This window comes from Asterias amurensis, chromosome 6, assembly GCF_032118995.1.
Source record: "Asterias amurensis chromosome 6, ASM3211899v1".
NCBI classification, from domain to species: Eukaryota; Metazoa; Echinodermata; class Asteroidea; order Forcipulatida; family Asteriidae; genus Asterias; species Asterias amurensis.
Window position 1 is genome coordinate 14602142 of NC_092653.1, and position 72089 is coordinate 14674230.

Below are 72089 nucleotides of genomic sequence, written 5' to 3' on the forward strand. Positions count from 1 at the left end.
AAGTCATCAATAATTCCTGATCAATGTTGGGTAATCCACTAAGCCTACAGAGTGCTTAAAAAGAAAGCAAGATTGATAGAATTATTACTTTTTAATGTTATAAATTCAATTTGAAGAAAAAACAATTAAAAATGCATTTTTCTGTTTTGGGAAAAAAGTCTATTTTTTAGACAGTACTGTTACATCAGGATACACTTGCCCGAGTTTTTCTTAATCAAAACCGAAAGGAAAATATTCTGAGACCCCCCCCCCGAAAAAAAAAATTAATTTTGAGGGCAAAAAATATGATAAAAATGTTGATTTTGCAAGTTCTAAAAACACACTCTAATGCACAATCTAAAAATAGCACAAGGGTGAAATTTATAGCAATAATTCTTTGTCTCAGGTAAATCCAAGGATGATACTTTATAGTGATGTAAAAGGTTTTATGAAAGATTTGTGTTTTTTGGTGAGGTGGAGTTGTAAATATTAATTTAAAAAACAGTTTTTCAGACCCCCAAATCGGCCAAAAGTGGCCTTAACACAAATGAACTGTTACCATGGCAACGTATTATATAATGATTTGAAATGTAAATTTTGTTTATTTGGACCCCAAGTCCCTACCATCCACAAAGTATAAGAAAAATATTCTTTTTTCCCACCGTGGACGACGTAAACAGTATTATTTGAAAAGACCCTTAAAAAGCATATTTTCACGTTTTTGGGAAAAAAGTCTAGTTTTGAGGCAGTATTGTCACAACAGGATACAATTGCCCAAGTTTTTCTCACCAGATATGAAAAGACCAATGTTTGCCCTAATCACAGCCGAAAGGAAAATTTTCTGAGACCCCTGGCAAGTTGACATTTTGGGATCCAAAAATAGGGTAAAAATGGCGATTTTGCTAATTCTAAAAACATACTGTAATGCATGATGCAAAAAAAGGAAGGCCAAGGATGATACTTTGTAGTGATATACAAGGTTTTTTGAAATAATTTTGCATTTTGGTGGGGTGGAGTTGTAAATATGAGCTAAAAACCAGTTTTTCAGACCCCAAAATCGGCCTAAAATGGCCAAAAAACAAAATGAGCCGTAACCATGGCAACGGGCTATATATGGAACTGAAAATGCAATTTTGTTTACTTGCAGCCCAAGGCCCTTCCACCCACAAAGTATAAAAAAAATTAATTTTTTGACCGTGAGCAACTATGTCAACTATTTACCTGAACAGACTCTTAATAGTGATATAATATCTTTCTAAGACGATGCACATGAAATGTTTTGTACCGTACCTTCATAACGCTACCGAAGTGGTAAGAAACAAAAACCATGAAGATCACAGATTCACATATAGAACCAATGATAATGATAGTAGAAAACATCTCTTGAAATATTTCTGTCTGGAATTTCATATTTTATGAGAAATAATGAATCTAATTTTGCGTTTGGAGATGAGCGTTTTTTTTTGTGTGTGTTTTTTGGCAATGTTTATGGTAGTTGGGCGAAAAATACGAAAGCTATGGGAGAAAAAAATAATTTCGATCGAAAGTGGGTCACATTTACAATGACCTTTAAGGCGGTAACACAATTTATGAAAACGTCATCAAGCAAAACTTGCTAGTGCACCGGACATGGGGCAAAGTTTAATGAAAGGCTCTTCAGAGTTAAGTAAATTATCGATTACTTTTTTTGTTCAATGTTGAAACTGATTGGTGCAGCCAATGGTATCCAATTTGTTTATCTTTACCTAAGATACTCACTTTCACACTCGAAGTAGTTGTCAATTTCTATCTTTAGGTCTGTGAAGAGAGGGCGATCGGTGTAAAACGGATCAAACCCTCTCTCGGGTGTATACGTGTTCATGCCCCCAGGGTAGATGCTGGTACACTGGCATCGAAGGCGGTGCTTTAACGGCATGACCCACCGTATAATGCCGTTCTCCTTGGGGTTCGGTTCCCTCCCGAAGCTGCAACTAAATGCTGTAACTGATGCGAACCCATACCAGGATGCTTAAACAAAAAGAAGCAATGTTCATTAAATTTAATTTAAAAATAGTTGTAAACCAAAATAATGTATTGTTGACATCGACAACATTTAGTAATAGATTCACTTTCTCTCTTTCAAAAATTTGAGACTGATTCCTGTTAAAATCAAAGATTATTTTGTTAAAGGTGGCACATTTTTTATTTAAGTAATGAAAAGAGGGTAAATTTGAAGCACCTGAACATTTAAAGGGAAAATGTAGAGTTTGTTCTTTCATATATTATTTACCCTTTCAGAAATTGTTTTTTAAAATTAAGTGTGATCCACTTTTGATGTAGGGGTGTTTTTTGAAAGTCTGCCAGCGCTTCTTTGTTTCATTGTAAGGCAACTATAATATTTTAGGGAGTGACCGTGTGGCCCGGTTTTTACAACTATAGTTACGGGCACGTGGTGTATGGTGTCGTGCTGTTGGTAATCATTTATCATTGGGTGTTGCTTAGCAATGTGGTTTACTCAGGCATCACGATATTATAGTTTCCTGATAATTATTCAGCCTTTCGCACGATTTTATTGTAGCTTCCGTTCTCAAGATTATTTTCCTCGCAATTAAGGTTGGCACAGTGGCGAGAACAAGTTGAGCGAAATTAATTCTATTGAAATCGTAAAGGTTATAGCCAGTATACACAAAGGGACTATTTTTTTTCCAAGAGGAAATATACAACAGATAAGGGGGGAAATTATTATATATTTTTAATCTTTATAGAAAAAAGAAAATACATACATAATTTTAAACCTTTGCCTTCTGCTTCCCTAATTTTTCTTGTCAAGTAATAGTTTAAAAACACTATTGCAAAAGTAGGGCGTCTAAAATTTGTCATGGTGGAAAACTTCCCATAAAAAAATGTCTACATAAAAATTAACCAAAATGAGCAGGACAAACATTTTAGATTTCAGTCCACCCAACGCTGATTATAACAGACAGATCAGAACTGGTACATGTAGAGCAAGATGGAGTCATGCAATTAAATAACGTGTTTTAATGCATGTTTATGTAAAGTTATCCCCGATGCGATTTTAACATCTCTTATTATCGTTGCGGTACCCGCTGCCAAAACATCGAACTGCCTCGAGCTACCGGGCAATATCGGTAGTCTAGTTGGTAAGACACTGCTCTAGAATTGCAAGGGTCATAGGTTCGAATCTCACCCGAGTAACATGCCTGTGATGTTTTTTTCACAGGACTCGGGAAAGTACTGAGTGTACAGTGCTAACACACATCGGTGTATGGGTAAAAACCAATTAGTATTCTTTATCCCCGATGCAAATTTAACATCTCTTCTTAAAATTATCCTGTTAGTTTGACAAATAACACACAATGTGTGACACTTAAACATTTTCTGAGACTTGTAATTAATTTTCTGTTTGTTTATTGGGGGTGCATTCCTTGGGCTCAAAGCTGTGTGTGTGTGTGTGTCGTGTCCCCCCCCCCCCCCCTCCCCTAACAATACCCTGGTGTCGCCCTTGGTTTAAACTATAACGTACGTTCAGCATCACATGCCGCTGATTTGATCAATAGTTGAAAACCATTTTAAAATCAGTGAGATTGCTTGATTAAGTTGACAGGTTGACGCCAGTTTAACAATTGAGTCTATTCGGTCTCCCAACATACGTCGTGCTTGTTTAAATTAAAGCAAAACATCACAGAATCTGTATTTAACTAAAAAGTTGCCACCATAATAACTTTACTCTGCAATAAGTAAAGATAAACTAACAAAAAGTTTAACATCAACTTCTTTGCTCTAACATTTACATGAATCCAATCAAATTGTCCAAGGTTAATTAAAAGGCCATCAAACTTCACAATGTTCCCAATTATTCTATCATTCTTATAATTATAAATGATTTGAAATGAAATGAAATGTGGTGAGGTATCAATATATTGGGTTTGCGGTAACACCATGTGTGTATATCTACTTGCCTGGTAGAGTTTGTTCTTAGAGAACTGTCTTGCTTTGTTCTACTACCGCGGCGTGGATGTTCGAGGGTTCATCCGAACCCCCGAACACCTACTCCGCGGTAGTAGAATAAAACATTAGAATGCGAAAAACTGAATTGATATTTGTTGGAAACCGGGACATTTTACGCGATCCCGATAACTTCGCAATTGAGCTCCGGGATGAGGGGATAATTAACTATGTGGAGATTGAACAAAATTAATAATGGAATCACTTTCAAATCAGACATCATTAAATGCAACATTGCTTTATAAACCCATTTACATAATTAATATAAAGGTTGACTTACCGATACCCACAGCGGTAATGAAGCTAACCCACTGCGTGCTGTGCATCTTCCCGTTTCTATTGGCGTCCTAGACACCAGTAAGTTAGGCCAAATCCTGCAATGAATATTCATAGAATAAACACAGCGGATAGATATACAACAACGCGTAAAACTCAGTTTTATCGGTAACTACGACTCACGAAAGACGATTCCTTCCCAGTCAGTATTCTGGCATACTGGAGTCTCGTGGTCTTTTCAAGTACAATCTCTGCTTGGCGCTGTGGTGAACTCTGGGCGTTGCCTTCTGAAGATGCGCCGACCAATCAAAAGGCAGCATGAACGATGGATGAAGTTCACCGATATAGACCGGGGAATTCATTACAGGTGCCGGTTAAATGTTATGCCTAGGTGACTGCATACTATACAGATAACAGTAAAATAATGATTTCTTTTAATAAAATTGCACACCCGTATTATAAACTGGGCCCCTGTCTTTATCACGAGCCTCGAAGCGTGACGTCAGGTGCTCAGGCTAAACCCGTCTACACCAGTTGGAGCCTTTGCAACGCTAGGTGGCAGCATATTTACTGGGTGTTTACGTATACATTGTAGTCCTATAATCAGCCACGGGCACACTACCAGTGTAAAGTTAAGGTATAATCAACATTCAGAAATAAGGAATCGGGAAGTACTGAGTATACAGTGCTAACAAACATCGGTGTATGGGTAAAAAACACAAAATTAATATTCAGAAATAATTCGAAACTATTCTCCTTCCCCTTAAAACCAGCCGGTGAAAGCGTCATCAAGTACTAATTAAACATGTATGTGAAAACCCGCATAATTTTTTTTCCCAGGTTTTTTTGGGGGGTTGTTTTGTTTTTATTGACATGGATATCTTTTTGTTGTTGGTAATATTATGAGATCAAAAAACTTATTTTCCACCAAAATTTCTTCTGATATTAAGTTTATAGGCACTGGACACTATTGGTAGTTACTCAAAATTGTTGTTAGCATAAAAACTTACTTTGTAACATACAACATTGTGAGAAACGGCTCCCTCTGAAGTAACGTAGTTTTCGAAAAAAAGAAGCAAGTTTCCACTAAAATATTTGAATTATATTTCGAGAACTCAGAATTTGATTTTGAGGTTCCGAAATCAAGCATCCGTTCGCGGATTGTTATGTGCAGAATCTACACTGCCTGAGTGATGACCTCGGGCATTAATTGACTCTTTAACACAAAGAAGTGGGTTTTGTGCAATTTTATTTAAATTGTGAACACAAGCACAACATTCAAATACGTTATTACTTAACACTAAATTGTTGATTCAACATTTTGTAAATTATGTTTAGAACAATATATAAATTATATTTCATAACATCTGTTGCCATCTATTTGTATTTGAAAACAATGACCGTTTTGTAATCACACTTAAAATGAATAGCGGCAGTGCAAACTTACTCGTCACTTTGAAGTGATATGGTTTTGGATTATTGTATCAGTTTTTATCCACCAAAATTTGAATCTGAGAAGCGCTACTGTCAGTAACGTCTCTCAGGATGTGTTTGAGTTGAGGAGTGTTTTGCCGAAATGTATTGTCAACTTTTCAAGTCTCTGTGATATGGGAAGAATATTTAAGTCATTACAAATCTTCTCGTATAGGTGACTCATACAGTAATCATATGTAAGAATGATGCGAAAGGCCTTCTTTTGCAACCAATCCAAACACAGAGTTAGTCCAGAGAAACAGACAGGAGATGCATATTCAATGGCGGGTCTAATATATTTGACATTATACAATTCTCAGGTCACTGGCTGGTATATTACAACGTTTCAACTGTCTTAAAAAAAAATAAAGTTTACAGTTAAAAGAATTACACATACAGTCAATATGAGTGTCCCATTTCAGATTTTGAATGTGTCCCGGACTTTGCCAAGGTCATGAAGCGACTCATCAGCATGGACCGGCAACTCAATGTGTCCCGGACTTTGCCAAGGTCATGAAGCGACTCATCAGCATGGACCGGTAACTCAATGTGTCCCGGACTTTGCCATGCTTATTCCTTTCAATGTTATTGTTTTCCTCTAAGCAGTTAAACTATCACCAGATAATCACACAACATTGTTACCAACGTTTAGAAAGATTTGTTTTCATAAGTAATACAAATAACATTTCTACTAAGGACACTTCAACGACAACACTAGCTATTGTTACTTTACGTTCAATTTTCTTGATAGTGCATTCATCAAACAGCACTGGCAGTTGAAAGTGCAATGATTTTTTTTACAACCGTTTTACGAATGAATGACAAGTATCCAGTGAAAAGAGCAATAAAAGGACTGACACACATTGTTTTAAGCACCACCCCCCAAAAAAATGCACTCCATGTCAAAGCAGCCGATAATATAATTATAAGCCTTGTTTCTGTATGTTGTCTGTTCTAAGTACCCATTGTTTTCCAAAAATTACTGGTTTTTGAATGAGTTCATCCCGCGTGTATAGACTGACATTAATTATCAAGGGCGTTTTGATCATTCAAAATAAATATTGAATAAGGGACCGTTCATATCAGATTTAGTCGCTTACAGAGAAACAAAGGCGTCACTAACAGTGTATTCTGTCATTCATTACCACATGGGTTTCAAAAGTTTCAAAGTCGGAGCTGACTTGTTTAACCCAACACCCCCCCCCCCCCCCCCCCGGCATAATACACTGGTATTATTTAATTAATTAACTACTTCTCTTCATTTTAATGACCTAAAGTTTCACAAGAATTGAGTCATGGCAGCCATTTTGAAAATGTTCGCGTTGGCAATACGTGACATTTTGCAGAGGCTGAACTTAGAGACCTAACAAAATTAATAGTGATTCACAATGGTTAAAGGCACTTGATACTATTGGTAATTACTCATAATAATTATTAGCATAAAACCTTACTTGGTAACAAGTAATGGGGAGAGGTTGATGGTATGAAACGATGTGAGAAACGGCTCCCTCTGAAGTGACATAGTTTTCGAGAAAGAAGTAGTTTTCCACGAATTTGATTTCGAGACCTCAGATTTAGATTTTGAGGTCTCGAAATCACCCATCTAAACGCACACAACTTCGTGTGACAAGGGTGTTTTTTCTTTCATTATTATCTCGCAACTTCCACGACCAATTGAGCTCAAATTTTCACAGGTTTGTTATTTTATGCATATGTTGAGATACACCAACTGTGAAGACTAGTCTTTGACAATTACCAATAGTGTCCAGTGTCTTTAAAGAACATAATTCTTTCAAATGCGGCCGTTAATTTTTTTTCTTGGGGGTTGGAATACAATTTTTAAAGATAGACCTACGTGCAACCGAATTTGTCTTAATGTAGCATGCACTGCAGTTGGTTGCGTCCAAGATGCCCGTATTAAAGACGCCTCTTGTGACGGGGCCATAACGTTTAAAGACACCACTATATCCTTCAACAGTTCAGAGTGTTCTCAAATGTTTTTTCATTGTTTTTGGAAACTTGAAGCTTAAAAACTTATACTGTTTTTGATTATTTTACGTCCGCAATTTTTAAACAATAATGTAACAAACGAAATAGAAGTAAAATTCCGACGTTGGCCGCCATCTTTGGCCGCCATCTTTGACAAACAATCAAATCGTGCGCGCCTGTACACGAGCTGTGCAATCAAATAGCCATGATAACACTTATTGTATTGTAGATAACACTTCTTGTGTTCAAACAGTTTTATGCAGTTACGCCCTGTATGTTTTCAGATTTTGAAACAACAGAATAAAATGTTATTGTAGCCATGTAGTAATAACTTCAAATCTGTTTTGTCCAATCACACGCAGGCAACGGATTTAGTGATAGTTCCAGCAATATCGTTTAATATGGCAATGCCATACAAAGCGATTGGTTGTGGAGCTTATTCAACCTTTATATCATGCTGTCTCCATCTTGGCCATGTTCCTAGCCTTTAGTCAAGGCGCACGATGCACACCGGATGGCACGCACAACCCCAAAAATGTAACGCACGAAAAAAACTACACCGCGAGCGGCGAAGCCGCGAAGCGCCTTTACCAACTCAATTTAGAGGCCTTATGTTTTTCTTTACATTTGCCAACGATTTTGGTGGGAGAAAATGTAATGCATAATGCATTAGCGTGGTGAGTTTGCTGGCCAATAAGAAGCCACAATTACTTGTATGACGTCACAAGAACGTTCGATGCAAATTCGTTACATTTTCTCCCACCAAAATCGTTGGCAAATGTAAAGAAAAACATAAGGCCCAAAAACGATTTGGTATTAAAAGGCGCTTCGCGGCTTTGCCGCTCGCGGTGTCAGTCTTTTTTCGTGCGTTACATTTTTGTGCGTGCTATCCGGTGTGCCGCGTGCGCCTTGACTAAAGGCTACCATGTTCCTTGAATCGAATGACAATAATGAATGCTAATAATAATTGTGCAAAGGGGATCCGGGCTATTCAAGTACATGTAAATAACAGAGTAGTATTAACTAACACTAATGATAATAAATAATTATTCAACTAGGTATTTAAAGAGCCAGTGTTTCTACATTGTGATTGCCACGTTGTTTCTACGTCGGCATTTCAACGTTATAACGATAAGCAAATCTAACTATTATTCAACGTTGTTTTAACTTCTAAACTTGACGTTGAAACAACATGGTGAATTTAACGTTGTTTTTACGTCGGCATTTCAACGTGAAAATGATTTGCAAATCCAACTATTATTCAACGTTACTTCAACGTCGGGGTATGACGTTGTTTCAACGTTATTTCAACGTATTTTGCCCACTGGGCTGTGGTCCTCTATTTTTATTTGAAAGGAATGAACGTTTGGTAATCAAGTAATAACAATAATATACAGCACTTAGAGAGCGCGCACAGTATCTGACAAAGAAAACATTGATCACTCTTAAAATGAATAATGGCAGTACAAACTTATTCATCACTTTATAGTGATATAAATTAGTTGTGGACTATTTAATATCAGTTGTTTATCCACCAAAATTTGAATCTGAGAAGCGTTACTTACAGTAACCTCTCTCAGGATGTGCCTGCCCGCCCATTATTTTTGCAAGGACATAATCGCCCGGATTTTCGGCGATATCTAAAAAAACAAAAAAACACGACCAATGAACTTTTTACAGTATATCTACACAATTTGAACGATTTCAGAAACCCTTATATTTTCCCTTAAAAAAAGTCGTGAAGCGACTCATCAGCATGCACCAGTAACTCAATGGGTCCCACGTTTTGGTCATGCTAGTTTCTTTCAATGTTATTTTTCTTCATAAACAGTTCAATTATTACCAGATATAATCACACCGAAAGAATTTCTTTATTACATTGTTATCTTAAATTTAAAAGATTGTTTTTCATAAAATACACAACTAACATTTCTACTAAAAACACTTCAACGGCAACACTACTGTTACTTTACGTATTATTTTCTTGCATTTACGTGCATTCATCAAACAACAAGGTGCAGTTAAAAGTGCAATGAATTTTTACCTCCGTTTTACGAATAAAAGACAAGTGTCCATTAAAAGAGCAAAATAAGTGAGTAATACACATTGTTCTGAGCCCAAAAAGTTTTTTTTCACTGAGAGCAGCCAATACTATAAGCTTTGTTTATTTTGTATATTATTCTTGTACCCTTTGTACTCCAAACATCACTTGTATTTGAATGCGTTCATCCCGTGTGTATTGGATGACACTGAATTATGAATGGCGTTTGATACGTCATAATGAATATTCATCCCTATGGACCGTTCACATCAGATTGAGTCGCATACAAAGAAACAAAAGCCTCACTAGTTATGTATGCTGTCATTCATTTCCACTTGTTGATGGGTTTTAAAAGTTTCAAAATCAGAGATAAATTGTTTACCCCCCCCCCCCCCGGCATAGTTAACGGGTATAATTTGACTAGTTAACTACTCCCCTTCATTACACATGACGTTTTGCTGAGGATGAACTTAAAGACCTAAAATAAAAAAGCTTAATAGTGATTCACAATGGTTAAATATTTAAAAGGTTCGAAAAACCACAACATACACCACTTGAATTTTATGAAATTATTACTTTTTAAACTTTAAAACTACTGATTACAATAAGGATTTCCAACCATGAAGTTAATTAGTGATTTATAAAACAAATATTTGTAACCATAAACTGGGGGAAATGTACGGAGAATAGTAATAATGACATTAATATAAAAAAAATCTTCAAATTAAAAACAGAAATTTGATCAATTTTTTGTTTAATAGTAAGCTACTTGAGATTTTGACCCTCCCCCTCCCTGACTCCATAGAAGCTTTTGGCTCTTATAAAAAATTACAACAATAGATTACTTATAGGAGTTGAAACCAATGGTTCTTTTCAGAACCACCCCAACTCATTAGAGATAGTTATTACATGGTATTACCGCAAACCTTTGTATATCGTATTTCTACCATGCAAAGTTTCAAATCCTACGTAACATACTACTTGACAACAATTAGCTAATCATACAACACAACACTTCTTCCGATGATTTGTATTTTTTTTCCTACAAAACCAGACGCATCTGTTACCTACGATTCGTTTTCGATCATGCAAACAATTACAATACATTGATAGAAGTCTAAGAATACTTCACAGTGCTGTTTTGATTCCGATGCGACTGTTGGCTTTTGTTGCAACTGAGCATTCTATATTTTCGATGGGTTTGTTCTAAACAGAAAAGCGCATGGAATATCAAGTTTAAAATCAGTATTCTATGGCAATTTGGGGTTTGCTTTAGGTGTGAATGTTTCTCATAACATACGTTTGATTTTAAGCCTGGTTTGAAGCCTGGTTCTGTCAATCTGATTTGGGCAACAGGGTATGTTTAAAACGCCATCGGTTGTATACTCGGCATTAAGATTAATCTCTCCGTCATCACAACCATCAAACCACCAGCCTCCATGCGACTCCTCGGCACAGTTCCTCACACTCTCGTCATCGTTGTCTCTGTCGTAGGTTGAGAATGGCTTGCCATGTGCAGAGAAAAATACACCACCTGAGTAACAAAAATGCAACAACATTGGTTTGCAAATTTTACTAACAATAATACAGGTTTTGCTGATGAAAAAATGTAGAACTACGGAAAAATTAATATTGAAAGTTTGAAGGGTTGCTTTTGTAATCAAGAGGGTTATGGCGGGATCTCAATCAACAAGCGTCCGTGAAACAAGTGTACAAATTCGTCAAATTAAGAACAAGTCTACGGGCAAAGTGATTGAATGAAAAAGATCCTGCTAAGCCATTTGCAGACAAATTACACAACCTAAATGAATGGAACAACATTGGTTTGCACATGTCTTAGTTGAATTGATGGTTGGGAACAATTTTTTGAAAATTTTTGTTCATATTTAAAAGTAATGTTTAAACAAAAATTATTATGAAAATGGTGGTGGGTTCTGCCTATAATTCATGTTTGTAAGGAGCATTGTGTCGGGATCTCGATAGGGTCAGCGTCCACAGAATAAACATAAAATACGAGTCTGGTGATTGAATTAGGAAGATTATGCTTACCGTTTCCGCAGTCCACTGAACCGTCAGCATGAAGGGTGTAGTTTTCACCCGAGAGGCGAAAATTACCAATTATATCACTCCACTTATTCGTTGACGAAGCCCGAACCGTGACTCGAATCTCCCACTTGGTGTCTTGATCATCAGTTAACTGACGGACCCTCTCATTTCCCAGCCAAAAGCTTCCATTGTCTAAGTTACCAAAACCATCCCTGTACTCATCCCATCCGCGGGTGAACCTCAAGTCACCACTTACACGCTTCTGGATGACCTTCAAAATCAAGAATACAGAAGCACCATCAAACTCTACTAACAAATTTAACCAAGGTGTTATTGTGGTGATTAAACACCATTTCCAAAAACAAAAAAATCTTGTGTAACCGTATTATAGGTCCACAATGTGTTAATTTGTTAACGTTGTATTCACACGGATACTTTAAAAGGACAATATTGTATTGATCAACCTATCGATTGTTTTTTAATTTGTGGCAAATTAAACAATGGGAGGCTCTGTTAAGAGAGTATTCATGAATTGCTAATCGCTTTAAGTTGGGGCGGATTCGAAGTTGGCGGACTCAAATGTTATCAGGTATTGACTCCCGGCCACATGTTGACGTGTTGACGTTAAGATATTCACACATAAAATAATGAATTTAACACAGTTGTTTTTTTATACAATTTATTTGACGTTTTAATATGAGTTTAATTCAAATTCTTGTAAGAGACCACATTCTTTGAAATATTGAGCATGACAACTCTCAGCAACTGGAATATAAATGTGCTCCTAAGTCTCTTTTTGTAAAATTGTTGATGGAGGAGGAACTTACAATCGATCCTTTCCAGTGTTTCATGTCGCAGTATACATCAAGGCCTCGTGGATACTTCGATGTGTAAATAGTGTAAACATCATTCATACTGTTAGAGTTAGCCTTTAAATAGTCTTGGCAATCGTAGTGTCTGGTCTCTATAGAATGAAATAAAAACATTAAGGAGGAAAACATTAACATCCTGGGCAACATCCGTGGATTACCACAGTCCATAAAGGCTGTATCACACTGTAGCGATTACGAAAACGATAACGATAACGACGCTAAAGGCCCGGTCACATAGGCCCCGATAACGAGAACGAAAACGATAACGATAAAAATGCACGCCCTCGATTGGTTGAATGAGCGTGGCGTTTTCTGCGTGGAGCATTTCAACCAATCGCGAGCGTGCATTTTTATCGTGAGAACGAAAACGAGAACGGTAACGAGAACGGTAAAAATGCACGCCCTCGATTCATGGTGGAAATGCTCCACGCAGAAACGCCAACGCTCATTCAACTAATCAAGGGCGTGATTTTTTATCGTTCTCTTTTTAGTTCTCGTTATCGAGGGTCGAGGCCTGTGTGTATGGGGCGCCGTCTGTCAATTAATTGTTTGGCGTTTTTAAGGCATGTTTTTACCATGGTTTATAACAATTAGATGTAAACCATAGAAAGTGTTGCCAAATCCTCTTTATGGTTTACATACCAGTAGTATTTTGTGTGTGTAAGTTTATGGTTAACAAACCATGAACATGCAACAAACATTTATAAATCATGGTTCATAAACCATGGACATTTTACGCATCTTTAAAACATGGTTTATAAACCAGAAAGAAATGAAGCATCAAATTCATGGTTTACAAATCATGGTTTATAAACCATGAAAATTGGGTCATCTTAAAAACATGGTTTATAAACCATGAAAATTTAAGCATGAAAATCATGGTTTATAAACCATAAAAATAGAAGCACGAAAATCATGGTCTAAAAATTATGGTTTATAAACCATAAAAATTGAGTCATTTAAAAAACATGGTTTATAAACCATGAAAAATGAAACATGAAAATCATGGTTTACAAATCATGGTTTATAAACCATAAAAATTGAAGCATGAAAAACCTGGTTTACAAATCATGGTTTGTAAACCATGAAAGTTGAGGCATCTTGAAAACATGGTTTATAAACCATGAAAATTGAAACGTGAAAATCATGGTTTATAAACCATGAATTTGGAGGCATCTAAAAAACATGGTTTGTAAACCATGAAAAGTGAAGCATCAAATTCATGGTTTACAAATCATGGTTTATAAACCATAACAAATATTGCACAAATCATGGTTTACAAACCATAAAAAACGCTAAACAATTAATTGACAAACGGCACTTTACGAACGTGCCGTTTGTCAGTTAATTCAACCTCCTTCCCATTAAGCGATAGTCGCGCAATCGCCCGCCGTGTACATGTAGCCTACACTGTACTCGACTCGACGCACGACAACGTCTCGCCCGGTGTGTAATACGGTTGCCCACTGCTGGATTTTGCATTCCGAACATAGCTCGTGAATAACGCCAGAGACCGGGCTCCAAAATGGTGCAAAACCGGCGTGTAGTTTGACCTCTGACCTCTGTCATTTCCAGTATAGATTACGCAGTCAAATTCCATTGCGGACTTGAGAGCAGTGACTATTTGGGCATCTATGTCACTGCACGTGCATTGTATCCAATGGGAATCACTGGATCTAGCGGCAGCGACGGATAAAGACAGGGGCCCAGTAAGAATGATCAGCAAGAATGCTTTAGGAAGGAGGTTGAACACATGTTCAGTTTTTATGGTTTATAAACCATGATTTGTGCACATTTTTTATGGTTTATAAACCATGATTTGTGAGTGCATATTTTTTATGGTTTATAAACCATGATTTGTAAACCATATTTGATGCCTCAATTTTCATGGTTTATAAACCATGAATTTGATGCTTCACTTTTCATGGTTTACAAACCATGTTTTTTAGATGCCTCCGATTTCATGGTTTATAAACCATGATTTTCACGTTTCAATTTTCATGGTTTATAAACCATGTTTTCAAGATACCTCAACTTTCATGGTTTATAAACCATGATTTTCACGTTTCAATTTTCATGGTTTATAAACCATGTTTTCAAGATGCCTCAACTTTCATGGTTTATAAACCATGATTTGTAAACCATGTTTATCATGCTTCATTTTTTATGGTTTATAAACCATGATTTGTAAACCATGATTTTCATGTTTCAATTTTCATGGTTTATAAACCATGTTTTTTAAATGACTCAATTTTTATGGTTTATAAACCATAATTTTTAAACCATGATTTTCGTGCTTCTATTTTATGGTTTATAAACCATGATTTTCATGCTTAAATGTTCATGGTTTATAAACCATGTTTTTAAGATGACCCAATTTTCATGGTTTATAAACCATGATTTGTAAACCATGAATTTGATGCTTCATTTCTTTCTGGTTTATAAACCATGTTTTAAAGATGCGTAAAAATTCCATGGTTTATGAACCATGATTTATAAATGTTTGTTGCATGTTCATGGTTTGTAAACCATAAACTTACACACACAAAGTACTACTGGTATGTAAACCATAAAAAGGATTTTGCAACACTTTCTATGGTTTACATCTAATTGCTATAAACCATGGTAAAAACAAGCCTTAAAAATGCCAAACAATTAATTGACAGACGGCGCCCCATATGTGTGACCCCGCGTAAAGCGGGTTGGCTCTTAGATCGCTTTCAGCATCATAATGAAGTTTTTGTTTTAACTCCGCAGGCTCAGAACAAATAATGTGGTCGTTTTCGAAATAACATATTTGGCTGTCGGATATTTATAAAGCGTGTGCTGTCCTTATAGTGGCTTCACACATAAGGGGAAAAGAAGCCGAAGTCCGCAAACCTGAGCTGTCGAAAATGGCATATGTCAAATTCTATGTTTATCTCGGTGCAACCCCACCAGTTGGAGCGAGTGCTCAAAACCATGCTCTTATCACGTCGAACAACCTGTTCGGTAGAACTGTGGGTTGTAAGAACACCCTAAGGTGTACCTTTGATTCCTTTTTGTGTATCCATGAAACACCCAAACTGTAAAATTTTAACACCCCGGTTTTTGCAGTGGGGCAGAAGTACTCTCATAAAATTATTTTGAAGATTTATTTGTATTTTCTTCTTGCGCAATCAGGATGAAACAGATAATATTTTAATATGCACCAATTTGGAATAAGGAACTCAATCTATTAAACTGTAAAATAATAAGAGACATCCTACTCACCTGCACAGATAATTCCCATCCACTGTTTCGGGCATGTGCACATGCAGGTTGTTGCATCGAACGTCCCGCCGTTCTTACACTCAGTCAATGCACACTCTGGAAATAAATGTCTCATGTTAATATTTTGCATGGTGAAACATCAGTAAAGTTTCTATCGGCATTGCAATGGGATTCCCTCCACAATTTCGACAATATTGTAAGTAGGCCTTGCACTGCCAAAACTGGGGTGTTCAATTGATTCTCTTGATCTATATGTGACAACACTGACACGGTGTTAATTTTACCAACGATAAAGTAACGGGGATAAATAACACCATGTTGGTGTTGTCACATATAGATACCAGGAAAGTCAATTAAGCACCCCAGTTTTTGCAGTGTGGGTGAGTCACGTTGGGGAGTTAAGTGTGATAGGATTTAAGAAAGCAACCAAAACCTGTCACGTTTACAGAACAAGCAAGAACAAGCAAGAGGTGTGTTATAACAGAACAAGCAGAAGTGTGTTATAACACACCTCTTGCTTGTTTTGTATTCTGGTAGGCTGAAACCCTTTTTTTTCCAGATTTCTGTTCTTATCTCACATTTAAGACCGAGCTGTGATATAAAACACATATTGACTGGCATAATTCGGTGACTATAGTGTACGTCTATTCCCCCTAGGGCTTGTGAGTGACCAGAAGAGCGACCTATTTCCCGAGGCCGAAGGCCGAGGGAAATAGGTCGCTCTTCTGGTCACTCAAAGTCCCCTCGTGGGAATAGACGTATACTAGTAACCTCGTTTCCAGTCAATATGTGTATATTAGTTCATCCCACGCGACCGTGTTTCAGCCACCCAGAATACAGAACAAGCAAGAGGTGTGGGATAGTTAGGGCTAGTTAGGGCTAGTGTGAATGGGTCTTAGATGTGTCACTCTGTGGAGTTATGACAACAATTCAATATCGACTCATGCTGAGAAACTAAAGATACGAGTCACGCATTCATGGTTTATCAGATTCAATTGTTTTGGGTGAATAATTAGCCGAACCAAAGCAAGTAAAACTTCTCAAAATGGCCAGCAGCTAGTTGCTTCTCATCAACGGTTATTATAATCATTAATATTGGAGGTTTTACCAATTTATGTCCATACATGTAAACATTAAGATCATACTCACCAGCACAGGTGTTTCCCTTCCATTTCTCTGTGCAAGTACACTTGCAGGCAGATGTGTCACTGAGCGAGCCGCCATTCACACAATCTCCGGTAACCAATGCACATTCTGTATTAAAGTAACGTTACAGAATTGGTTTTTGCTAACAACACAGTTCCTGGCAGTGTAAGCACTTTATGTAATCCATCATGTACATAAACTGACAAACCTGTAGAAGTTTGAGATCGATCGGCCATCTGGGTCATGAGAGAATAGTGAAAACCCGATTACAAATTTTGCATTGCATCGATGCCAAAATAAAAATGAATAAGACGCTCACTGATCGATAAACTCCAAACGCGAAGTTAGATTATTTATTTCTCATCAAATATGACATTTCAAACAGAAACATTTCAAGGGATGTTTTCAACTATCATCATCATTAGACCGTGTAACGATTTTTGTTTCTTACCAATTATGTAACGTTCCTTTAATATACAAACAAAATTATCTCTCGAGCTTAAATTGTGAATAAAATTAAAAAATTGTGTTAACATAAATTGCCTGGAGCCTAGGCTGCAAGAAGTTAATATAAATAAATGACAATCCCCGATAATTATTCAAAGAGATGGTTAGATTTTACACATTTCATTGTGGATTATTTCAATTGTCGTTCGGTGGGGATTCAAGTTCTTTGTTATGGTGTTTAAATTATGGCGTAGGACTACATTTGTATTCCTTTTTGATATCTAAACGTTAATACATATGATGTCAGTTTTAACAGTTCAGATTCTGCAGTGAGGCAGAAAGTATCCTCTTAAAGCATAGATGGTGAAATTGATTGAACATTTAGATTGTCCTACTTTAGTTTGTTTCGTGGCTTTATAAACCATCAGAGACTGTGCAGCAGCCAAGGGGCTGCTGCATTAATTCCTTGTTATTTTGAGTTTTGTTTACAAAAGAGATGACAGTTTTGACACATTGCATGGTGGACTATCAGTAAAGTTTCTATCGGCTGTGAAAAGGGAGCATTGCAATAGGACTCCCTTCACAATTTCATCAATTGAAGTGGGTCGTTGGTGTGTCACTCTGAGGAGTTAAAGGGTTATGGTTGGAGAATCAACACAAACGTTTATTCAAACGTTTGTTGTGAACAAAATCCAAACCAAACCATTAAGTAAAAAATGTCTCTAAATGGTCAGCATCTCAATGTTTCTCACCAAAAGCGATGAAGATCATACTCACCAGTACAGGTGTTTCCTGTCCAATTCCCTGTGCAAGTGCACTTGCAGGCCGATGTGGTGTCACTGAGCGAGCCGCCATGCGCACAATCCTTATCCGTCCTCAATGCACACTCTGTATTAATTTACAAACAAAACTATCTCTCGAACGTAACTTGTTAATAAATTAACATTACGGTACACGTAGAATATAATGATCCACACAAAACATGCCTCGAAATTGCACGATTTTCCTTTTATGTCGTGAAAGCTACACCGTCGGCCATTTTGTGGAGTCAATAAGGTTTGGACTCCATGATGGCCGACCGTGTTAGTTCGCAAAGTGAAAGGAAAACCGTGCAATTTCGAGGCATGTTTGTGTGGATCATTATATTCTACTTTTGAATTATCAATCTCACCATATGCATTTCATAACAAACGGTTTCAAACGCTTTTCAAATACCAAATCGCCCGATCCAAGGCAACGTGTTCCTTCTAACCCGGTGTGGCGGTTTCAGTCTTCCGCCGTGTTCGGTTTTCCGGGTTACGTAGCCGGACATTTCACCACGTTGTTCGAACGGTTTAGAATAAGCTTTCCGGCGTGTTCAGTTTTCCGGGTGACGTAGCCAGACAAAAATACCACCGCGAGTACCCTGGCGAGTACTGTAGTTCTCTCAGTGACCCCAAATTGTTTATTATTACGATTCTTTTCTGTTTAGTCACATCCTCTTGCCCCATCTTTACACGTATTCATGCGTACAACTTTAAGCAGGTCACACTGCTTGTGCCACACCAAATTCTCTCATACGATCCACGCGTTCGCCGCTCGTTGTACTCGTGGACGCCGCCATGACAGCTACTGGAGATTAACGCGGATGACTCAATACAGCACTAAAAATTGACCAATTTTGCTTGCTGTGCGCAGGCATCGCATGACGCAATGTTACCGTATTTGGTCATTCGGAAAACTGAACACGGCGGAAAGTTGAAACCGCCACACCTGTTTACAGTCGGTCGCGCGATGGAAATCTTGCGCGCAATCCTAAGACTGAGGCCTAAAAACTGTGTCTTTTTATGATCGCGCGTCAAGATTTCCATCGCCGGACCATCGCGCGACCGACTATAACTCGGCCTTTAAGGACCATGAATCATGACTTTCTACTTAATACCAGCACAGTCATTTCTCATCCATTGTTTCGGGCATGTACACTTGCAGGTTGCTGCATCGAGCGTACCGCCATTCTCACAGCCAGTCAATGCACACTCTGGAAACAATTTTCTCTTCAGGGTAAATAATGGCTAATATAAATAAAAGCCGTCTGGAGACTGGACTACTGCAGAAATTGTGTGTTTATGAGTAACGAAAACCAGCAAACTTGTTGTTTCTGATGTAGTGTCTGGTGGAGTACTGCTTTTTCACGAAACTTATTATTTTTACGAAATTTATGATAATTTTAGACACATTTAAAGGCAGTGGACACTATTGGTAATTACTCAAAATAATTATTAGCATAAAACCTTTCTTGAGCACGAGTAATGGAGAGAGGTTGACGGTATAAAACATTGTTAGAAACGGCTCCCTCTGAAGTGCCATAGTTTTCGAGAAAGAAGTAATCTTCCACGAATTTGATTTCGAGACCTCAAGTTTAGCACTTGAGGTCTCGAAATCAACCATTTAAACGCACACAACTTCGTGTGACAAGGGTGTTTTTTTCTTTCATTATTATGTCGCAAGTTTGATGACCGATTGAGCTCAAATTTTCACAGGTTTGTTAAATGCATATGTTGAGATATACCAACTGTGAAGGCTAGTCTTTGACAATTACCGATAGTGTCCACTGCCTTTAATTCATGGATTAGCAGTCAAGTTTCTATTGACGTTGATAACATTGACTGACATGGGATTCATTTAACAATAAGGGCAACAGTGAGTGGGTCTTTAGTGTGTCACTCCGGGTAGTAATGACGCTACAGTTAACAAACGACTCATGCTGAAAAACTGAGATACGAGTCATGGTTTCTCAGAGTCAATTGTTTTAGCCAAACCAAACCAAGTAAAATTTCTCAAAAAGTACCTAAAAAGTACCCAAATCCTTTAAGGGAAAACCGTGCATTTTCGAGGTACATTTGTGTGGATCATTATATTCTACTTTTAAATTATCTATCTACATAACAAACTGTTTCAAACGCTTATCAAAGACCAACTCGACCGGTCCAAGGCAACGTGTTTCTTTAAGTGACGTTTGGCGGTGGTTCAAATGCATTGCCGTTCACACTTTGGGCAATGGACCGTTCCGGCTTTCCACTAAGCTCCGCCCACCGCGCACGTGAGCAAGACACGTGTATGAGCACTCCCAATGACATTCTGCACGATTCTGCCGCGTGTGCCAAATATACGCGCACGCATGACCGAGTTTGTCCGACCACAATCATTGCTGTGATTGGTCAAATGGGTGAACGCGCACAGTTGATTGACAGGTCGGATCGGTCCATTGTTTTCGCTCTGAGGTGTTAGGTGGGAAACAAATTAATGTGAAGTCCATCGGAACTAGTGCCCGTTCAGTCATTGTGTTTGCTTCTCTAAGCAGAATATCTCAAATCCAGGTTTGCATATACATGTATATGTACATTGCTTTGGCTAAGTTGCAATGACTTAGTTGCTTTGGCTTAGTTGCACTTACCAGTACATGTTTTGCCGGTCCATTTTGGGGCACAGGAGCAATGGCAGGGATCGTCTATGAATGTACCTCCGTTTTCACAGTTAGTCAGTGAGCAATCTGAGAATGAGAAGTCCGTGTAATCACAATGATTGATAATGACAATCACTTTATGAAGAAGTAAGATTAGGACAAGTTTTGTAGAGTAGACTTCCCAATAATGGCAGATATAAAGTGAAAATGATACATTTCGCCCTGTACCGTAAATCAAAATATGCGCAAATACAAAGTCAAATGGTGCAAAAACAAACAGTATTGACCAAACAAGACTATTTCTAAATAGTTATCCATCGGGATAAAAAAAAGAGTAAGTGGTTTAATATCTTCATTAAAGGCAGTGAACACTATTGGTAATCACTCAAAATACTGATTAGCATAAAACCTTACTTGGTTATGAGTAATTTCTCACGAATTTGATTTCGAGACCTCAGATTTAGAATTTGAGGTCTCGAAATCAAGCATCTGAAAGCACACAACTTCATGTGACAAGGTTGTTTTTTTCTTTCATTATTATCTCGCAACTTCGACGACCTATTGAGCTGAAATTTTCACAGGTTTGTTATTTTATGCATATGTTGAGATTCACTAAGTGAGAAGACTGATCTTTGACAATTACCAGTATCCACTGTCTTTAGGCTACTCACTTTCACAATCGAAGTAGTTGAATATTTCACAATCGAGGTCTGTGAATAGAGGGTGATCGGTGTAAAACGGATCAAACGCTCTCTCGGGTGTATACGTGTTCATGCCCCCAGGGTAGATGCTGGTACACTGGCATCGAAGGCGGTGATTTAACGGCATGACCCACCGTATAATGCCGTTCTTCTTAGGGTCCGGTTCCCTCCCGAAGCTGCAACTAAATGCTGTAACTGTTGCGAACCTCATCAAGGACACTTTAAATTAAAAGAAATAAAATGTTTCAAATAAGATTATCCAAAGTAAAAGAAAAGTTGCAGTGTTTTGATCAACGGTAGGGATAGATTGCGGCTGGCTACGCTTGGTTCAACAATCTATACATGGCATCGCGAGACTAATGAGGGAATAACATTTTGACCCGGGTTTCCCTTCTTGGGCGACGACCGGGTCAATGGCCACTGCACCGCGCCGAATTAAAGACCTGCTTGAACGAAAATATCAAGTCGTGAACTTTGCTGAATTTCACTTAAAATCTTTTCAATGAATATGGAAATCGAGTCATATGATTATAAATATATTTTAATTGTGTAAAAAAAAATCATTTCGTTGCCCTTATCCAGCGGTTTTTGTTGCAAACATTCCGTTTAGGTATAGGTGTTTAAAATACCTCAAAGGTAACAGTGAACAGTGTTTGATAGGATTCTTTTGCTGAGATTTTTGAAAATGCTCTTTTTAAGGCCCTTTCCGTGAGCTGTTAATTGTTGAGTGGCACCTCTCTCACACATAATACAAATGTTTGAAGAAAAACAAAACTTTGTGAAAACACTGGTTTTTGACAATATTCAGGTCCAGTGCCTTTAATGTCCACAATACACATTAAGTTATCACAAAAACAACTTGGTAAAAACGGACGACGTCTTGATGGTTTTTGGCCAGAGACCCCGCCCACAATTTTGACATCTAGACTGACGAATAATTTATCCTTGAATTAACAACATCTATTCATTGTTGACATCAATAGGCGTCATGTTTCTTTCTAACTTCAGGTTTATAATTGATAAGTCACTAGGGAACAATGTATGCCTCTCGTTCACGGCTATTGGGAAATTGTATGGTGATTATATAATATTTATAACGATTAACAAAAGAGCTTTTGTATGCGTTTACGCATTAAATGCTCATACTGATTAAATGCTATGAGTCTGTATTGTTTGACACTACAATGATGATGAATAAACAATTTCATCGGCAATAACGTTTTACAAGTCAACTGTGAAAGTGAAATTATTTATGATCTATATGGGATCGCCATCGTGGAACAAAGCGTACCAATGTTGACTATTGGTTTAGTTTTATTTTGATGTTACGTTAGATTTGTCTACAAACACAAGCTAAGTGAGTTTCCAAATTTATCGCATTTAGTGTGTCGCTTTTTTTTTTTTGCTGGGCTGTATCGGTAGCTAAAAGTAGCCACTGGATCGCCCAAAGTAGTAGGATTTGGAGCAGGATTTCTTAATTTAGTTTAAGTTTATCGATGTTATTTAAGTTTTACACATTAAATTGTAAGTTTTCAAAATGTAATCGTTCGATCAATTTGTTTTTGGATTAAAAAAAAACACATAACTGCACCCAGGTTAATCTCCGTTGCAGGATATGGGTCCTTTGTGTAGCACAGAACACAATGTTGAAAGCTAATCTTAAAATATTAATTGCTGGGGTGCTTTAGGTTTTCAGAAGTGAGTGAAACAAATTCACGAAAATACGTTTTGCATGCTAAAATAATTTCCGTGGCTTATTTTTACCAACTTAAAAAAAAAAAAAGCACCTCAGCAAGTAATATTTTAAAGGAAGCTTTCTGCTATCATTTTCATTTCCAGGCCGGCACTGGCCCAAGCACATGAAGTTTCATCATAGCATTATGGTCTGCCTTTTCAGACCGGCACTGGCCCATAACATCATACCATTTTGGTTTGCCTTTATCGGGCCGGCACTGGGCCAGTACATGATGTATCGTCATACCATAGTAGTTTGCCTTTATCAGGCCGGCACTGGGCCAGTACGTGATGTATCATCATACCATTATGGTCTGCCTTTATCAGGCCGGCACTGGGCCAGTACATGATGTATCATCATATCATTATGGTCTGCCTTCATCAGGCCGGCACTGGACCAGTACATGATGTGTCATCATACCATTATGGTCTGCCTTTATCAGGCCGGCACTGGACCAGTACATGATGTATCATCATACCATTATGGTCTGCCTTTATCAGGCCGGCACTGGGCCAGTACATGATGTATCATCATACCATTATGGTTTGCCTTTATCAGGCCGGCACTGGGCCAGTACATGATGTATCATCGTACCATTATGGTTTGCCTTTATCAGGCCGGCACTGGGCCACTACATGATGTATCATCATACGGTTATGGTCTGCCTTTATCAGGCCGGCACTGGGCCAGTACATGATGTATCATCAAACCATTATGGTTTGCCTTCATCAGGCCGGCACTGGACCAGTACATGATGTGTCATCATACCATTATGGTTTGCTTTTATCAGGCCGGCACTGGGCCAGTACATGATGTATCACCATACCATTATGGTTTGCCTTTATCAGGCTGGCACTGGACCAGTACTTGATGTATCATCATACCATTATGGTTTGCCTTTATCAGCCTGGCACTGGACCAGTACATGATGTATCATCATACCATTATGGTGTGCTTTTATTAGGCCGGCACTGGGCCACTACATGATGTATCATCATACCATAAGGTCTGCCTTTATCAGGCCGGCACTGGGCCACTACATGATGTATCATGATACGGTTATTGTTTGCTTTTATTAGGCCGGCACTGGGCCAGTACATGATGTATCATCATACCGTTATGGTTTGCTTTTATTAGGCCGGCACTGGGCCAGTATATGATGTATCATCAAACCATTTTGGTCTGCCTTTATCAGGCTGGCACTGGGCCAGTACATGATGTATCATCATACCATTATGGTGTGGATTTATTAGGCCGGCACTGGGCCACTACATGATGTATCATCATACCATTAAGGTCTGCCTTTATCAGGCCGGCACTGGGCCACTAAATGATGTATCATCATACGGTTATGGTTTGCTTTTATTAGGCCGGCACTGGGCCAGTACATGATGTATCATCATACCGTTATGGTTTGCCTTTATCAGGCTGGCACTGGACCAGTACTTGATGTATCATCATACCATTATGGTTTGCCTTTATCAGCCTGGCACTGGACCAGTACATGATGTATCATCATACCATTATGGTGTGCCTTTATCAGGCCGGCACTGGGCCAGTACATGATGTATCATCATACGGTTATGGTTTGCTTTTATTAGGCCGGCACTGGGCCAGTACATGATGTATCATCATACCATTATGGTTTGCCTTCATCAGGCTGGCACTGGGCCAGTACATGATGTATCATCATACCATTATGGTGTGCTTTTATTAGGCCGGCACTGGGCCACTACATGATGTATCATCATACCATTAAGGTCTGCCTTTATCAGGCCGGCACTGGGCCACTACATGATGTATCATCATACGGTTATGGTTTGCTTTTATTAGGCCGGCACTGGGCCAGTACATGATGTATCATCATACCGTTATGGTTTGCTTTTATTAGGCCGGCACTGGGCCAGTATATGATGTATCATCAAACCATTTTGGTCTGCCTTTATCAGGCTGGCACTGGGCCAGTACATGATGTATCATCATACCATTATGGTGTGGATTTATTAGGCCGGCACTGGGCCACTACATGATGTATCATCATACCATTAAGGTCTGCCTTTATCAGGCCGGCACTGGGCCACTACATGATGTATCATCATACGGTTATGGTTTGCTTTTATTAGGCCGGCACTGGGCCAGTACATGATGTATCATCATACCGTTATGGTTTGCTTTTATTAGGCCGGCACTGGGCCAGTACATGATGTATCATCAAACCATTTTGGTCTGCCTTTATCAGGCCGGCACTGGGCCAGTACATGATGTATCATCATACCATTATGGTGTGCTTTTCTTAGGCCGGCACTGGGCCAGTACATGATGTATCATCATACCATTATGGTTTGCCTTTATCAGGCCGGCACTGTGCCAGTACATGATGTATCATCATACCCTTATGGTTTGCCTTTTTAATGCAAGCACTGGCCCAGTACCAAATGTACTTGTACTTTAACGACGTTCATTTGTAATCGGTTATGGTTTGCTTTTATTAGGCCGGCACTGGGCCAGTACATGATGTATCATCATACCGTTATGGTTTGCTTTTATTAGGCCGGCACTGGGCCAGTATATGATGTATCATCAAACCATTTTGGTCTGCCTTTATCAGGCTGGCACTGGGCCAGTACATGATGTATCATCATACCATTATGGTGTGGATTTATTAGGCCGGCACTGGGCCACTACATGATGTATCATCATACCATTAAGGTCTGCTTTTATCAGGCCGGCACTGGGCCAGTACATGATGTATCACCATACCATTATGGTTTGCCTTTATCAGGCTGGCACTGGACCAGTACTTGATGTATCATCATACCATTATGGTTTGCCTTTATCAGCCTGGCACTGGACCAGTACATGATGTATCATCATACCATTATGGTGTGCTTTTATTAGGCCGGCACTGGGCCACTACATGATGTATCATCATACCATTAAGGTCTGCCTTTATCAGGCCGGCACTGGGCCACTACATGATGTATCATGATACGGTTATTGTTTGCTTTTATTAGGCCGGCACTGGGCCAGTACATGATGTATCATCATACCGTTTTGGTTTGCTTTTATTAGGCCGGCACTGGGCCAGTATATGATGTATCATCAAACCATTTTGGTCTGCCTTTATCAGGCTGGCACTGGGCCAGTACATGATGTATCATCATACCATTATGGTGTGGATTTATTAGGCCGGCACTGGGCCACTACATGATGTATCATCATACCATTAAGGTCTGCCTTTATCAGGCCGGCACTGGGCCACTAAATGATGTATCATCATACGGTTATGGTTTGCTTTTATTAGGCCGGCACTGGGCCAGTACATGATGTATCATCATACCGTTATGGTTTGCCTTTATCAGGCTGGCACTGGACCAGTACTTGATGTATCATCATACCATTATGGTTTGCCTTTATCAGCCTGGCACTGGACCAGTACATGATGTATCATCATACCATTATGATGTGCCTTTATCAGGCCGGCACTGGGCCAGTACATGATGTATCATCATACGGTTATGGTTTGCTTTTATTAGGCCTGCACTGGGCCAGTACATGACGTATCATCATACCATTAAGGTCTGCCTTTATCAGGCCGGCACTGGGCCAGTACATGATGTATCATCATACCATTATGGTTTGCGTTCATCAGGCTGGCACTGGGCCAGTACATGATGTATCATCATACCATTATGGTGTGCTTTTATTAGGCCGGCACTGGGCCACTACATGATGTATCATCATACCATTAAGGTCTGCCTTTATCAGGCCGGCACTGGGCCACTACATGATGTATCATGATACGGTTATTGTTTGCTTTTATTAGGCCGGCACTGGGCCAGTAAATGATGTATCATCATACCGTTATGGTTTGCTTTTATTAGGCCGGCACTGGGCCAGTATATGATGTATCATCAAACCATTTTGGTCTGCCTTTATCAGGCTGGCACTGGGCCAGTACATGATGTATCATCATACCATTATGGTGTGGATTTATTAGGCCGGCACTGGGCCACTACATGATGTATCATCATACCATTAAGGTCTGCCTTTATCAGGCCGGCACTGGGCCACTACATGATGTATCATCATACGGTTATGGTTTGCTTTTATTAGGCCGGCACTGGGCCAGTACATGATGTATCACCGTACCGTTATGGTTTGCTTTTATTAGGCCGGCACTGGGCCAGTACATGATGTATCATCAAACCATTTTGGTCTGCCTTTATCAGGCCGGCACTGGGCCAGTACATGATGTATCATCATACCATTATGGTGTGCTTTTCTTAGGCCGGCACTGGGCCAGTACATGATGTATCATCATACCATTATGGTTTGCCTTTATCAGGCCGGCACTGTGCCAGTACATGATGTATCATCATACCCTTATGGTTTGCCTTTTTAATGCAAGCACTGGCCCAGTACCAAATGTACTTGTACTTTAACGACGTTCATTTGTAATCGGGATGAACAAAATATCCATAAAGGCTAAGGCTTTGATATATCAAAATTCATTTCTCCTTCACAGAACGATAAAATATTATTTTAACTGTCTTCCCCGAATTGCTATTTCATTCCTTCGAAGAATTATTTGTTATTTAAAAGTATGACCAGTCAAATGTGTACATAGGAAACGGTTATGCTTAATGAAATAAAAGTCTCTTTTTTAACCAAGTGCTTCCGAGGAACATTTAGAAAACCTTGTCTAAGTTTAATAGGAAAAGAATTGTAAACGACTGGAAGAATAAAGCGATAATTGGATGAAACAGAGGTATGATAGTGAGTACCAACTTAGGAACTCCGGACTTCTGGGTCAGTTTAAATGCCGATCAGAGCGCACTAGAAAGAGCCCTCTCCCTCACATCACACGCCTTTTTAACAACTGAATTGCAATAGAATGCAGCTTTTTATGCGCCCTTTGACTGTGCCAGCAATATTTTTTATCCAGGTTGGATTTTTTGCAACTTTTAGAACAATTTGTTTTATACATTGTAAATATTTGTCTCTCCTTAATCAATTATTTCTTAAATAATGTGTATTAGTGTGATTTTTTCTTATTTTTAATCTCTGTATATTTTCCTGTAATTCGACCTCCGGTCGCCATGGGAGTTTGTTTTTTATAATAAACCAATAATGAAGGAATGAATGAATGAATGAAAGTAACATCAACTGTTCTACCACAAAAAAAGCATGAATAAGACTGGCTTGTCTAGTGGAGCAAGAATGAAAGTCTCGATTCAAAGGAAAAAGATTATTAATGTAACCAACCGCCTTCGCATTCCGCAAAGTCATTGACTGCTTTATAGAGACAAAGCCTATTGGAATGTCCAGTGACCTGCTCCGGTCATTCCTTTATTTGTATAATTCCATGCAAGCGTTACAGCGAGTTTCGCAAAGAAGTCGTTCCTACACTTGCCACCAGGGAAGGGTCTCACATAGAGCGTTGTTAACTCTTGGTTTTCCTTCGTTTATAAAGTTCAGCCACAATCGTTTTCCTAATACAATTGAATATAATAATAATAATAATAATAATAATAATAATAATAATAATAATAATAATAATAATAATAATAATAATAATAATAATAATAATAATAATAATAATAATAATAATAATAAACTACAGCATTTATAAGGCGCACTTTATACTGAAAAAGAGAAACATTTAAAGGCACCGGTCAAGTTTTGTCAAGATGTTGGAAAGCACGCAAGAACAAGTGTGTTTTGAGTTTCTGCTGGAAGAGAGTGATGTTATGGTTTTGTCTGAGGGATTCCGGAAGTGAGTCTTGGTGCTATGTTGGAGTAATACTGTAAACGATGATACATACATCAACCTGATGTGCAGAAGAATATCTGGGTGAGTTCCGTAGAACGTAACTTTTTGCTGTAACTTGTCATTCGCATGTATGTCATTTTGATATATTTAACCCGATTTTCGATATACCTATTACATGTAAAGTCGAGTTGGACCTACTGCACTATCATGTTACAGATATAGCTAAATGGACGTTTTAGGTACTATGATTTTGGATGTTTTCTTTCGATACACACAAGTAATTGTCAGCGTAAAGTTTTAAGTTTTACTCTAAGGTAGAGTTTCTAATTGAAGGTTCTCCGAGGTCGAACAGAAATCAGCTTTTTCGATCATGTCCATGTTTTACGTATCAAGTTGTGTATTTATTGGCATCTCTAATACTTTATTCCATTTGTCCAAACTTCGGCCGGTCATTATTGCAACTGTAGCTGTTTTCTACTGGACTTGTACTTAAATGTAGATTCGTAACGAAAATGTAGATTATAATCAACACCTTCAACAATAGAGTGACGTCACAGAAATAGTTAAAAATTTATAAATGTTGTTATAACCAGACGTTTCTGTCCGCTCGCTTACATTATACAGAAAATAAAAATAATGGGCTACAAGAGTCATGGTTCAATTTTGAAATTATATCATGGCTTGTTGTTTACGTACATTTAATATCTTCAGTTCCGTTAATATTGTCAACGAATAAAAGATTATTTAAGGTTCAATAAGGGAACAATAAGTGTTTCTCGATAACGGCTACCTGTACTTTTATTGATTATTTATTTTTAAGAAGGACGACAACAATTATTTGTAAAGCCTTTGTCAAACCATAACTAATTTCCCCCTTCGCATTTGACTTTTAACATGACAATGAAGGAGAAACCAATTAGTTTTAGTGTGATGTTCATTCATCTTCATTATAATGTCATAGGCTAATGAATTCAAAAAGTAGTATTCCGTAGGCTGTGCGTATTTGATGCGGCGTAACGACCTACAAAAAACAATTAGGTTGTCATTTTGGTTTATTTTAGAGGATGAATAAAAACCAAAAAATAGTTATTTTATTTTCGAGTTTTTCGGTTATTCCTGAGTTGCCTTTCTATCCGAGTTGCCGTTTATTTCAAAATTTCTGACGTTCGTTCTTGTGTTTTTGAGATTTCACTACTGTACTGTGTTGGCGCGCGCAGGCGGTTCCTCGCTCTCGCGGTGTTTTCGCATTAAAGGCATTGGCACTGTTGGTAACTACTCAAAAATAATTGTAAGCATACAAATTTCCTTTGAAACGAAAGTTGAAGAGCTGTTGACAGTATAAACATTGTGAGAAACGGCTCACTCTGTGAAATAAAGTAGTTTTGAGAAAAAATGTTATTTCTCACTTAATTATTAAAGACCTGCTTGAAAGAAAATGTCAAGTCGTGAACTTTGCTGAATTTCATTTTAAATGTTTTCAATGAATAAGGCAATCGAGTCGTATGATTATATACGGATTTTAATTGTGTAAAAAAAAATCATATCCAGCGCTTATCAGGAAAATTTCCGTTACGTTATCACTCTCAAAACGTCATAGTTGTGCGCTCCTATTAGTAAAGCCGCTTTGATACAGCGTGGAGGTATAACAAGGCAAACTCCAACAAATGACTTCAGCGGCATTGTCCTTTGACGCGCGCCGTGTTTTTAGTTTTTCAAAACTTTTAAGTTAGGGCCTGATTTTTTAATCGATACTTACGAAAAATTCGGGAGTGTACACAATCAAAATTACATTAAAATGGTAAACAAGTGCATTATAAACAAGTTACAACACCATTTCCGTTAAAAAAATTCCGCTCAGGTTTAAGGACTTCAGGCCAAAAGCCTTTTAGTATGCATCTGAATGCAAACAAATGCAAATGTGTGCAACCAGGGTTTTTTTTTCTTTCACTACTCTTTGGCAACTTCGACGACCAAATTGAGCGAAAATGTTCACAGATTTGTTATTTTATAAATATATTGGATACAGCAAGTGAAAAAACTGGTCTTTGACAATTACCAAAGGTGCCCAGTGCCTTTAAACAAATTTGAATTATACAGCAGCCGTTTCATGTGTTAGGCCTTTTGTGGTATGAAATGGTTTCTGCAAGAAATAGGCCTACTTCTAGTTTTTATTGAGAAATAAGTGTTTATTTTTTAGTTGATTCTGAAACACGTTTCAGTTAGTTTCTTTACTTGTTACATTGCGAGCTTTGTTGGGAATTATTATTATTTATTTGTGTGTGAGTGTTTTGAAGGTTAAAGACACTGGACACTATTGGTAATTAATAAAAATAATTGTTATCATAAAAACTTACTTGCTAACGAGTATAATGGATAGCTGTGGATAGTATAACACATTGTGAGAAAGGCTCCCTCTGAAGTAACATAGTCTTAGAGTAAAAAAGTGTTTTTTAACGAATTTGATTTCGAGACCTCAGAATTAGATTTTGAGGTCATGAAATCAAGCATCTGAAAGCACACTACTTCGTGTGACAAGGGTGGTTTTTTCTTTCATTACTATCTCGAGACAGGTTTGTTATTTTATGCATATGCTGAAATACACTAAGTGCGAAGACTGGTCTTTGGCAAAAACCAAAAGTGTCCAGTGTCTTTAAGTCTGTTTCCCTCAAATTCATCAAAATGTGTTGTTAATATTTACCTATAACTTATAGATTGAACGATAGGTCATATAGAATGCAAAATTTCCCGGGGCCTTTAGCGGGCCGCAAATCTCACGCCGTATTAAAGACGCGCTCCAGGCTCGAACACTCCAGTGGACAGATTTTGCTCCAGATATTTTTTGTCTGGATCCACCCTTGTCGTCCTCATAACGTCATAAAGGTATCAAATTACAAGCCACTTGGGTTTAAAAATGACCGTTTGCTAAGTGCTGAACTGCTGAATTTAAAGACATTGTTTGCAAAATTACTCAATCATGTGTTAATACCAAGGTGGTCCTGATCATGCACTGCAGTGGGTTGCGTCAAAGTTGCCTTTACGAACAAGACCGTTGATATTGCCCGGTGGCTAAAGGCAGTTCCACGCGCGAGAGAATGTCGAATTAGTTTGCAAAGCAGAACTTTTTTTAGTTAAATAATTGTTTAAACACACTGACATAAAAACAAATTTGACTTACCGATTACCACAGCGGAAATGAAGCTAACCCACTGCGTGCTGTGCATCTTCCCGTTTCTATCGGCGTCTTATAGACACCAGTAAGTTACGCCAAATCTTCCAATGAATGTCCAATGATAACTCAGCAAATTAAAAAGAAAAGGGTCAAGCTCACACAATTTTATCGGTAACTGCGACACACGAAAGACGATTCCTTCCCAGCCAGCGATCTGGCATACTGGAGTCTCGTGGTCTATTCAAGTACAATCTCTGCTTGGCGCGGGGGAGAACTTTAGGCGTTGTCTTCTGAAGATGCGCCGACCAATCAAAGGGCAGCACTAGTGGTGGATGACATTTACTAATAGTGCGAGAATTTCATCGCATATCATACAGGTAATGGTATCATGAATTGTAATAATATTGCATACCCGATACTAGCCTGAACATCTGACGTCACATTTCAAGGCTCATTAAACACGCCAGAGATCAGGGCCCAATTTCATAGCGCTGGTTAACGTTAACATTTTCGCGCTTGCTGTTGCAGGAAAAAAGGGGCTAAGGTGTAAGCGTATTTCACAGGTTGGCAAAACAATTACTGGCCAACTTGCACGTTCACCATGGATTTGCCTTGTGACGTAATTCATTTCCGTTCAGTCTAAGCACCGGAAGGTAAGCATGCATTTTCTTGTGCTTACGGTTAGCACCGCTATGAAATGGAAATCGCGCAGTAAGCACAAAATCGGTCGTTAAAAGAAGCTTTATAAAACTTGGCCCTGCCTTTGAGCACACGTGTATAATCACCTTTGACCTCGCATCCTTTCTTATGGCTTTCGTGAGATTTGCAATTAAATCCGACGTAATGTGCACATTTAAGCCAATACCTGTCTAAATCCTTGCAAGACATGGTGGCAGTCTAGGGACCAGTCTATTAAGGGAGGCCGTCTTTAACTAACCCTCATTTCCCGCCGTAAACCGCCGGATCCCGGCGGCTTTTAAAGTCACCTGGAAGTGGTAATTTTTCAAAATAAAGCTTTTGTCACTAATATATGTGTTTTGATGAGTGGAATGTGAATAAACAGTTAACTAAGGCTTTAAAAAATCAGTTCTTATGTTATTTACAAATTTAAGAGTAGACCCCGACCCGAGAGGGCGCTGTTCGTGACCTCAATCGAGGCAGACTTTGCCTGTAAGGCGTAGAGTAAACACAATTGCAAAGAACATGTACGGACCAAGTCGTGAGTTTTTTGTGTTTTTGCCGGCAATGCCGACCAGGTGTATTGCTGCTGAATGCAGAAAAACACTTATTGAAATGTACCAACGCACGACTTGGACGTACATGTACTTTGCACGTGTGTTTACTAATCGCATTGCAGGCAAAGTCTGCCTCGATTGACGTCACGAACAGCGCCCTCTCGGGTCGGGGTCTGCTCAACACTGCGCGCCTGAATTGGTGTATACACCAGTTGGAGACTTTGTAACGCTAGGTGGCAGCATATTAAATTACTGGGTGTTCACGTATAGTCCTAATCAGGCGCAGGCACACAACCACCACAACCCCATGTAAATTAAAGGTATATTCAACCTTCAGAAATAATCCGAAACTATTCCTTTCCCCTTGCGCGTTAAAACCAACCGATAAAAGCGTCATCAGGTACTAAAAAATGTAGGCCTATTATGTAACTTGAAAACCCGCATTATCTTCTCTCTCTTTTCAGTTTTATTTTTTTGTGGTTTTTTATATATATATAGAGAGAGAGAGAGAGAATAGAGAATCACACTGGATTCACCAACTCAAGACAGTCAAACCCTTTGGACTTAATAACATAAACACTGGTGTTAAATAACTTCTCATTACCCTTCACTTCACTTCTGCCTAAGAACTTATAGGTTGTATATATTCTGTACATAAAGTATAAATTAATTTTGTTTAAAGTTGATTTTATAAATTCATCACTGTAACTATCTGATGTAAGTAACCCCCCCCCCCTTTTTTTCCACAGGTCCCTCATACCTATTTTTAAATCATCATACCTTTGATCTTGCTATTCTTATTAATTGACCATTGTCAGTTGCATCATGATGCAACTTGCTCTCTAATCCTACCCTTTCATGTCTCCCTGCATTGTTGTCGAACAATACATTTACCCCTTTTATGGTCCAGTAACCCATCCTTTCATACCAAACATCCTTTGTCCTCGCCACTTGACTTTTGTTCGATATCAATTTTAAAGGCAGTCAACACTATTGGTAATTACTGAAAGTAATTGATACTAAGCATAAAAACTTACTTGGTAACAAGCAATGGAGAGAACTGTTGATAGGCCTAGTGTAAAACATTGTGGGAAACGGCTCCCTCTGAAGAAACGTAATTTTCGAAAGAAAAAAGTGTTTTTTCTTCTATTATTATCTCGCTACTTCGACGACCAGGTTTGTTATTTGTGCATTGGTTGAGATACACCACGTGAGAAGACTGTTCTTTGACAATTACCAAAGGTGTACGGTGTCTTTAAATCAAAGATCATGTGAGAGTATCAACGGGGACAAATTAGATACAGTTCACGGATTGTTATGTTCAGACTCTACATTGCCTGAGTGATGACCCCGGGCATTAATTTACTCTTTAACACAAACAAGTGGGTTTTGTGCAATTTTATTTAAATTGTGAACACAAGCACAACATTCATATACATTATTACTTATCACTAAATGTTTGATTTAATACTTTGTAAATTATGTTTAGGAACAATTTTGGCCATCTGTGGTCCTCTATTTTTATTTGAAAGGAATGAACATTTGGTAATCAAGTAATAACAATAATATACAGCACTTAGAGAGCGCGCACAGTATCTGACAAAGAAAACAGTGATCACTCTTAAAATGAATAATGGCAGTACAAACTTACTCATCACTTTATCGTGATATAAATTAGTTGTGGACTATTTAATATAAGTTGCTTATCCACCAAAATTTGAATCTGAGAAGCGTTACTTACAGTAACCTCTCTCAGGATGTGCCTGCCCGCCCATTATTTTTGCAAGTACATAATCGCCCGGATTTTCGGCGATATCTATAAAGAAAAACGCGACCAATGAACTTTTTACTGTATATCTACACAATTTGAACTATTTCAAAAACCCTTATATTTTCCCTAAAAAAAAGTCGTGAAGCGACTCATCAGCATGGACCAGTAACTCAATGGGTCCCACGTTTTGGTCATGCTAGTTTCTTTCAATGTTATTGTTTTCATAAGCAGTTGAATTATTACCAGATATAATCACACCGAAAGAATTTCTTTATTACATTGTTATCTTAAATTTAAAAGATTGTTTTTCATAAATAACACAACTAACATTTCTACTAAAAACACTTCAACGGCAACACTACTGTTACTTTACGTATTATTTTCTTGCATTTACGTGCATTCATCAAACAACAAGGTGCAGTTAAAAGTGCAATGAATTTTTACCTCCGTTTTACGAATAAAAGACAAGTGTCCATTTAAAAGAGCAAAATAAGTGAATAATACACATTGTTCTGAGCCCAAACAGGTTGTTTTTTTCACTGAGAGCAGCCAATACTATAAGCTTTGTTTAGTTTGTATATTATTCTTGTACCCTTTGTACTCCAAACATCACTTGTATTTGAATGCGTTCATCCCGCGAGTATTGGATGACGCTGAATTATGAATGGCGTTTGATACGTCATAATGAATATTCATCCCTATGGACCGTTCACATCAGATTGAGTCGCATACAAAGAAACAAAAGCCTCACTAATTATGTATGCTGTCATTCATTTCCACTTGTTGATGGGTTTTAAAAGTTTCAAAATCAGAGCTAAATTGTTTACCCCCCCCCCCCCCCGCCGGGTTAACGGGTATAATTTAACTAGTTAACTACTCCCCTTCATGACACATGACGTTTTGCTGAGGATGAACTTAAAGACCTAAAATAAAAAAGCTTAATAGTGATTCACAATGGTTAAATATCTAAAAGGTCCGAAAAACCACAACATACACCAATTGAATTTTATGAAATTATTACTTTTTAAACTTTTAAACTACTGATTACAATAAGGATTTCCAACCATGAAGTTAATTAGTGATTTATAAAACAAATATTTGTAACCATAAACTGGGGGAAATGTACGGAGAATAGTAATAATGACATTAATAAATAATCAAATCTTCAAATTAAAAACAGATATTTGATCAATTTTTTGTTTAATAGTAAGCTACTTGAGATTTTGACCCTCCCCCCTCCCTGACTCCATAGAAGCTTTTGGCTCTAATAAAAAATTACAACAATAGATTACTTATAGGAGTTGAAACCAATGGTTCTTTTCAGAACCACCCCAACTCATTAGAGATAGTTATTACATGGTATTGCCGCAAACCTTTGTATATCGTATTTCTACCATGCAAAGTTTCAAATCCTACGTAACATATTACTTGACAACAATTAGCTAATCATACAACACAACACTTCTTCCGATGATTTGTATTTTTTGTTATACAAATCCAGACGCGTCTGTCACCTACGGGATTCGTTTTCGATCATGCAAACAAACACAATACATTGATAGAAGTCTAAAAATACTTCACAGTGCTGTTTTGATTCCGATGCGACTGTTGGCTTTTGTTGGAACTGAGCATTCTATATTTCCGATGGGTTTGCTCTAACAGAAAAGCGCATGGAATATCAAGGTTAAAATCAGGATTCTATGGCAATTTGGGGTTTGCTTTTAGGTGTGAATGTTCAAGTTTCTCCCGACATGCGTTTGATTTTAAGCCTGGTTTTTGTAATGTAAAGTGGCTCATCACGGGGTCCGATTGAAATACGATCATGTGTATACTTGGCATTAAGATTAATCTCACTATCATCACAACCATCAAACCACCAGCCTCCATGCGACTCCTCAGCACAGTTCCTCCCACTCTCGCCATCGTTGTCTCTGTCGTGTGTTGAGAATGGCTTGCCATTCGCAGATAAAACTACACCACCTGAGTAAATGATGCAACAACATTGGTTTGCAAATTTTACAGACAATAAAACAGGTTTTGCTGATGAAAAAAAAGTGTAGAACTACGGAAAAACTAATATTGAAAGTTTGAAGGGTTGCTTTTGTAATCAAGAGAGTTATGGCGGGATCTCAATCAATAAGCGTCCGTGAAACAAGTGTACAAATTCGTCAAATTAAGAATAAGTCTACGGGCAAAGTGATTGAATGAGAAAGATCCTGCTAAGCCATTTGCAGAAAAAAATCACACAACGTAAGTAAATGGAACAACATTTTGATTTGCCCATGTCTTAGTTGAATTGATGGTTGGGAACAATTTTTTGAAAAGTTTTGTTCAAATTTAAAAGTAATGTTTAAACAAAAATGATTATGAAAATGGTGGTGGGTTCTGCCTATAATTCATGTTTGTAAGGAGCATTGTGTCGGGATCTCGATAGGGTCAGCGTCCACAGAATAAACATAAATACTAGTCTGGTGATTGAATTAGGAAGATTCTGCTTACCGTTTCCGCAGTCCACTGAACCGTCAACATGAAGGGTGTAGTTTTCACCCGAGAGGCGAAAATTACCAATTATATCACTCCACTTAGTCGTTGACGAATTCCAAACCGTGACTTGAATCTCCCACTTGGTGTCTTGATCCTCAGTCAACCGACGGACCTGCTCATTTCCAAGCCAGAAACTCCCTTTACTCAGGTCACCAAAGCCCTTCTTGTACTCATCCCATCCGCGGGAGAAATCCAAGTCACCTCTTGAACGCCTCTGGATAACCTTCAAAATCAAGAATACAGAAGCACCATCAAACTTAATTAACAAATTTTACCAAGGTATTATTGGGGTGATAAACACCATTTTTAAAAACAAAAAAACCTTGTGTAACCGTATTATAGGTCCACAATGTGTTAATTTGTTAACGTTGTATTCACACGGATACTTTAAAAGGACAATATTGTATTGATCAACCTATCGATTGTTTTTTAATTTGTGGCAAATTAAACAATGGGAGGCTCTGTTAAGAGAGTATTCATGAATTGCTAATCGCTTTAATTTGGGGCGGATTTGAAGTTGGCGGACTCAAATGTTATCAGGTATTGACTCCCGGCCACATGTTGACGTGTTGACGTAAAGATATTCACATATAAAATAATGAATTTAACACAGTTGTTTTTTTAAACAATTTATTTGACGTTTTAATATGAGTTTAATTCAAATTCTTGTAAGAGACCACATTCTTTGAAATATTGAGCATGACAACTCTCAGTAACTGGAATATAATTGTGCTCCTAAATCTCTTTTTGTAAAATTGTTGATGGAGGAGGAACTTACAATTGATCCTGGCCAGTATTTCATGTTGCAGCGTACCTTGAGGCCTTGTGGATACTTCGATGTGTAAATAGTGTAAACATCATTCGTACTGCTAGAGTTAGCCTTTAAATAGTCTTGGCAATCGTAGTGTCTGGTCTCTATAGAATGAAATAAAAACATTAAGGAGGAAAACATAAACATCCTGGGCAACATACGTGGATTACCACAGTTCATAAAGGCTGTATCACACTGTAGCGATTACGAAAACGATAACGATAACGACGCTAAAGGCCCGGTCACACAGGCCCCGATAACGAGAACGAAAACGTTAACGATAAAAATGCACGCCCTCGATTGGTTGAATGAGCGTGGGCGTATTCTGCGTGGAGCATTTCAACCAATCGCGAGCGTGCATTTTTATCGTGAGAACGAAAACGAGAACGGTAACGAGAATAGCCTTGCTCAAGGCAGTCGCATTATTCGCTCCGAAAAGACGCAGCTGTAAACCCACCCGTCGTATACCCTGTGCATGGTGTGTGCGATCACACCGAATGACCCACCCGTATACACACTGTCACATCGCACGAATACTGTTCACACAAGTCATCGCACTCGTACACCACTAACCGCATGCGGAGGCCGTCAGGCCGACAGCCTTGTCGGGTCTGTATCTTCCCGTTTTAATGTGTTGTATTAAAAAAATTCCAATAGTGGACGAAATTGGGGGGGCTCTAGGATATGCTAGTATGCAGCTCATGAATATGTATATCGTTCGTCAGACCTATCAGACAACACAGGATGTGAGGCAAATGAATTATTCATTTTGACGTCCAATCACGCACTTCCCTTATCACGACCTTTGGACCCTATCATGCGTCCGTGGTGGTGGTGTGTGAGGTAAACATGTCTCGTCTTTCGCGGGCATTATGGTAATGAGCTGACCGACGGAACTCTTCGCTTATTATAGTAATGAGGTCAGTGGCTTCAACACAGATCCTACAAGGCTGTCGGCCTGACGGCCTCCGCACGCGGATAGTGTGCGGGGGCATCGTGTCGTGCGATGTTACGCACAGTGAATACGGGTGGGTTTTACGCACAGTGAATACGGGTGGGTTTTTATACAGCGGCGGTCTTTATTCGGAGTGAATAATTCTACTGCCTTGAGCAAGGCTATAACGAGAACGGTAAAAATGCACGCCCTCGATTCATGGTGGAAATGCTCCACGCAGAAAACGCCAACGCTCATTCAACTAATCAAGGGCGTGATTTTTTATCGTTCTCTTTTTAGTTCTCGTTATCGAGGGTCGAGGCCTGTGTGACCCCGCGTAAAGCGGGTTGGCTCTTAGATCGCTTTCAGCATCATAATGAAGTTTTTGTTTTAACTCCGCAGGCTCAGAACAAATAATGTGGTCGTTTTCGAAACAACATATTTGGCTGTCGGATATTTATAAAGCGTGTGGGGAAAAGAAGCCGAAGTCCGCAAACCTGAGCTGTCGAAAATGGCATATGTCAAATTCTATGTTTATCTCGGTGCAACCCCACCAGTTGGAGCGAGTGCTCAAAACCATGCTCTTATCACGTCGAACAACCTGTTCGGTAGAACTGTGGGTTGTAAGAACGGGGTCCGCCCGATAGTCCGAAGGTCCGTTAGTCCGAAGGTGCAATAGTCCGAAGGTTCGATAGTCCGAACGCGCAAATTTTCCATAAGAGGGGGTTCATTAGTCCGAAAATGTAATAGGGTTCGTTAATCCGAACATATGATGCGATAGTCCGAAGGTTTATTAGTCCGAAGGTTCATCGATCCGAAGGTTTACTGGTCCGAAGGTTCGGTAGTCCGAATTTAAAAAAGGTTAGTTGGTCCGAAGGTTCGATAGTCCGAAACAAAAACGAGGTTCAACAGTCCGAAGGTTCATTATTCCGAATCGACGATAAGGTTCGATAGTCCGAATCGACGATAAGGTTCGATAGTCCGAATTGGCAATAAGGTTCGATAGTCCGAACTGACAATAAGGTTCGATAGTCCGAATCGATTAAAGGTTCGAAAGACGCACACCGTAGTGAAATTTAAATAAGAAGTTCGTTTTGTTCATAGATATAAATTAAAATAACTGAAATAACTAGATCGGCCGCGCGTACATACACGGGTTCTGGCATGGGTCCGTCATTGGCCTATCTCCCCTGTTCACTTTCTGTGCGTTGCCGTGGTCACGTGACTTGTTGCCGTCGGCACGTGACATTTAGCGCGTCCAAAGCCTATCTAACTATTGAACCTTCGGACTAACGAACCTTCGGACTAACGGACCTTCGAACTATTGAACCTTCGGACCATCGAACCTTCGGACTATCGAGCGGTAACCGTAAGAACACCCTAAGGTGTACCTTTGATTCCTTTTTGTGTATCCATGAAACACCCAAACTGTAAAACTTTAACACCCCGGTTTTCGCAGTGGGACAGAAGTACTCTCATCGGGTAGAAATGGTTAAAATTATTTTGAAGATTTATTTCTATTTTCTTCTTGAGCAATAAGGATGAAACAAGGATGATACTGTTTTAATATGCACCAATTTGGAAGAAGGAACTCTTTCTATGAAAACGTAAAATAATTAGAGACATTCTACTCACCACCACAGGTAATTCCCATCCACTGTTTCAGGCATGTACACGTGCAGTTTGCTGTATCGAGCGAACCGCCATTCTCACAGCCAGTCAATGCACAGTCTGAAACAAAATTCTCTTAATGTTAAAGGAACACGTTGCCTTCAGATTTCACAAAATTTCACGTTTGAGGGTGTTCCTAATACTTATTAAGAGTTGTTCTTGCAATAAAACACATTTAATGTGTTGTAATTAGTGAATGGTAATTAAAAAAAACAAACACTGACCTCTGACCCCGAAACATGGCCCGCGAAATATATACGTTTTTCAAGCCGTCAAAACGATCGTCCGTTTATGCGCGATGCACAGCAGTTAGGCTGGCGCCGTAGCCAATGGCCTGGTAAACCTACCAGAAGAACACGAGGTAACATGCCGTTCTCTACCATACGACGTTGTGTGAAATGTAAACACACCATTTTGCTGTCAAAATGGATCGCCGAAAAACACAGATTCAGCTCATTGCTCTACGCAAAGAGATGATTGAAGACACGTCCAAAAAGAAGGAACGGACACCTCGCCAATCAGGGTAAGAATAATGTAGTGGGACATGGACTAGCCGACGAGAGAGAGAGAACGGACCGTGATTGTTTATACCCAATGCAATGTTATTGTTAGTTATTATTGTGGACATGACACGTAAATTCACAGCCATGACAGCCGCAACACTGAGTTGTGAGAGTACATAAATGTACATGTACTATGACTAGTTTACATGTAATTTTGTAGATCTATTCACTCGGTGCATAGATGGGGGTGGGGATTTGAATCGAGTGTCCAGCGTCCTAATGACTTGGCATAATTTACCCTAATTTACTTTGATGCTACAATTAAAAGAGTCGTTTATCTGGCTGGGATGGGGAGGACTTTTGTAAAAATTGTAGAAATACATTTTAAAAATACTAAATAGTACTAAATTAAATGTTTTTTGTATATTTTTAACAGTTTACCCAAAATATTGTACCCAAGTCAACTCGTACCCTAATTCTTTCAAAGAAGTGTGACCTTTCAAACAATAAAAAATAAAATTGTCGAGAACTAATAAGTTATATCAATGGTTATGAATTTCTTGTTGAAGGTACTATATGAGCAGATGCCAGGACTTGGCGTAAACATCTTGGAGACCTCATCAAACCCAACCAAGCTGGTGTGTTTGTACCAACTGTAGGGAGATGCCAACACAACAGGAGAGGTCATGCTGCAAACAAAGGCCGGATGAATGCTTCTCAAACTCGGCAGTAAGAGACTGATTATTTCATACTGTCAATGGCATGTGCATGTATAACAATATACACATGTACTGTCAAAGCAGTCCAGTTTTGTTATATGATATTTTGATCTGTCCGCCCCCCCCCCCCCAAAAAAAAGGAAACAAAGTAAATGTGTAAACAAACATTTAATAAGGAAACACAAATTTAAGCTTTCATTCATTGTAGTTACTTGTAAACAGCCTCCTTCGCCAACATTGCGTTACCAAAAAACTTTACACTGAACAGCCACATCCCAAATTTTAATAACATCATGTCTTAGACCAGCAGCCAATTTTACAAAACTTTACGCAACTGCGTAAGTCCACTTGTGCAACGTTTATGGAGCAACTTGCGCCATTAAAATTGAGCAAGTGGACTCACGCAGTTGCGTAAAGTTTCGTGAAATCGGCTGCAGGTAGGTAATATTTGCAAAAGTGTCACTTTAATGAATCAACATCAAGTGCATGGGTTTTATATTCCATGTACATGTACAAATAACCAATTTTTATTTTGTTAATTGTTTCAAAAATGTTTGTGTTTATATTTGAAAAGATCTTGACCACCATTAGAGTTGGCACGACATCACAGGAATGACATGTACACCAGGGGAGCATGATGTACACAACAAATGACTTTGCCACCCAGCCAGCCTTCACAGACAACATGTGTTGTGTCAGAATGGAAATAGAGGAACACTACCTAGTTACTGTTTGTAAAATCAGGGATATATTTCCAGATAGTTTCAACTGTCATGTACACATGATTTATGCAAAACAGGTTTTACAAATGGCAATATTTCCTGTTTTCAACAAGTAGATTCTTATTCCTAAATTAACACATAATGTCAATATTTCAACTTATTATTATTTTCTTTTGCACATTACTTATGTCAACAAATCATTGAATGTGATGTGAGCAGAGTTTGTTTTCATCACGACATAATATGATTAAGTTTAATTTGAAGTACATGGCCAATTGTTTATACAATCATCATATTTATTGTATTTTTTATTTGAGATTTCGATATTTTGTAACAAAAAACACACTAGAACAACAAATACAAAAACATAAACAATCTGTATTCAAATAAATTTATCTGAAATATCTTTATTCTGTATTCATAAAGAGACATGGATCATAGATGCAACAAGTTTGATAAACACAGTGCCATTTCAATTTTTTAACCTTAACCCTTGCAAGTATATTTTGATTTCAAACCACATGCCTGTTATGAAATGCATGGTCAGAATGATGTTTTAGAATTAGTCATATTGTTGACTAGCAGACCATGTTAGTTCGAATAAGTAAAAGTTTTAAAAGAAAACCACCGAATTTCAAGTCATACTTGTGTTGATCATTCTATTCTACTTTTAAAACATCCTTTCTAACCATATGCATTTTACAACCAAATCACTTGATCTAAGGCATTGGTCTCTCTAAAGGGACTTTATACCTTAGATGTTGGTAATTACTAATTTGTGATCATTAAACTCACTTGATAAAGTCTACATGATGAGAGGCATGTCAAAGGACTTGTTTCTATACTGCAATGGTGTTTTTCTTTCACTGTTTCTTGCAGCTTATATTGCCAAATTTAGCCCAAATTGTCACAGGTTTATTATTGTATGCATAAATATTGAGGAGATACACCAACTATTACTAAGGATACTGCATGGGACTATAGTGTTCTTTGGCAAAGGACAAATTTAATTAATGTTTGCAAATACATCGTGTACTGCTGTGAATTGTAAAAACATTCAATAAATTGTCCATATTTTTTTTATAAAGTTCCTATTAATTTGTGACAAAGATTCTCTTTGATTATAATATACAAACTCTAGAACTTGCCAATAATGCTAATAATGCACTGACCTTATATCTTATGCACACCTGTACAGACAATTTTGTACCCAAATTGTGGAAAGTTACATGGAAATTAAATTTAAGAAGTGGAAAATCTGGATTTGTGTTTTGCTACAAGTTCTGTTGGTAGTAGTGGTGGTGGTATAGGGGGGGGGGGGCGGATGGCGGCTGCGGGTAGAGGCTATCCTTGCACCATTAGCAGTAAGCCTGGGCGACTAGTGTCGCACTCCAACTATTGAATCCTGAGTCGAGTCGCGACTATTGTTTTCAACTATTCGGTTAAACGTGCTACAAAAATAGTTTTAAAAAAATTGCGTCTACCTGTTTGGTGAACCAATTTAGTCGCTCATGACTATTCATGACAACATAATTTACTTACAGAACACAGTCAGACATCAGTGACACAAATCTTCTGTCTTTTCCGCTTGAATTAGACTATATTGTGCAGTGCATCGTGATAATTAAAATTTTGTTGCGACTAGTGTCGTAGTCGCAACTATTGGATGGAAGTGCGACTAGTCGATTAGTAATTTTCACTGGTCGCCCAGGCCTAATTAGCAGAGTTTTCCTGTCCTGCGAAGAAGCTGGTTGTCATCTAACCGTGCTTGGAAAACTTTCTTGTCCATACCGGCTTCAATAATCACATCACCACCCAACTTTCACTGTGACCTGGGAATCAAGTATCAATACAAAAATGTTACAAAATAATAAAATTGTTCCCCGTTTCTGATTTTGTTTGGTAATTTTTGAAAAGAGTTTTCTAGACTATGGCCCTTTTCGAAACCACGGCTTTGGCTTTGAATTCAGCTCGGGCTAGCTTGGCCCCACAGATGTTTTGACAATACTGAGCGTGCTTTGCGTAGGGATTCAGACAAGGGGACGGAGTCTGAAGCCGAATCCATAGCCGATGCCGTGGTTTTGAAAAGGACCTATGGAAGCTTCATTTTTGTGGACAAGAGTATTAATTTATTTTAGCTTTCCTTGCCAACTACCATTTGCAGTATGTGCTCTCTGTTCAGATGCATCGCACCATAAATTTTGCTGTCAAATCAGGGGTCGAAATTAAGTGTATTTCCATGGTAGTCAGCAGGGCTAGTGACCAATAATTTTTAGTAGCCCTGATTAGATTTTGGTAGCCCGAAAGACACATTATGTCTCGCGTCACGGCTCAAACTTTACAATACACCAATAACATAGTTCTTTATTGTTTGTGATGATGATTTTTGCATTATTTTTCCACTAGCCCGTCGGGCTATCAAACTGGAAAAATGAGTTGCCCGGCTGTAAATCTGGTAGTCCCGGGCTAGTGGCAATTTCGACCCCTGCAAATGATTCTGAGCAATGTAAAAAGGAGCTACCTCAAATAGTACTGTCCAAGACCAAGGTCAAGGAATTACATCCCCATAATAGACATAAACATTATTTTATAAAATAATGAATGTATGGCAAATAAGACAAGTGACATCATCTATCCTATGGCGATGGACTAGTATTAGTAATAGACACCACTTTCCTGTTGCCCTGTGACTCTACATGTACTTGCAAACAGCATAGAGAAAGGACAGAGAAGTAAAGTCCCTGTAATTTTGCATCTAAAAACGAACTGTGGGGTATAGGCCTATGTGACTCGCAATTGCATACTATACTTACACGGTAAACGCCTCTGACATGTCTGAGCAGATGTTTTATTATTGAGAGGATGAATTCTCTAGCTGTAGTTTTGGTGTGGGAGGTCATGACACGTACATTTTCAACTCCACTCGCTAGTTAGTATACGGGTACTAGACATTCTTTCGTGTACAAAGTGTTCGCATTACTAGACTGGCCCCGCTAAAATCCTACATCGTACGAGCAAGAACGGGGAGTTCACTGCGTCTGGGGAGGTCTGGCCGCGGGAGATGATGGCCCGCTGGACGGCAGCCGCTCGGCCCCGGGACGTGGGCTGAACTTGCTGCTTAGATAGATTAATAAAAAGTTAATTCAACGTAGGCCCTTTTATTTTTGTTCATGAACTGTTTTTTTGTTGTTGGAGTAACCATGGAGGAAGAGATAGATACAAATGGGTTCGTAAAATTGTTAATAATTGCTCAGTCGTATAGTTCAACGGCTGCGACTGGAAATAAGACTAGTGAATTTGGCGGCCATTTATGGGAGTCAAAATCTTGACCCCCATAAATGGCGGAGCGTTTTGTTTCGAGAAAGTTAGCAAAAGTGAAGCAATTCTAAGGCATGTTTGTGTAGATCATTATATTCTACTTTTTTAACATCTTTCCAACCGTAATCATTTTACATCAAACGCTTGTCATAGCCCAAAAACGCCCAACAAAGCGCAGCCCGAAGGCAACGTGTTCCTTTAATAGTTGATTCGTGGCTTATGCTATCTAGAGACTGGACTGCTGCAATTAGTCCGTGAAAAGACAATCAACAAACTTAGTTTTGCTGTAATGTCTTGTAATGCATTTTCTAACAAATTTACAAAAGAGATAATTATTTGACACATTGTGTGGTAGAATATCAGTAATGTTTCTATAGGCGGTAAAATGGCAAACATTGCCATAGGATTGCCAAAAGATTTTACAGATTTCGTGGTGAAATACCGATAAAGTTTATGTTGTCTGTGATATTTGACTATTAAATATGTATCCACCATTAACAATCGAAACTAAGTTTGATCATGTCATAGGTTTTAGAATTAAAAAAAAATTATGTCAACCCCTTCCCCTTCTCAAGCGAAAGACGACGGTGAACATAAACGCCGGTTTTCACGGCCGACAGTTTTGTACAACAGTTTCTGTTGCTGATCTTTCTTTGCCGCGATGGCAGTTGTCAGGGGGAAATACCAGTGTTACTGCATGATGGTCACTTAAGAATACACTGCAAAAACTGGGGTAGATATAATTGACATCATGGGTGTTGTATTAAAAAGATACCGACGACAGAATCAAAATTAATATCATAGGTTGCTTAAATAACACAAATAAAACTCTTTCTGCATAAATTTGTGTTATGGTGTTTAAATTATGGCGTAGGACTACATTTGTATTCCTTTTTGATTGGCTCTTAACTTGGCTTAAGAGGCTTGGCTGCTGCATAAATTCCTTGTTATTTTGAGTTTTGTTTACACAAGAGATGACAGCTTTGACACATTGCATGGTGGAATATCAGTTAAAGTCACCTGGAAATATATATATTTTTCAAACATAAGAGTATATGCTTATGAAAAAAAAAAAAAAAAATTGTTGTAATTGTTTGTCACGATTTATATGTTTAAAAGAATTGTTTGCCAACCAGAATACAGAACAAGCAAGAGGTGTGTTTACACACCTCTTGCTGGTTCCGTATTCTGGTTGGCTGAAACACTTTCTTTTCCAGATTTCTGTTCTTATCTCACATTTAAGACCGAGCTGTGTTATAAAACACATATTGACTGGCATAATTCGGTGACTATTAGTGTACGTCTATTTCCCCTAGGGCTTGAGTGACCAGAAGAGCGACCTATTTCCCTCGGCCGTCGGCCTCGGGAAATAGGTCGTGCTTCTGGTTACTCAAAGTCCCTTGGGGGAATAGACGTACACTAGTTACACATTGAATCATGGAATATCAGTAATAAAAGGTTTATGTTGACGTTGATAAAAATAATAGGCCTTCCATTAAGTCATTTCGAAGACACAGTACTACACTATTAGGTTTGGGTATATCTGATCATTTCCACCCAAACTAAACAGTGCAATCCCATAGGGCCACCGTTTTTCAACAAGATTCAATTCATAGTTAGGGCTAGTGTGAATGGGCCTTAGGTGTGTCACTCTGTGGAGTTATGACAACAGTTCAATATCGACTCATGCTGAGAAACTAAAGATACGAGTCACGCATTCATGGTTTATCAGATTCAATTGTTTTGGGTGAATAATTAGCCAAACCAAACCAAGTAAAACTTCTCAAAATGGCCAGCAGCTCGTTGCTTCTCATCAACGGTTATTATGATCATTAATATTGGAGTTTTTACCAATGTATGTCCATACATGTAAACATTAAGATCATACTTACTAGAACATGTGTTTCCATTCCAATTCCCTGTACAATCACACGTGCAAGTTGTGGCATTGAGCGAGCCATCATTCGCACAGCTGTCAGTCTTCAATGCACATTCTGTATTAAAGGAACGTTACCGAATTGGTTTTGCTAACAAAACAGTTGCTGGCAGTGTAAGCACTTTATGTAATCCACCATATACATAAACTGACAAACCGGTAAAAGTTTGAGGTCGACCGGCCATCTGGGTCATGAGACAATAGTGAGAACCCGATCACTAGACTATAATCTTATTAGTTCATTCCACGTGACTCTGTTTCAGCCAACCAGAATACAGAACAAGCAAGAGGTGTGTTATAACACACCTCTTGCTTGTTCTGTATTCTGGTAGGCTGAAACACTTTCTTTTCAAGATTTCTGTTCTTATCTCACATTTAAGGCCGAGCTGTGTTATAAAATACATATTGACTAGCATAATTAGGTGACTATAGTGTACGTCTATTTCCCCTAGGGCTTGAGTGACCAGAAGAGCGACCTATTTCCCTTGGCCGTCGGCCTCGGGAAATAGGTCGTTCTTCTGGTCACTCAAAGTCCCTTGGGGGAATAGACGTACACTAGTTACACATTTAATCAGGGAATGTCAGTATAAGGTTTATGTTGACGTTGATAAAATAGCACTACCATTAAGCCATTTCGAAGACACAGTACTACACTATTATATTTGGGTATATCTGATCATTTCCACCCAAACTAAACAGTGCAATCCCATAGGGCCACCGTTTTTCAACAAGATTCAATTCATAGTTAGGGCTAGTGTGAATGGGTCTTAGGTGTGTCACTCTGAGGAGTTATGACAACAGTTCAATATCGACTCATGCTGAGAAACTAAAGATACGAGTCACGCATTCATGGTTTATCAGATTCAATTGTTTTGGGTGAATAATTAGCCAAACCAAACCAAGTAAAACTTCTCAAAATGGCCAGCAGCTCGTTGCTTCTCATCAACGGTTATTATGATCATTAATTTTGGAGTTTTTACCAATTTATGTCCATACACGTAAACATTAAGATTATACTCACCAGCACAGGTGTTTCCCTTCCATTTCTCTGTGCAATCACACTTGCAGGCAGATGTGTCACTGAGCGAGCCGCCATTCACACAATCTCCGGTAACCAATGCACACTATAAATAATTAAAAAGTATAATACATCTCTCGAACGTTAACAATCACCGACGAACTATGTTGGTGAACATACGAGATCATAAGATTTGACAGATTTCGTGGTGAAATATCAATGAAGTTTGTGTTCTTTGTGAAATTTGATTATTAAATATTTATCCACCGTCAACAGTCCTAGTTTTTTTTTTTTTTTTTTTTTTCGTTTTATTGGTTTTAGAATAATATGTTATTAACTCTTCTCAAGCCAATGGCGGTGGTGAACATTACGGCCACCATTTTTGTTTACACCGGTTTTTTGTAAAAAACTGATCTTTCTTTGCAGCAATGGCAGTTTGCAGGGTAATACTAGTATTACTGACGGTGTTCACATAAGTATACACTGCAAAAACTGGATGACACCATTGGTGTTGCCTCATAAAGAAACCGACGAGAGAATCTAAATTAAAATTTTAAATTAAATTAAAAGGTTGCTCAAACAACAAAAATGTTACTCGATGGTGTACAGTTTGAATCCTTTTAAGTATCAAAATGGCAACTCAAATAGTGTCATTTTTAACAGTTCATTTTTTTTTTTTTGCAATGGGCATCAAAGAATCCTTACGAGGCAGTTAGATTTTTTTTCTTTTGAGCGATATAGGGTTGATACAAATAGTATTTTTGATATGCACCAGTTGGATGTAAGGAACGCGATCTTGGAATGGAAAGATTAAGGATGAATTACATTTTACTCACCAGTACATGTTTTTCCTATCCACTGGTCCTGGCATCCACACGTGCAGGTCGCTTCATCGAGAGTACCGTTATTCTCACAGCCAGTCAATGCACACTCTGAAACAAAAGTATATTTAACAACACTTCGTGACATTAAAGGCCTTCTCGACAGACTAGACGCTGTAGGTCCTCGTTAGTAAAGACAATCAGTAGTGTGGTGCTGTAGTGTCTTGTGTGGTACTGCTTTTTCTTGAAACTTATTATTTTAACGAAAGATAGGCCTATTACACACATATTGACTGGCAATGAGGTAACTAGTGTACGTCTATTGCCCCGAGGGACTTTGAGTGACTAGAAGAGGGACCTAGAAGAGGGCCGAAGGCCGAGGGAAATAGGTCCCTCTTTTGGTCACTCACAGGCCCGACGAGGAATAGACGTACACTAGTTACCGAATTATGCCAGTCAATATTTGTTTTATAACACAGCTCGGCCTTAAATGTGAAATTAGAACAGAAATATGGAAAAGAAAGGAAGTTTTGTAGTTGCTGTTCACGGCTCAAGTCAAGAGAGGGCGCTGTAACCGGGCACTATTTTCAAAGACTAGTGCGCGCGATCATTAGACTATAATATTATTAGTTCATCCCACGTGACCGTGTTTCAGCCAACCAGAATACAGAACAAGCAAGAGGTGTGTTATAACACACCTCTTGCTTGTTCTGTAGTATGGTAGGCTGAAACACTTTCTTTTCCAGATTTCTGTTCTTATCTCACATTTAAGACCGAGCTGTGTAATAAAACACATATTGACTGGCATAATTCGGTGACTAGTGTACGTCTATTCCCCCTCGGGCTTGTGAGTGACCAGAAGAGCAATGGTCACTCAAAGTCCCTTGGGGAAATAGACGTACACTAGTTACACATTGAATCATGGAATATCAGTAATAAAAGGTTTATGTTGACGTTGATAAAATAGCACTGCCATTAAGCCATTTCGAAGACACAGTACTACACTATTAGGTTTGGGTATATCTGATCATTTCCACCCAAACTAAACAGTGCAATCCCATAGGGCCACCGTTTTTCAACAAGATTCAATTCATAGTTAGGGCTAGTGTGAATGGGTCTAGGTGTGTCACTCTGAGGAGTTATGACAACAGTTCAATATCGACTCATGCTGATAAACTAAAGATACGAGTCACGCATTCATGGTTTATCAGATTCAATTGTTTTGGGAGAATGATTAGCCGAACCAAAGCAAGTAAAACTTCTCAAAATGGCCAGCAGCTCGTTGCTTCTCATCAACGGTTATTACGATCATTAATATTGGAGTTTTTACCAATGTATGTCCATACATGTAAACATTAAGATCATTCTTACTAGAACATGTGTTTCCATTCCAATTCCCTGTACAATCACACGTGCAAGTTGTGGCATTGAGCGAGCCATCATTCGCACAGCTGTCAGTCTTCAATGCACATTCTGTATTAAAGGAACGTTACAGAATTGGTTTTTGCTAACAAAACAGTTGCTGGCAGTGTATAAAGCACTTTATGTAATCCACCATATGCATAAACTGACAAACCTGTAAAAGTTTGAGATCGATCGGCCATCTGGGTCATGAGACAATAGTGAGAACCCGATTACAAATTTTGCATTGCATCGATGCCAAAATAAAAATGAATAAAACGCTCACTGATCGATAAACTCCAAACGTGAAGTTAGATTTTTTTATTTCTCATCAAATATGACATTTCAGAAAGAAATATTTCAAGGAATGTTTTCAACTATCATCATCATTAGACTGTGTAAGTTGTATGTAAATCTGTGATCTTAAACGATTTTTTGTTTCTTACCAATTATGTAACGTTTCTTTAATATACAAACAAAATTATCTCTCGAGCTTAAATTGTGAATAAAATAAAAAATTGTGTTAACATAAATTGCCTGGAGCCTAGGCTGCAAGAAGTTAATATCAATAAATGACAATCCCCGATAATTATTCAGAGAGATGGTTAGATTTTACACATTTCATTGTGGATTATTTCAATTGTCGTTCGGCGGGGATTCAAGTTCTTTGTTATGGTGTTTAAATTATGGCGTAGGACTACATTTGTATTCCTTTTTGATATCTAAACGTTAATACATATGGTGTCAATTTTAACAGTTCAGATTCTGCAGTGAGGCAGAAAGTATCTTCTTCAAGCAAAGATGGTGAAATTGATTGAACATTTAGATTTTCCTACTTTAGTTTGTTTCGTGGCTTTATAAACCATCAGAGACTGTGCAGCAGCCCATGGGCTGCTGCATTAATTCCTTGTTATTTTGAGTTTTGTTTACAAAAAAGATGGCAGCTTCTACACATTGCAAGGTGCATCAGTTAAGTTTCTATCGGTTGTGAAACGGGAGCATTGCAATAGGATTCCCGTGACAATTTCATCAATTGAAGTGGGTCTTTGGTGTGTCACTCTGAGGAGTTAAAGGGTTATGGTTGGAGAATCAACACAAGCCTGTCAAGGTTTTCTTTTTCTTCAGAAGAACTTCGGACCCATCCTGGTTTTTGCGAGGTGAAAGCGGGTACTAAGCATAGGGGTACTAACCGCATCTCTGGCCGCAGCATTCATTCGCAAACGGGCACTGCAATCCTCAGAAAGCATTCTTGTTTTGTTTTTTTTGTTTTTTTTGTTTTTTTTATTCAAACGTTTGTTGTGAACAAAATCCAAACCAAACCATTAAGTAAAAAATGTCTCTAAATGGTCAGCATCTCAATGTTTCTCACCAAAAGCGATGAAGATCATACTCACCAGTACAGGTGTTTCCCGTCCATTTCCCTGTGCAAGTGCACTTGCAGGCCGATGTGGTGTCACTGAGCGAGCCGCTATGCGCACAATCTTCATCCGTCTTCAATGCACACTCTGTATTAATTTACAAACAAAACTATCTCTCGAACGTAACTTGTTAATAAATTAACATTACGGTACACGTAGAATATAATGATCCACACAAAACATGCCTCGAAATTGCACGATTTTCCTTTTATGTCGTGAAAGCTACACCGTCGGCCATTTTGTGGAGTCAATAAGGTTTGGACTCCATGATGGCCGACCGTGTTAGTTCGCAAAGTGAAAGGAAAACCGTGCAATTTCGAGGCATGTTTGTGTGGATCATTATATTCTACTTTTGAATTATCAATCTCACCATATGCATTTCATAACAAACGGTTTCAAACGCTTTTCAAAGACCAAATCGCCCGATCCAAGGCAACGTGTTCCTTCTAACCCGGTGTGGCGGTTTCAGTCTTCCGCCGTGTTCGGTTTTCCGGGTGACGTAGCCGGACATTTCACCACGTTGTTCGAACGGTTTAAGCTTTCCGGCGTGTTCAGTTTTCCGGGTGACGTAGCCAGACAAAAATACCACCGCGAGTACTGTAGTTCTCTCAGTGACCCCAAATTGTTTATTATTACGATTCTTTTCTGTTTAGTCACATCCTCTTGCCCCATCTTTACACGTATTCATGCGTACAACTTTAAGCAGGTCACACTGCTTGTGCCACACCAAATTCTCTCATACGATCCACGCGTTCGCCGCTCGTTGTACTCGTGGACGCCGCCATGACAGCTACCGGAGATTAACGCGGATGACTCAATACAGCACTAAAAATTGACAAATTTTGCTTGCTGTGCGCAGGCATCGCATGACGTAATGTTACCGTATTTGGTCATTCGGAAAACTGAACACGGCGGAAAGTTGAAACCGCCACACCTGTTTACAGTCGGTCGCGCGATGGAAATCTTGCGCGCAATCCTAAGACTGAGGCCTAAAAACTGTGTCTTTTTATGATCGCGCGTCAAGATTTCCATCGCCGGACCATCGCGCGACCGACTATAACTCGGCCTTTAAGGACCATGAATCATGACTTTCTACTTAATACCAGCACAGTCATTTCCCATCCATTGTTTCGGGCATGTACACTTGCAGGTTGCTGCATCGAGCGTACCGCCATTCTCACAGCCAGTCAATGCACACTCTGGAAACAATTTTCTCTTCAGGGTAAATAATGGCTCATATAAATAAAAGCCGTCTGGAGACTGGACTACTGCAGAAATTGTGTGTTTATGAGTAACGAAAACCAGCAAACTTGTTGTTTCTGATGTAGTGTCTGGTGGAGTACTGCTTTTTCACGAAACTTATTATTTTTACGAAATTTATGATAATTTTAGACACATTTAAAGGCAGTGGACACTATTGGTAATTACTCAAAATAATTATTAGCATAAAACCTTTCTTGAGCACGAGTAATGGAGAGAGGTTGACGGTATAAAACATTGTTAGAAACGGCTCCCTCTGAAGTGCCATAGTTTTCGAGAAAGAAGTAATCTTCCACGAATTTGATTTCGAGACCTCAAGTTTAGCACTTGAGGTCTCGAAATCAACCATTTAAACGCACACAACTTCGTGTGACAAGGGTGTTTTTTTCTTTCATTATTATGTCGCAAGTTTGATGACCGATTGAGCTCAAATTTTCACAGGTTTGTTATGTTATGCATATGTTGAGATATACCAACTGTGAAGGCTAGTCTTTGACAATTACCGATAGTGTCCACTGCCTTTAATTCATGGATTAGTAGTCAAGTTTCTGTTGACGTTGATAACATTGACTGACATGGGATTCAATTATCAATAAGGGCAACAGTGAGTGGGTCTTTGGTGTGTCACTCCGGGTAGTAATGACGCTACAGTTAACAAACGACTCATGCTGAGAAACTGAGATACGAGTTATGGTTTCTCAGAGTCAATTGTTTTAGCCAAACCAAACCAAGTAAAATTTCTCAAAAAGTACCCAAAAAGTACCCAAATCCTTTAAGGGAAAACCGTGCATTTTCGAGGTACATTTGTGTGGATCATTATATTCTACTTTTAAATTATCTATCTACATAACAAACTGTTTCAAACGCTTATCAAAGACCAACTCGACCGGTCCAAGGCAACGTGTTTCTTTAAGTGACGTTTGGCGGTGGTTCAAATGCATTGCCGTTCACACTTTGGGCAATGGACCGTTCCGGCTTTCCACTAAGCTCCGCCCACCGCGCACGTGAGCAAGACACGTGTATGAGCACTCCCAATGACATTCTGCACGATTCTGCCGCGCGTGCCAAATATACGCGCACGCATGACCGAGTTTGTCCGACCACAATCATTGCTGTGATTAGTTGCAATGACTTAGTTGCTTTGGCTTAGTTGCACTTACCAGTACAGGTTTTGCCAGTCCAGTTTTGGGCACAGGAACAATGACAAGGATCGTCTATGAATGTACCTCCGTTTTCACAATTAGTCAGTGAGCAATCTGAGAATGAGAAATCCGTGTAATCACAAAGATTGATAATGACAATCACTTTATGAAGAAGTAAGATTAGGAAAAGTTTTGTAGAGTAGACTGATTTCCCCATAATGGCAGATATAATGAAAACGCAAATATATGCGCAAATACAAAGTCAAATGGTGCAATTAGTTGAAGGTTTATTATTATTCAGACCTTGGTTTTCTTTCAAGTTTGTCTAAATGGATGTTGTGAACTTAGAAGTCCAAGATCGTCTGAAATCTATCTGGACCGTAAATTCAGGCGGCCATCATGCCGCCTAATTTTTTACTTTATTTTTCTTCTTTTCAGCCCACACCTTTGTTGAATCACTTTGGTTCAAAAGAGTGTCGGTAAATTACTTTAAAAAAAAACAGTCTTGACCAAACAAGACTATTTCTAAATAGTTATCCATCGGGATAAAAATAAGAGTAAGTGGTTTAATATCTTCATTTTAATGCAGTGGACACTATTGGTAATCACTCAAAATAATGATTAGCATAAAACCTTACTTGGTTATGAGTAATTGGGAGAGGTTGATAGTATAAAACATTGTGAGAAACAGCTCTCTCTGAAATAACGTAGTTTTCGAAAAAGAAGTAATTTTTCACGAACTTGATTTCGAGACCTCAGATTTAGAATTTGAGGTCTCGAAATCAAGCATCTGAAAGCACACAACTTCATGTGACAAGGTTGTTTTTTTTTCATTATTATCTCGCAACTTCGACGACCTATTGAGCTGAAATTTTCACAGGTTTGTTATTTTATGCATATGTTGAGATTCACTAAGTGAGAAGACTGATCTTTGACAATTACCAGTGTCCACTGTCTTTAGGCTACTCACTTTCACAATCGAAGTAGTTGAATATTTCAAAATCGAGGTCTGTGAATAGAGGGTGATCGGTGTAAAACGGATCAAACCCTCTCTCGGGTGTATACGTGTTCATGCCTCCAGGGTAGATGCTGGTACACTGGCATCGTAGGCGGTGATTTAACGGCATGACCCACCGTATAATGCCGTTCTTCTTAGGGTCCGGTTCCCTCCCGAAGCTGCAACTAAATGCTGTAACTGTTGCGAACCTCATCAAGGACACTTTAAATTAAAAGAAATAAAATGTTTCAAATAAGATTATCCAAAGTAAAAGAAAAGTTGCAGTGTTTTGATCAACGGTAGGGATAGATTGCGGCTGGCTACGCTTGGTTCAACAATCTATACATGGCATCGCGAGACTAATGAGGGAATAACATTTTGACCCGGGTTTCCCTTCTTGGGCGACGACCGGGTCAATGGCCGCTGCACCGCGCCGAATTAAAGACCTGCTTGAACGAAAATATCAAGTCGTGAACTTTGCTGAATTTCACTTAAAATCTTTTCAATGAATATGGAAATCGAGTCATATGATTATAAATATATTTCAATTGTGTAAAAAAAAATCATTTCGTTGCCCTTATCCAGCGGTTTTCGTTGCAAACATTCCGTTTAGGTATAGGTGTTTAAAATACCTCAAAGGTAACAGTGAACAGTGTTTGATAGGATTCTTTTGCTGAGATTTTTGAAAATGCTCTTTTTAAGGCCCTTTCCGTGAGCTGTTAATTGTTGAGTGGCACCTCTCTCACACATAATTAAAATGTTTGAAGAGAAAAAAACTTTGTGAAAACACTGGTTTTTGACAATATTCTGGGCCAGTGCCTTTAATGTCCACAATACACATTAATGGTCAGGAGAAGAGTTATTATCACAAAAACAACTTGATCAAAACGGACGACGTCTTGACGGTGTTTTTTTTTCGTATTTGAACAGAGTGATATCACATATTTCTGGACTGCATTCGCTACCCATTACCACGCCTACTGTTTGTTTATAGAGTCTGTTATTAAACTCAAAGACATTTGCGCCATTGATTAGTTCCAAAAGACAACGTGCCTGTTGAACAGATTAGTTACTGCCTGGTAGACCGCAGCTGTAATTTCACTTGTTAAATCCTCGTCAACCAACTTATAGTGCGGCCCAGATAGTTGCCTAGTCCCCTCGTGTATATAGTCTGATTTATTGAGAACGCAAACACCCCTGGCTTTGTCAAATGGTTTTATGGCAATTTTTGTTTTGTTTGACTTGGACGTCTGCTTTAGTCAATTTGTCACACATTTTTAATTTTTGTTTTGGACAACTCCTCCAGTGTACCTTCAATGTACGATTCTAGGTATGTGTTAAAGGTGACTTGAAGATTCCTTATTGATGGCATTCGGAAGGGGTGTATATAGGCTCCGCCTTTGTTTCCCCGCCATTAAAACGCTTAGTCTCATTTTTCTGAAAAGCAGTTTCAAATGGCGTAGGATGGTAGACCGTTTGGGGATGAAGTTCAAACCACGCAAAAATACGATTAGCTCAATATCTGTAAAATGTGTGTCTGACAGACTTTTTTACAAATTGCTGATTTGTTTTGCTTTTTGCTTAAGAATACCCAAGAAGATCTAACCTCTCCATTCTCTTATTGGTTTTGGATATAAATGTTTCTGGAGAGGATAGATATAACATCTTCCTTCAACTGAAACCCATATCCAATACGCCTCCAGTAGAACGTTGGTACATGTAGTACTATGTAACTAATACATACATGATGTTGTATGTCATACCCATACAAATGTTTCTTTTCTAGGTCAAATTCCATGGCAGCTTTCTTCTCTAAACCATCTAACTCTTTCCATGTACTTACACATTCAATAACTTTATCCCAAGAAGACTCTTTAAATGCAATAACAGGTTCAAATTCGTCTTTTGTTGCACGACAAACACCCACTGCAACCCCTCCATTGCATGCACTGTCTGACATCTGTGTTGTTACACAAACAAACAAACAATCTCACACTCGTTCCCATGGGTAGTGAGTTTATGTGTACTAAAGTCCCATAGCACCATTTTCGTGATATTTGGGAACAAGGTTGTAACTCCAATAATTTGCCTAAAAAAGGGGCTAAGAAAATCTCCTTTTTTGAGGAGCCAAACCAAACTTTGAACTTGAACATTGTAAATTATTTATTATGAATACCTTCTCTATGATATTATGACCTCAAACCTTCTTCACCCCTGACCCTGCAGCATTTTGACAGAATAAATGGCTTGGGCCCATGGCCTATGAAGAGAAAGAAGCAATGTTTAATAAAATGTTTCGTTATTCCTGAGACAGACGTGGGGTGTTTGAATGCCTGATTATGAGCTGGTTAAGATCGACTGTTTTCGGATAGCATTTGTGCGGGTTAGCATGCAAACAAATGCTATCCGCAGCTGTCTCATAACAAATGCACTTCAGTAACAAAGATCAGGAAGGTTGGATAACAGATAAGTTTTTACAGAGCTTTCTACTTTACTACGCATTGTAACAAAAATGGGTCGAGTATATAACAGTCTGAATCTTTCTGAAACAGCCGTTTAAAACATTACAGGGTCATGTCCGTGCGATAAAGGCCCGGCCTCGCCTTCAGCTTGTTTATCGCACGGTCACCACGACCCTGCTGGTCTTAAACGGCCGTTTTATAACTCGTCGCCACTCAGTTATTCCCTTAATAAAATGATAAACCAAATAATAGAGGAATAAAAATATTGTGACATCGACGGATATATTATATTTCGTCTTCTCTCGTTTCAAAAACTTAATAAGGCTTCAAAAATATTAAGGGAAGTGGCAGTGTGGCCAGGTTAGTACTGCTACAGTTACGGGCACGCGGTGTATGGTGTTCTATTGTTGTTAATCACTCATCGTTAGGTGTTGCTTATCAATGCGGTCACTGAGGCAGCAAGAAATTATAGTTTCCTGATAAATTCAGCTTTTCGCACGTTTTGATTATACCTTCCCAACCCAAGAATATTTTCCCCGCAATTAGGTTAGCAAAATAGCCAGAACTTGTTAAGCGAAAGTAATCCTATTGAAATCTTGAAGAAAAAAACAACGAGGCCGATGGTCTGTTTCCCCCTCTTTGATGGGGTGCACACCTAGGACTAAAAGTGTGTGCCCCCCCCCCCTATTAACAAAACACAGGTGCCGCCCCTGGTATATCCCCAACAACACATGCCGTCGGCAGTATTCTTGTCAATTCTTCATGTCAATTTCACTTTGATGCACGCTCTCTTGCGTCATATTTATTTTTGCCATTTTTATTTTGTTCATTATCAATGTTGATCAATATTTGAAAACCATTTTTAATTTTGGATAGATCGCTTGGCTGAGTTTAAATGACACGTCAACGCCAGATATTTTGAAATCAATTTGGTCTCTACATACGTCGTGCTCGTTTCATTTAAAGAAAAAAACCACACCACAGATTCAATATTTAACTGAAAACTTTCCACCATTAAATAATAATATTTTCCTCTGCAACGTATACCGATTAAATAGCAGCAAATTTACCAACAATATGTTTGCTTTAAAATTAAAGTGAATCTGAAAAAAAACTATACAATGTTCCCAATCACAACAATTTCTTTAATTGTCATTCTTATAACTATCTTAATTCTCTTCCCTTTAAAGCACACGATCTCAAAAAATGCATCCCTGTGGGTCATTGTTTTTTGTTTTCCTTTGTCCCTGCATACGGAACAGTAACCCGTAGACCTTGAACACAAACGTCATTGTGGACAACCCCAGTCTTTAGAGTTCCCCTATGGAGTCATCATAATTATTATTTCCATGTTCATAATTGTTGTCTCTATAATGCACCAGGGTGAAAGGACGACTGTTGTTTAAAATATGTTAAAGTCACCAGGAAATATAAAAAAAAAAACACGTCAAACATTAGAGTATATGTTTATGAACAATGAAAATTTTTTTTTTGAGTAATTGTTTGTAATGATTTATTTGTTTGAAAAATATATAAAGTTGTTTGTGGGGAGGGGAATACCTCGATCGAACATCGAACACACGTCGTGCAAGTACATGCAAGTCCTATAGTCGTGAGTTTGTACGTTTCGAAAACAAGTTTTTTCTTGCATTTTTCCGGCAATGTCGACCAGGTGTATTGCTGCTGGATGCAGCAAAACAACTAAAGATGGGGTCAGTTTGCAAAGTGGTCCGGTCCGACGTTTTTTCAAGCGCTGTGCAGCAAACACTTCGAGAATCCGGAATACAATACACATTTTGACATGAAGAGAAAAGTTCTCTTTTAAAACATGACGCCATCCCAACAATTTTTCCAGCTAGTGGGAAGTCGAAAAAGGTACCTGAAAGACGTGATGAACCTAAAGGAGCATTTGTCTAACGTGAAAAAATCGGGTATTGTTTCAACTTTGAGGGCATATTTTTAGCTTGCGCCAAGCATCACTATATTGTGTTACTGCGTGCGATTCACCGTGCTGGGTAATCCGAGTGGACCGTCCGCACAGCAGCCATACAGTGCGTGCAGTCTGCTCCGTGACCGTAGTTATGTACAAAGGCATCATACCGATCAGGTATCCAGACGTAGTGTACGGGGCCAGACTACACATTTTCTCTTCAAATATCGCGCCTCGATTGACGTCACGAACAGCAAAATAGCCAGAACTTGTTAAGCGAAAGTAATCCTATTGAAATCTTGAAGGTTAGCAACACCAATGAACTTGTTGTTTTTTGTATTTTGTATTTTTTTTTTCAGGTGGAAATAACTTACGAATGAGGGTAAAATTATTTTTATAATTTGAAACCTTGACTTTACTGCGTCCTTATTTTTTTTGTCAAATAACAACAAAAGTATAGAGTGGGAAAAACCCAGATTTTTTTAATTAAAGGCAGTGCATAACATTAAGAGCGATAATGTTAACAGATTTTCATGCAACGACGAGGTTTCAAGTTGGTCATGGGGAAAACGTCTATTACAGTATTTTTATTATTCGCGCAGCGCCGTAACGACTATACCCGCCTGTGTGTAACATACCTTGGATCCGGCACTTAAAAATTACCGTCTTGAAATTTAATTTACTATCCGCCTTGAAATTGAACAACAAAAAATTAACAGGGCAGACATTTTTTATTTGAGTCTTTTTTGTTTTAATAATAGTAATAATAGTTTTTATATAGGCCCTTTTCATGCCATAAGGGCGTCCCAAAGCGCGTCACATTATTACCCCTGGCACGCCTGGTCACTGGGCCTTAATTCATTCCTTAAACCAGCTCATATCATTGGGAAAGATACAGCCTGTGCAACAAAAATGTGCTACTTGGCTAAATCAATCACAAGAACCATCTTTGCCCTCACAGGTACCCATTTACCCCTGGGTGGAGAGAAGCATGTTTAAATGTCTTGCTGAGGGACATAAGTATCTTGACCCCCGAATCCACACTCTGGTGAACAGAATCACTAGAGCTTGAGTTTGGTGTTCTTTTTGTCCTGCTCCCACATACCCAAACCCCAAATAAAAAAAAATAATAATAATAACTAGGCCACATTGGGCAATTTGTGTACACTTTATCCCATTTATTTGGCTCTGAAATATGTATATAATAGAATATAATAATAAAAAACAACGAGGCCGATGGTCTGTTTCCCCCTCTTTGATGGGGTGCACACCTAGGACTAAAAGTGTGTGCCCCCCTATTAACAAAACACAGGTGCCGCCCCTGGTATATCCCCAACAACAAATGCCGTCGGCAGTATTCTTGTCAATTCTTCATGTCAATTTCACTTTGATGCACGCTCTCTTGCGTCATATTTATTTTTGCCATTTTTATTTTGTTCATAATCAATGTTGATCAATATTTGAAAACCATTTTTAATTTTGGATAGATCGCTTGACTGAGTTTAAATGACACGTCAACGCCAGATATTTTGAAATCAATTTGGTCTCTACATACGTCGTGCTCGTTTCATTTAAAGAAAAAAACCACACCACAGATTCAATATTTAACTAAAAACTTTCCACCATTAAATAATAATATTTTCCTCTGCAACGTATACAGATTAAATAGCAGCAAACTTACCAACAATATGTTTGCTTTAAAATTAAAGTGAATCTGAAAAAAACTGTACAATGTTCCCAATCACAACAATTTCTTTAATTGTCATTCTTATAACTATCTTAATTCTCTTCCCTTTAAAGCACACAATCTCAAAAAATGCATCCCTGTGGGTCATTGTTTTTTGTTTTCCTTTGTCCCTGCATACGGAACAGTAACCCGTAGACCTTGAACACAAACGTCATTGTGGACAACCCCAGTCTTTAGAGTTCCCCTATGGAGTCATCATAATTATTATTTCCATGTTCATAATTGTTGTCTCTATAATGCACCAGGGTGAAAGGACGACTGTTGTTTAAAATATGTTAAAGTCACCAGGAAATATATAAAAAAAAAAAACACGTCAAACATTAGAGTATATGTTTATGAACAATGAAAATATTTTTTTTGAGTAATTGTTTGTAATGATTTATTTGTTTGAACAATATATAAAGTTGTTTGTGGGGGGGGGGGGGGGGGGAATACCTCGATCGAACATCGAACACACGTCGTGCAAGTACATGCAAGTCCTATAGTCGTGAGTTTGTACGTTTCGAAAACAAGTTTTTTCTTGCATTTTTCCGGCAATGTCGACCAGGTGTATTGCTGCTGGATGCAGCAAAACAACTAAAGATGGGGTCAGTTTGCAAAGTGGTCCGGTCCGACGTTTTTTCAAGCGCTGTGCAGCAAACACTTCGAGAATCCGGAATACAATACACATTTTGACATGAAGAGAAAAGTTCTCTTTTAAAACATGACGCCATCCCAACAATTTTTCCAGCTAGTGGGAAGTCGAAAAAGGTACCTGAAAGACGTGATGAACCTAAAGGAGCATTTGTCTAACGTGAAAAAATCGGGTATTGTTTCAACTTTGAGGGCATATTTTTAGCTTGCGCCAAGCGTCACTATATTGTGTTACTGCGTGCGATTCACCGTGCTGGGTAATCCGAGTGGACCGTCCGCACAGCAGCCATACAGTGCGTGCAGTCTGCTCCGTGACCGTAGTTATGTACAAAGGCATCATACCGAGCAGGTATCCAGACGTAGTGTACGGGGCCAGACTACACATTTTCTCTTCAAATATCGCGCCTCGATTGACGTCACGAACAGCGCCCTCTCGAGTCGGGCCTACTTTTAAATTCGTAAATAAAATGGAAAATAACTTTTTATTAAACTGTTTATTCATATTCCACTCATCAAAACATATATTTTAGTGACAAAAGCTTTATTTTGACAAAATACCACTTCCAGTTGACACGATCAGTTTTAAGTTCTTTAAAGTTTGAATAAAATTTTAAAATACTATATATATTGTATATATATAATTACAACCACTGTACTGAAAACTGTTGGTCCTTCGTAAACCCACGGCATTGGCTCCACATCCAAGTTCGAAATTTTTAATTTGTATGTTCACGAAACGGCTGGAGACTAAACTGTTTAGCAGTATATCATTAACGGTATGTTGTCCTATAGTCGGGCTTATTAATCTATTTCTTTAATTTGCTTATTTACTTACTTGTTTCTTACATATCTATCCAAAGGCACAATTATTGCGTCAATATGGATGAATGAGATTGAGTGATGTTTAGATTTAGGAGGAAACAACAATGGCGAAAACCCAGGTGTATAACCCGATGCCTCAAAAACCAGTCCATAATTGCAGGGGTTTGATAACTGATAACGGTTTGATTTTGTATTGTTACACTGCAAATTCCCGTCTTAAGATGGGACTCAATAACAATAACGCCGTACGTAATGTTCAAAAGGATTATTTAAAAAAATGGCAAAAAGCCCAAATTCCATATAATAATATTGTCAAAACGCCGCTTTACACACCACCATTGGAGTATTATTTTTAAAAGCGTGGCAACGTAGCCTTCTTATCTCAATGCAAGAATTGTCAGCTTAAAAACCCCTCGCTGCGGTGTAAACAAACGCTACCAGGGCCTATATGTACTGACTGTTGTGAAAGGCAGAACCACCGAGCTCTTCATAAAATGCCCCTTGTTTATTAATAATTTAATTCAATTTACCGACGCTCACTGCACCAGTGGTTGAACGGATGACCTAATAAAAAGAGTGAGAACCTGTTGATGTTATAGAGTAGTGGACAAAAAGCATGGCTTGGTGGAAGGACACACCTTAGCAAAAGTGGCAAATACAAAGTGTTTATAGTTAAAGACTAAACAGACAACAGCCAAAAATACGTATTTTTCTCCTTAACCATATCAACACAATTAATCCCATAATTTATGTTAGTGTTGGTAAAGATCAAAAAAGCGATTAGACCGGGGTGTGAATTTAAAATCTTCAGTCTAAAAGATGTTATTTTAAAAGTAGGCATTGGCACAGTTCAAAATTAATTTTATAATAAACATTTTGCTATATAAACAATTTGTGTAATGCGCATTTAATTTTATAACTAGTAAACAAAGAGCAACACATGCATGATTAGTTTCAATCTAAAAATATCACATATTTGTGAACAGTTCATCAACATGAACGGTTAACTATTTCCAACAATCTAAACTGGTTTTCCGGAAATTGCAATAAAGTACTCTGTTTTAATATTCGGCTAATTACAATTTCGTTTAAAATGAATGCTCCGTTGAATCAGCATTCAACAGTCAAAAGGATTTATTTCACCAGTTTAGCGTTCATTCTTGTCAAAAAAGATCGTTCGGTTTCGAAAGGCTGCAAGACTCATTCAGTTTCAAATAAAAAGGCAGCAGCAAGAGCTGGTCAATCATTTAATTTCATGTGGTATAAATTGAACTTTAGAAGTACACTCTTAAAGGCAGTGGTCACTATTTGTTGGTAATTACTCAAAATATTTAATCGCATATAAAACCTTACTTGGTAACGAGTAATGGGGAGAGGTTGATAGTATAATAAAACATTGTGAAAAAACGGCTCCATCTGAAGTGAAGTAGTTTTCGAGAAAGAAGTAATTTTCCACGAATTTGATTTTGAGCCCTGAGAATTAGATTTTGAGGTCTCGAAATCCAGCATCTGAAAGCACATAACTTCGTGTGACAAGGGTGTTTTTTCTTCCATTATTATCTCGCAAGTTCGACAACCAATTGAGTTCAATTTTCACAGGTTTGTTTATATGCAATATATTGAGATACACCAAGTGAGATGACTGGTCTTTGACAATTACCCATAGTGTTCAATGTCTTTAAAAGAACCGTTCCCTGTGAAGCAATAGTTATGTAACCTTTTTAATTAATTTTCCGCGAATTTGATTTCGAGACCTCAGATTTAGAATATTTTGAGGTCTCGAACTTAAGCATCTAAAAGCACACAGCTTCGTGTGACAAGGGTGTTTTTTTTTTCCTTTCATTATTATCTCGCAGTTTCGATGACCATTTGAGCTCAAATTTTCACAGGTTTGTTATTTTATGCATATGTTGAGATACACCAAGTGAGAAGACTGGTCTTTAACAAACCAATAGTGTCCAGTGTCTTTTAACGCCCATATATGAAATAAAATGGCTGGAACAAAAAGCGAAATCATTTTGCATGAAAACGAACATGTTATAATATATATAAAGTAACCAATACATTATAATTAAGAATCGTTAAAATTTACTATTAAATGTCTTGAATTAGAATGCGTAAAACTGAATTGATATTTTTGTTTTGCTTGAACTAGCATGCTCCGGAGTTTGGGTTAAAGGAACGTTACAAAATTGGTAAGAAACAAAAATCGTGAAGATCACAGATTTACATAAAACTTACACGGTCTATTGATGATGATGTAGAAAACATCCCTTGAAATATTTCTGTCTGAAATTTCATATTTGGTGAGAAATAAATCATCTAATTTCGCGTTTGGAGTTATCGCTCAGTGAGCGTTTTATTCATTTTTGTTTTGGCATCGATGCAACGCAAAATTTGTAATTGGTGTTTCACTATTCTCTCGTGACCCAGATGGCCGATGGATCTCAAACTCCTACAGGTTTTTCAGTTTACGTATATGGCGGAAAACATAAAGTGCTTACACTGCCAGCAACTGTTTTGTTAGCAAAAACAATTCTGTAATGTTCCTTTAACTGAACAAACAATGAAATCACTTTCAAATCAGTCAACATTAAAATGCAACATTGCTTTATAAACCCATTTACATAAACATTCAGTTTGACTTACCGATAACCACAGTGGTAATGAAGCTAACCCACTGCGTGCTGTGCATCTTCCCGTTTCTATTGGCGTCCTAGACACCAGTAAGTTACGCCAAATCCTCAAATGAATGTTCAATGAATATAAACGCAGCGCATAAAAAAACCCAACAACGTGTAAAACTCACACAGTTGTATCGGTAACTGCGACATACGAAAGACGATTCGTTTCCAGCCAGCAATCTGGCATACACTGAAGTCTAGTGGTCTTTTCAAGTACGTTGGCGACGTGGTGAACTTTGGGCGTTGCCTTTTAAAGATGCGCTGACCAATCAAATGGCAGCATGAGCGATGGATGAAATTCACCGATATACCGAGGAATTCATTCCAGGTGCCGGTTAAATGTGTAGCCTAGGTGACTGCATACTATACAGATAACAGTAAATAATGATTTATTTTAATACAATTGCACACCCGTATATAAACTGGGCCCCTGTCTTTATCACGAGCCTCGAAGCGTGACGTCAGATGGTCAGGCTAAACCCGTATACACCAATTCAGGCGCGCACCGGGCGCTCAAAAGTTGATTACCGCGGCCATGCACAAAGACATAAGGAAATCATGTTTCTTTTCTCTTTTCATGGAAATTTAATGTCTTTCTCGACAATCTATGCGATTTCTCTGACATGGCTGCATGCCTATAACGATAAACTACATTCTTGCCATATTTTTTTTTAATTAAGCACAAAGGAAAATACTGAAATTCTGAAGAAGAAACAAATCTAATTTTAGTGACTATTTTATGCAGTTTCCTAGACTTGCTCAAGGCAGTTGAATTATTCACTCCGAAAAAAGACCGCCGCTGTATAAAAACCCACCCGTATTCACTGTGCGTAACATCGCACGACACGATGCCCCGTACACTATCCGCATGCGGAGGCCGTCAGGCCGACAGCCTTGTAGGGTCTGTGTTGAAGCCACTGACCTCATTACTATAATAATCGAAGAGTTCCCACGGTCAGCTCACTACCATAATGCCCGCATAATGTTTTCATCACACACTACCACCACGGCCGGACGCTCAGCGAGCATGACTGGGTCCAAAGGTCGTGATAAGGGAAGTGCGTGATTGGACGTAAAAATTAATAATTCATTTGCCTCACATCCTGTGTTGTCTGCAATTGGTCAGACGAAAGATTGTTAATATTCATGAGCTGCATACAAGCATACCCTAGAGCCCCCCAACTTTTTCCACAAGTGGAATTTTTTTAATACAACACATTAAACCCGGAAGTTACAGACCCGACAAGGCTGTCGGCCTGACGGCCTCCGCATGCGGTTAGTGGTACGAGTGCGGATGGCTTGTGTGCACAGTAGTCGTACGATGTGACAGTGTGTATACGGGTTGGTCAATGCGGTGTGCTCGCACGCACCACGCACAGGGTATACGGTTGGGTTTACAGCGGCGTCTTTTCGGAGCGAATAATGCGACTGCCTTGAGCAAGGCTAGCAGTTTCCGAGTCTTTTCCCCCTAATTCACCTAAGACAAGCACCGTTTTCAAGATGATTCGGTTTCTATTTAGTTGCAAATTTTGTAGTCAGTGATCTTCATTAGTATATCATGATGTTTGTGAAGGAAATTGTGTAAGTCGTTGAGGAAAACATTAAATTTCCATAAAGAGTGAAAAGGAACATGATTTCCTCATGTCTTTGTGCACAAAACTAAGCACATGTACACCTCAGCAATGGCGCACGGTGCTCAACACTGCGCGCCTGAATTGGTGTATACACCAGTTGGAGACTTTGTAACGCTAGGTGGCAGCATATTAAATTACTGGGTGTTCACGTATAGTCCTAATCAGGCGCAGGCACACAACCACCACAAACCCATGTAAATTAAAGGTATATTCAACCTTCAGAAATAATCCGAAACTATTCCTTTCCCCTTGCGCGTTAAAACCAACCGATAAAAGCGTCATCAGGTACTAAAAAATGTAGGCCTTATATGTAACTTGAAAACCCGCATTATCTTCTCTCTCTTTTCAGTTTTATTTTTTTTGTGGATTTATATATATATATATATAAAGAGAGCGCCGGCACGTTAAACCGGAGGTCGTTGGTTCAAATCCCGCTCTAGTCAATTTTTCTTTGTTCAATCCTAAAAAATCATTTAAAAATGTACCCAGTCAGTTTCCCTTGTGGTTTATTATTTGATATATATAAAGAGAGAATAGAGAATCACACTGGATTCACCAACTCAAGACAGTCAAACCCTTTGGACTTAACATAAACACTGGTGTTAAATAGTTTCTGATTACCCTTCACTTCACTTCTGCCTAAGAACTTATAGGTTGTATTTATTCTGTACATAAAGTATAAATTAATTTTGTTTAAAGTTGATTTTATAAATTCATCACTGTAACTATCTGATGTAAGTACCCCCCCCCCCTTTTTTCCCACAGGTCCCTCGTACCTATTTTTAAATCATCATACCTCTGATCTTGCTATTCTTATTAATTAATTGACCATTGTCAGTTGCATCATGATGCAACTTGCTCTCTAATCCTACCCTTTCATGTCTCCATGCATTGTTGTCGAACAATACATTTACCCCTTTTATGGTCCAGTAACCCATCCTTTCATACCAAACATCCCTTGTCCTCGCCACTTGACTTTTGTTCGATATCAACTTTAAAGGCAGTGAACACTATTGGTAATTACTCAAAGTAATTGATACTAAGCATAAAAACTTACTTGGTAACAAGCAATGGAGAGAACTGTTGTTAGGCCTAGTGTAAAACATTGTGGGAAACGGCTCCCACTGAAGAAACGTAATTTTCGGAAGAAGAAAAAAGTGTTTTTTCTTCTATTATTATCTCGCTACTTCGACGACCAGGTTTGTTATTTGTGCATTGGTTGAGATACACCACGTGAGAAGACTGTTCTTTGACAATTACCAAAGGTGTACGGTGTCTTTAAATCAAAGATCATGTGAGAGTATCAACGTGGACAAATAAGATACAGTGCGCGGATTGTTATGTCCAGACTCTACATTGCCTGAGTGATGACCCCGGGCATTAATTTACTCTTTAACACAAACAAGTGGGTTTTGTGCAATTTTATTTAAGTTGTGAACACAAGCACAACGTTCATATACACTATTACTTATCACTAAATGTTTGATTTAATACTTTGTAAATTATGTTTAGGAACAATTTTGGCCATCTGTGGTCCTCTATTTTTATTTGAAAGGAATGAACATTTGGTAATCAAGTAATAACAATAATATACAGCACTTAGAGAGCGCGCACAGTATCTGACAAAGAAAACATTGATCACTCTTAACATGAATAATGGCAGTACAAACTTACTCGTCACTTTATAGTGATATAAATTAGTTGTGGATTATTTAATATCAGTTGTTTATCCACCAAAATTTGAATCTGAGAAGCGTTACTTACAGTAAACTCTCTCAGGATGTGCCTGCCCGCCCATCATTTTTGCAAGGACATAATCGCCCGGATTTTCGGCGATATCTCAAAAGCGCGAGCATAATTTTGTTACAGTATATCTATACTTTTATTCAAGACGACACAATTTGAACGATTTCAGAAACCCTTATATTTTCCCTTAAAAAAAAGTCGTGAAGCGACTCATCAGCATGGACCAGTAACTCAATGGGTCCCACGTTTTGGTCATGCTAGTTTCTTTCAATGTTATTTTTCTTCATAAGCAGTTGAATTATTACCAGATAATCGCACCGAAAGAATTTATTTACTACATTGTTATCTTAAATTTAAAAGATTGTTTTTTATAAATAACACAACTAACATTTCTACTAAAAACACTTCAACGGCAACACTACTGTTACTTTACGTATTATTTTCTTGCATTTACGTGCATTCATCAAACAACAATGTGCAGTTAAAAGTGCAATGAATTTTTACCTCCGTTTAACGAATAAAAGACAAGTGTCCATTTAAAAGAGCAAAATAAGTGAACAATACACATTGTTCCTAGCCCAAAAAGGTTTTTTTCACTGCGAGCAGCCAATACTATAAGCTTTGTTTATTATGTATATTATTCTTGTACCCTTTGTACTCCAAACATCACTTGTATTTGAATGTGTTCATCCCGTGTGTATTGGATGACACTGAATTATGAATGGCGTTTGATACGTCATAATGAATATTCATCCCTATGGACCGTTCACATCAGATTGAGTCGCATACAAAGAAACAAAAGCCTCACTAATTATGTATGCTGTCATTCATTTCCACTTGTTGATGGGTTTTAAAAGTTTCAAAATCAGGGCTAAATTGTTTACCCCCCCCCCCCGGCATAGTTAACGGGTATAATTTAACTAGTTAACTACTCCCCTTCATTACACATGACGTTTTGCTGAGGATGAACTTAAAGACCTAAAATAAACAAACTTAATAGTGATTCACAATGGTTAAATATTTAAAAGGTCCGAAAAACCACAACATACACCATTTGAATTTTATGAAATTATTACTTTTTAAACTTTAAAACTACTGATTACAATAAGGATTTCCAACCATGAAGTTAATCAGTGATTTATAAAACAAATTTTTGTAACCATAAACTGGGGGAAATGTACGGAGAATAGTAATAATGACATTAATATAAAAAAAAATCTTCAAATTAAAAACAGAAGTTTGATCAATTTTTTGTTTAATAGTAAGCTACTTGAGATTTTGACCCTCCCCCTCCCTGACTCCATAGAAGCTTTTGGCTCCAATAAAAAATTACAACAATAGATTACTTATAGGAGTTGAAACCAATGGTTCTTTTCAGAACCACCCCAACTCATTAGAGATAGTTATTACATGGTATTACCGCAAACCTTTGTATATCGTATTTCTACCATGCAAAGTTTCAAATCCTACGTAACATATTACTTGACAACAATTAGCTAATCATACAACACAACATTTCTTCCGATGATCTGTATTTTTTGTTTCTACAAATCCAGACGCGTCTGTTACCTACGGGATTCGTTTTCGATCATGCAAACAAACACAATACATTGATAGAAGTCTAAAAATACTTCACAGTGCTGTTTTGACTCCGATGCGACTGTTGGCTTTTTTTTTTTTAGCTGAGTATTCTATATTTCCGACGGGTTGGCTCTAACAGAAAAGCGCATGGAATATCAAGTTTAAACTCAAGATTCTAACATGGCAATTTGGGGTTTGCTTTTGGGTGTGAATGTTCATGTTTCTCCCGACATGCGTTTGATTTTAAGTCTGGTTTTTGTAATGTAAAGTGGCTCATCAC

General features: G+C 38.3%; 3 protein-coding genes, 1 long non-coding RNA gene and 1 pseudogene across 4 annotated transcripts in view; 1 reads left to right on the forward strand and 4 right to left on the reverse strand.

Moving 5' to 3' along the window:
- LOC139938239 (uncharacterized) overlaps positions 1-4622 on the reverse strand; it is a 13102-nt gene extending 8480 nt beyond the window's left edge. The window contains exons 1-2 of the mRNA XM_071933646.1: positions 4481-4622; positions 1738-1986 (exon numbers count right to left, since the gene is read on the reverse strand). Of these exons, the coding sequence (XP_071789747.1) occupies positions 1738-1986; positions 4481-4622 (391 nt within the window). The remainder of the gene's footprint in view (positions 1-1737; positions 1987-4480) is intronic.
- Positions 4623-11052: 6430 nt separating this feature from the next.
- Positions 11053-33237, reverse strand: LOC139938242 (uncharacterized). The gene is made up of 9 exons (XM_071933651.1): positions 33135-33237; positions 21640-21888; positions 20960-21055; positions 19448-19543; positions 18304-18414; positions 15934-16029; positions 12637-12773; positions 11813-12080; positions 11053-11297 (listed from the first exon to the last, which is right to left on the reverse strand). Exons 1-9 carry the CDS (start codon positions 33235-33237, stop codon positions 11053-11055), a joined length of 1401 nt encoding a protein of 466 aa, XP_071789752.1.
- Positions 33238-37045: 3808 nt separating this feature from the next.
- LOC139938243 (uncharacterized) lies at positions 37046-57942 on the reverse strand (annotated as a pseudogene).
- On the forward strand, positions 41403-44520 carry LOC139939072 (uncharacterized). The gene is made up of 3 exons (XR_011786262.1): positions 41403-41838; positions 42388-42547; positions 43112-44520. It is a non-coding gene; the product is annotated as an uncharacterized lncRNA (long non-coding RNA).
- A 14019-nt stretch (positions 57943-71961) lies between the features above and the next one.
- The window catches only part of LOC139938964 (angiopoietin-4-like), a 22447-nt gene continuing 22319 nt past the window's right edge, over positions 71962-72089 (reverse strand). The window contains exon 7 of the mRNA XM_071934648.1: positions 71962-72089. This exon is cut by the window's right edge and continues 180 nt beyond it. Within this exon, the coding sequence (XP_071790749.1) occupies positions 72025-72089 (65 nt within the window). The 3' untranslated portion in view covers positions 71962-72024.

Excerpts from the sequence above, each read along its gene's own strand:
- LOC139938242 (XM_071933651.1), bottom strand. The coding sequence starts at position 33,237 with ATGTCTTGCAAGGATTTAGACAGGTATTGGCTTAAATGTGCACATTAC. Across the intron at positions 21,056-21,639 it reads CAACTACTTCGATTGTGAAA|ATTGCTCACTGACTAACTGT; the intron begins GTGAGTAGCCTA and ends TCTCATTCTCAG. Across the intron at positions 18,415-19,447 it reads GATGAGAAATGACTGTGCTG|AGTGTGCATTGAGGACGGAT; the intron begins GTATTAAGTAGA and ends AAATTAATACAG.